Raw genomic sequence first — 72,089 nt, forward strand, 5'->3', positions numbered from 1 at the left:
TGAAACCCATCTCATCATTTCTGTCCACTTTTTTCCCCAGTCTCCTATTGGAGGTACCTTTGTCTCAGAGGCCTGTATCTATTAATAGTAATAATATCTTCCATCACAAAGACTTGAAATAATATATTCCTGTCTGTTCCTCATCCCCACATCCAGTAAGTCACTAGGTCCTGTTGGTCTGATCCTTAAATTCTACCTCATCCTGTCCAAAGACACCAAGAAGTATTCTTAATACACAGCTCTTACGTCATCCTCCCGTTCAAAATCCTTCAGGGCCGCTGCAGAGGAATTTGTAGAATGAAACCCAAACTCCTTTGCTGAACATCTGTGGTTTCTCCTAATCAACTCCCAATTCGTATTTCCTCTCTTAGGTTCTGCTACTTTCCTAAATATCAACTGTGTCTTTTATTTATTTGGTTCTTTGACATCTGAGGCTTGCTGACCCCAGGAGGGCTGCTTCTCCTAGGGTTAGCCAGTTCCTAGAGTTAGTAAATGACTAACCCCTGAGTGTACCTTTCAAAGGCAGAGCAATCAATTCAGAGCCCATATCCCCACCACCTCCTCTATTGGACTCTCACACCAGGACTACTATTCCCCTGCCCTAAACACCCCAGGGCCAAATACCAAACAACTGGGAATGATCTCTGTGCCCCAAGCCCTCTGATATTCAAATTTGCCAGTCCCAAACCTGTTCATCCTGTTTGCCCACTTCTTTCCCCAGAAATCACATTAAAGCCTCTTGCCCATGCTTTCCCTGCTCCCCGGCTCCCTGACCTGAGTCTCCCCTGAGCGGTCCCCATGGTATGGCATGCTCCCTTCTCCTGGGAACCGGGAATATACTTTTTTTTTTTTTTTAAATTTTTATTTTTACTTTATTTTATTTAACAATACTGTGTTGGTTTTGCCATACATTGACATGAATCCACCATGGGTGTACATGCGTTCCCAAACATGAACCCCCCTCCCACCTCTGGTGCACGGGAATATACTTTCAATGGCAGTCCTCTTCTAATCGGTTGTTCTTGCCAAACCTAAATAATAATAAAACCCATAAAGGAACTTCATGCTCTAGAGTAGCACTCTCTTTCCCAAATAAGACCTGTTCTCCTGAACCCATGTCTTTGTCGGTGCTACTTTTCATTCTCAAAATGAACTCCCCCTGCCATTTCTGCTTCTTAGGATGCTACCTGTCCTTTAATGCACTCTAATCAGCACTGGCTTGAATCACTGGTGACAAAGATGAGTGTGTGAGGTTCAGAGTGGTTCCTGACTGGTACTCTATCACAACTAGGTAGAAGGCAAGGTCAGGCCTCAAAGCTTAGAAGACTTTCTTTGTGTCCTTTTCAATCATTGTATTGGCTCAGGTCCTTTGAATATGTGCAACAGAAACAGACACTAGCCAACTTGAGCATAAAAAGGATTTCCCGGAAGGATGTGGGGCAGTTCAAGTCACTGGAGGAGCTAAAGGGCCAGACCCCAGATGAATTGGGAACAAAGGCTTGCAGTCTCAGCTAGATGAGTACTTGCATCTTCACTCAAAATCCCAGTCTTTAATAGGACCCAGCTTAAGTCCACTCCGTTAGTTTCAAATAGCTGAAGGTAAACATTTGAGAGACATTACCCAGTAAGCCCCAAATCATTTGGCTGTGGTAGGGTGTTTGGGAGGGGACGAGGTGACCAAACACTACTGTGATCATCACTCCTGTGTGTGAGAGACTTTTCCCAAATAAAAAGAGAGCTGTTGAGACCTGGGCACATACCCTAACTCGAGTTGCCTACAGCCATCGTTCTAATGTTTTAAATACTATGTTCTCCAAATAAAATTGGATAATGGAAGGGTTGGGTTAAAACAGCTCCAAAGCAAAGCATCTTTAACAGTTCCACAAATAGTCATCGAATCCTTATTCTGTGCAATGTACTATGCTAGACACTGGATGGGAAGAGAAATACGGCTGGGATGTGAACAGCCACGAGACCTGGCTCAAGGAGAAGACAGGCATATAAACCACAGCAAAGCAAGTCAGGATAAAGGAAGCGATGCCCCAAGAGGTACAAAGTGCTGGGAGGTTTCACAATATGGAGAGATTCCATAAAATTCATATATGGTGCAAAACTAAAAAAGCTAAAGTCCATATTTTCCTTCTTACTGCAACTTCATCATATGCTGGAGAGATTATACACGGCTCCATGTGGAATGGAACACAGTGTTCTTATTTCCACCTACTGCAGCCCAGCTGCCGATTCAAACATCTGTCACCCCTTCAGTGTGCACTTAGGGAAGCATCAGGTGCAGGGAAGGGTGCCACTTCCAAGCCCCTGCTTCAGTGGACTGTGTCAACATGGTATCTGGGAAAGAAAAAGGGAATTGCCAAAGGAGAGTCATGCCTAGACTCTGGTGAAGAGTTCGGATATTCAGGGAGACACTTCTGAAAATGTATGAGCACAGATAAGAAGAAAGTTGCGTGGAATTCTTGCATCTAGGGTTAAGGACAGAGTCCTTTGCCGATAACATCACCATACAAGGAGTTTCCAAAACTTTTTGTAATAACTCAAGAGCCACAGGCTCAAGGCTGGGCTGTTGCAACATATTTGGATCCATCTCACTTTATGGTACTGAGAATGAGAATTTAAACATGTTGGTCCTGTCAGGATTATGCAAGCAGCCTCTTTATTGAGAGTACCAGGTGTACCTCTTGACCTCCAGGGGTCAGGAAAGATCAGTCTAGGATCTGATCTAGGGGCTGGGAATGCCAGGGCTTCTTCAATTACTGCCAGCCACTTGGCTAAGAAGAAGCCAATGGCACCCCACTCTAGTACTCTTGCCTGGAAAATCCCATGGACTGAGGAGCCTGGTAGGCTGCAGTCCATGGGGTCGCTAAGAGTCGGACGTGACTGAGCGGCTTCACTTTCACTTTTCACTTTCACGCATTGGAGAAGGAAATGGAAACGCACTCCAGTGTTCTTGCCTGGAGAATCCCAGGGACGGGGGAGCCTGGTGGGCTGCCGTCTCTGGGGTCACACAGAGCCGGACACGACTGAAGCGATTTAGCAGCAGCAGCAGCAGCATTTGGCTTACCTTTAGTCAATGGTCACAGGAGGAGGCAGGGCTCTAGGGAATGCAAAGGAAGGGAAGGCTGAAGAAGCAGGAGATCTGGGGCATTCAGGAGGGAGAGGTGTTCCCTGGTGGCTCAGCAGTAAAGAATCCCCTGCAGTGCAGGAGGTGTGAGTTTGATGCCTGGGTTGGGAAGATCCCCTGGAGAAGGGAATGGCAAACCACTCAGGATTCTTGCCTGGAGAATCCCATGGACAGAGGATTCTGGCTGGCAATAGTCAGTCCATGGGGTCTCAAAGAGTTGGAAAGGACTTATAAACTAAACAACAATAAAAAGAAAGGGTGCATATGCCTGGAAACAGGGCAGGAAGGGAAAGGAAAAACAGTAGTCATTAACTTGGTTTTCACTATTGAAGCAGGGGAGACTAAGTAAACGATCAGTCTCAGCTTTAGCAGGAGAGAGCCAGGAGGTGATCTGTTGAGGGAGAAAACGAGCCAGTCAGTTAATATTTCTGTAGGCCCACTTTGTGTCAGGTACTGTTGCTTTTTTTTTTTGTTTTAACCTGGCAAATTACTTAAGAGACCGAGAATGCCCCCGCATTTGCACCTTAAAACTTACAAAGATGTGGCAGACATTTCCTCACCCTTTAATGCATAAATGGGTTTCATCCCTAGAACGCAGCTCTCTTTCAGCCAGGTGATCAGCCTCCAGCCCTGGGTCAGAAAGCTTAGAATGCTTTTGTTTGGAGGTTGAGAGTTCATGCTCATGCCTGGATGAGGCACCTCAATCTTAAGACTCCAATTAGTATTGAACGGGAGTCAGGGTGGGTAGGGGTGGATTTGATGCCCTGCTTATCGTCGTGAGACGAGCAGAGCCACACATTTAGACTTCTGACATTTATCTCCAGATGAGGTTGTTTTATGGAACTATATGAAACATTTTGTTTTTCAAGAACAACAAAAAAAGGTTGAATATCAACAATTTCAAGAGGCTTAACATATAACATACATTGTAAATTATATGTGTTAAAGATGTTAATTTGTTAGATGAAATATTTAAAAATTATCATTTTTGTAAACCTACTTTCATCTTGTCATTCTCTTAAAAATAACATATGGAGACCTTTAAGGAAAGATTTAGGGACTTCCTGACTCTGGCTAAAGCTGCTTCTACCTTGAGACCCTCTGACACACATGGACATGTGCCTCACGTGCTGGTCAAGACCCAGAGCACATCTTTAGAACTGCTTCTTGTGCTCAAGTCTGGGCCTTTTTCTGAATGCTACACCTCAGCCTCCTTTCTTTAACTGTCTAAATCTAACTTCTCCGGTTGCATATTTTTATATCATCATATCTGTTTGGTCACCAAATGACTGCTTACAGATATCTCTTCAAATCTTCTGCAGCCTCCCAAACTCTTGCTTTGTAAACCATGTTCAACTTCCTACAAAGTTTGACATGAATTCTAAATCCACTCAAGATTTCAGACCAACATAAAATCTATCCATTTAGAGCAGCTGCTATGAAAAGCCCACCTGGCTGACTCAATGTACAGATGTTACTATAGAGGTGGGGAAAGGCCCAGTAGAGGTCCCTGCTCCCAATCCTCTTACTCTGCTTCATTGAGTTCTTTAAAAAGGAGAACAAAATCATTTGCTTCACTGTGGTCATACTGTGTGCCTATGTGTATAGTTCAGTTCAGTTCAGTCGCTCAGTCGTGTCCGACTCTTTGCGACCCCATGAATCACAGCACGCCAGGCCTCTCCGTCCATCACCAATTCCCAGAGTTCACCCAAACCCATGTCCATCGAGTCGGTGATGCTATCCAGCCATCTCATCCTCTGTTGTCCCCTTCTCCTCCTGCCCCCAATCCCTCCCAGCATCAGAGTCTTTTCCAATGAGTCAACACTTCGCATGAGGTGACCAAAGTATTGAGTTTCAGCTTCAGCATCGGTCCTTCCAATGAACACCCAGGACTGATCTTTAGAATGGACTGGTTGGATCTCCTTGCAGTCCAAGGGACTCTCAAGAGTCTTCTCCAACACCACAGTTCAAAAGCATCAATTCTTTGGTGCTCAGCTTTCTTCACAGTCCAACTCTTACATCCATACATGACTACTAGAAAAACCATAGCCTTGACTAGACGGACCTTTGTTGGCAAAGTAATGTCTCTGCTTTTGAATATGCTAGATTGGTCTAGATTGGTCATAACTTTCCTTCCCAGGAGTAAGCATCTTTTAATTTCATGGCTGCAATCACCATCTGCAGTGATTTTGGAGCCCCCCAAATGTGCTCATTTTTCAACAGGTATTTACCGAGACCTGATTGTATGGCAGGCAGTGAAGATTCAATGGTGCAGATGGACATGATTCTTGTTATCAGGAAGTTTATAGTCCAGCAGGTGATATAGGTAAGACTGAAGATATAAGCTCTAAAAACTATGTACTGGAGGGTACAGCTATGGGAGCACAGTCATGCCTTAGCATAGAGGTCTGAGTGTCTACTTGTCCCAAACACTGGATTCTACTTGTCCCTAAATCTAGATTCTAGAGAACGAGATGATAAATAAGTAAATTGGGAGGCCTGTTTGAGGAGGCAACATTTGAGGAGGGTACTGAATGGTGACAGGACCTAGGAATTGGGGAAGAAGGGTACCATGCACTAAACGCAGGATGAAAGACCCAGGAAGCTTTCCTGGAGGTGATGTCTGAACTGAGTCCTGAAGGATGGACAGGAATTATCCATGTGATGGTGGCTGGGGTCTGGTGGAAAAGTGTTCCAGGCAAAGGAAGCAGGATGTGCAAAAGCCCAGGAGAGAAGGGTGGAACATCTGAGAAGTTTGTGGCCGTGAAAGATGAGTGTGTGATAGATGATTATTACGTTTTGACTGTGTAAGGGCCAGTAGTTTTGTGTACCTTCTTGCCTGTTTCAGTAGCCTTACTGATCCACCAGTCCAAATTTGTCTAGACAGCTGACAGAACGTGCCAGAGGAAATCCTGCCATCTGGTGGACAGACAGAACATGACCCTACGTAAATGTAATGTTACTTCAGGGTCAGGCTCATAGAATCCCAGATTAGGGCAATTTTTCACTCAAAAGGTATAAAAGCCCTGATATGCTTTAAAAACATTAAAAGGTTAAGGAAGAAATCTATACAAATATTCTCAGGCCCTACCCACCCCTGTATGGGAGAGAAGAAGGGAAAATTGGGGTAGAAAAAACAACTGTGTACTGTGTGATTACATCTAGGGCCTATGCTCTCACTTATTCCTCCAAACAATAGATAGGCATAGCAACCCCATTTTGCAGCCGAGGAAACCAAGACTCACAGTGAAGGCAAAAGACTTGGCTGAGTCCTTTACGTTATGCTGCCTCTAGTCAGGGTTTGTTTTTGTTTTTTAACTTGTTTTTAATAGAAGGAGAAGTGCTTTACAAAGTTGTGTTGGTTTCTGCCATTTATCAACATGATTGGTTTCTGCCATACATCAGCATGAATCAGCCATAGGTATACACATGTCCCCTCCCTCTTGAACCTCTCCCCCACCTCCCACCCCATCCCACCCTTCTAGTTTGTCACAGAGCATTGGATTTGAGCTCCCTGCATCATGCAGCAGGTTCCCATCAGACAGCTATTTTACACATGGTAATGGATCTATGTCGGTGCTACTCTCTGTCCTCCCACTCTCTCCTTTCCCCACTGTGTCCTTAAGTCTGATGAACCTGTTTGGAGGGGAGGAATACTCCGACATATGGGTTTTGTTGTTTTTTTCATTTGGCTGTGCCTCACAGCTTGTTGGTGGGCTACAGTCCACGGGGTCGTAAAGAGTCGGACATGACTGAGCGACTTTTTCACTTTCACTGGGCTTCCCTGGTGGCTCAGAGGTTAAAGCGTCTGCCTGCAATGTGGGAGACCTGGGTTTGATCCCTGGGTTGGGAAGATTCCCCTGGAGAAGGAGATGGCAACCCACTCCAGTATTCTTGCCTGGAGAATCCCATGGACGGAGGAACCTGGTGGGCTACAGTCCACGGGGTTGCAGAGTCGGAGACGACTGAGCGACCTCACTTTCACTTTACAACCAGGGACTGAACCTACGACCTTGGTAGTGAGAGCACGGAGTCCTAACCATTGGACAGCCAGGGAATTCCCTAGGATTTATTTTTAATTGACAAAGGGTGAGTAAGGGGGCATTAGTTCCCCTTACTTTTAAGTGTGAGGACCTCAGTGAAAATACTTAAGGCCCCATTTGGTGCTCAAATGGCCTTAAAAGACTGTGTTTTACTCAGTAATATATACATCAGCTGGTTCCCAAAGAAGAAAACCTCAAATGCCACGTTATGAATATAACAGACATATTTTCAAAGCTAAAAAACTAGTATGCATTTCTAACAATTTCACACTACTTCTAGTTAAAAAGACATTCCATACAATTTGGATGCAGAAAATGTTGGAATTCTCAGAACACATCAATGAGCACTAACATTTTTATAATAGAAGCTGCCTCAGAAAAATCCAAGATGAATAGGGTTTTGCATGTATGAAGATGAATCGTGTTAGCAAAGCATAATAATGTATATAATGGTTTCCCATAGGTATTTACACATGCTTTTAAGTCCTTAAAAAACAAACATTTTGTTGTTGCACTTGGCACACAGTAGGCGCTAAAACCATGACTATAATAATTATAAAATTTTTGCTCACTTGCCTCTTATACAGGGATGTTAAGGGTTATTACAAACAGAATGTCCACCAGCTGTTCTCTGTCTCTGAGGTCAGCGCAATGGGAATTGGAGTGGAGAAAAATTAGAACTGATACGGATGGGAAGGGGGTGAGAAGCTGGGAAATTTTAAGACAGACGACCACAGGAAAACATTATAATCCTATAGATTTTTAAGAATATAAGGGCTGAGATTATGTTGTTGGGGTTTGGAAATAACCCCTGGTGTCACTCAGGTCCTTAGTCAATCCCAGTTTTGACTGAGTACTTAAGTCTCTAAAGTGTTGATACAAAATGTATGTGTGGGTTGGGGAGAACATAAAACAATCTCTACCTTCCTATGATTTGAGTATAGGGAACTGAGAAAACGATCATTTGAAATGGGATGGGATGGGACTATTGAGAGCCTACTAACAGTGGATACATCTGGCTAAGGGAGGGAAAGGCAACTACAAGTCCAAAGACCGCTTTAGGGCTATGCTGAACCTAAAGCCTGGCATTAAAATCTTGCCTTCACTTACATTTCATATGCAAGGAGAGATGAGGCATTTATTTTTCTTATAATTTGGTGTCACTTCCTATAAAATAAATTGTACCATACAGGAAAACAGGCACCCTTATTAAGAGAGGTTTTGGCTTATATCTTCCCCCCAAAAGTAAATTAATTAAATGTAACTTAAATGTATTCACTCAACAAATATTCACTGCATACTTGCTCAATAAATGCCTCAGTCATGTCCAACTTTTTGTGACCCTATGGTCAGGGTCAGGTTCCTCTCTCCATGGAATTTTCCAGGCAGGAATACTCTGGAGTGTAGCCATTCCCTTCTCCAGGGGATCCTCCTCCTGACCCAGGGGTTGGACCCAGGTCTCCCACGTTGCAGGCAGAATCTTGCGTCTGAGCCACCAGGGAAGCCCCTAACATTTAAATGCATTCACTCAACAAACATTCACTGAACACTTGCTGATGCTTCTTCATAATACACAATACAGAGATGTAAAGATGCTGATATTTAACACATAGAGAGTAATAATGAATTTAAGTTTTAAAAAATTTTTTAAGGGGAGTACACATTTAATATGGCCATTTATGGAGTTTAAAAAATAAAGTTAAAATGACAAAATGGACACTCACAGAACACCAGACATTCATTTCACTAACCGTGGGGTGAAGTGTAAAGGAGCATTGCTAATACTTGTCTAAAGATTACTCATATATGTATACATACAGTGGGGCTGGTTTTTATTTCAGTCAGAACATTAGTGTGTAGGAAGACCAGCAACATGCCAGAAGAAACAGAGAAACTTCTATCAGGTAAAAAAGCAGTAAGATGAGTGTCTAGAGGAATAAGAAGGTGGCTGGATTCCCCGGACCCCTGATCTTTTGCTTACAGAGTTGAAATAACAATGTGAGGCTACAGAGCCATACATCTGTTTCTGATTTACTGTCTTAGTCTTGTCCTAGTTGGAGTCATTTCGAGATCATATGCTAGTCTTCAGAGAAGTTACAGAAGGAATTTATACTAAGGGTGAATACATAATTAAGCACAGATTAAAAAAACACACCATGAATAGAACATAGATAAGAAATGTAAGCAAAAGTTCAGGAAGAACTGTCAGATGGCTCTTTCACTTTCTGATGTGTGCCACTCACCCTTGCAGCTGACAGTGTTACTGTTCTGATTTCAGGTGTCAGAAGCCCATCCCTTGATTCATCTTCTTGGTTCCTGCTAGAGAGTGACTTTGGCCTTCTATAAATCAAGTACTAGAGATGATTCTAGAAGCTATTTTATCCTTGATATCCCTTCATAAGATAAGATTTAATTTTCTAGTGCTAAATCCTTACCTTCCTCAAAGAATTGCTTCAGTAGGGTCCAAGATGGAATCTGCCTAAGGGATAGGACAGCATCATATACATTCAATTTAAAAGAGCATTTTGCTCATGGTGCATCAGGATCCTAAGCCATTCACATTTTGGGTATCCCCTGAAGGTCCAGTGGCGAGGACTCGGCACTTCCTTGGTCGGGGAACTAAGATCCTATAAGCCCTAGCACGATGAAAAAAAATTTAAAAATAAACCATTTATGTCTATTTATCTCTCTTGCCTTATAAAAGTTTTGTACACACTCTCCAAATAAATTTTTATGCTCATCCTTTTGAATTCTTTTACATACCTTGATAGTTATTTAAAGTACTCAAAGCAGAGATCCAGAAAATTCTATTCTTTTAGTTCATTTTCTTCTATTGAGGAAAAAAAATTAGCAGGTCAGTTTAAGCACAAACTATTCTGCAGTCACTTTGTTCTGAACTTCACTTTTATAATTTTCTCACCCAACCTGAAACTGCATTTCAAAGATCATGGCTTTTCACTTCAGATCTCTAAAATGTCACTATTTACTATATACTTGCCTTAGCACTGACCTTTGTGGTTACTTTGTTGAAACTCTTGCTGTAATTTGACACAGCATTAACTACTTCTGATTACTTACCTAGTACATGGGTGATAATACCCACCTTTCAAGAAAGGAAGATAGTTCAAACACACAATTTGACAAAATTAGGAAATGGCAACATCAGTTCTAAGAATATAGGAAAAAAATCTGAACAGACAACTGACATTTCTTCCTGGTGTTAGATAGTGTTCTTTAAAGACCACAGACAGCACGCACAGTTGTAGGCGGAAACAATCCATCTGCAGACACTGGCAGACAGCATTACCCGCCAAATTTGGCCACAGTTTCTTAAGATAAATAACTTTTCGGTGACGCGAAGGGCTGAAATTACATAAACAGCAGAAATTACTAAAACCTAAGCCTACGAGTTTTGTGGGTTTCAAGATTTCATGCAATCAACATTCTGACATCTGTAACACCATTTTGTTGCTAAAACGCTGATGCCAGAAACAGATTAACAACATCACTTGATGACTTTTGTTCTGATTTTGAAATAAACTAAGTTTAATTCTTTGGAATAACCATTCTTGAGCCACATTTTCATTTAGGTCATTAAGACAACCATAAGCATCTCCTTATAAGGAAAAGTTTCATTAAAAATGCTGGAGAGCTGCAGCCTGTTTCGAAAACCAATACTTGTAGCCTGTTACATTAATAGTTCTAAATGTCTATGGCTTATTAGATGAAAATACCCATAACAGCTTTATCTCAAGAGTCTGAGCAATAAGAATTTTAAAAAGCTGACAATGAAAAATAGCTGAATATTCTGGGAACTTACAAAATAATAGGAAATGGCATTAACTAGTTATCTTCTCAGTCTTTCCCTAGAAATGACTATTCTGTCTAATATCTTTTAGGGAGATGTCTCAGATTATAAAATAGTCTTCAGAAGGCTGAAAAACCTGAAGAATATGAGAAGCTCTTTGCTAATCTTTATCCACAAAACAGCCAAAATTGAGGCAACATTATCTAGTTGGATTGAAATTCCCTGAGAACTAATTTGTAACACTGCATATCTTTCAGAAGATAGCTCCCTTTTCCTTCCCTTGCATAACAACCAAATTCTATTCTTAAAAGTCAAATGTTTCAACTTTTCTATTCAAAAGACATTAATGGAAAGTTGAAACAATAACCCTGCATATTAAACTTTCTAGAGAATGTCTCCTTACTTGCATTTTTAGTAAATTTTTCTTCCTGTTAATTTTCTGAGAACATGTTGATTGTGAACCACATTTCTATAAAAAATAATCTATCTTTCATAAATTACTTGAGTCAGGTCTACATTTGCTAATCTATTACCTATTATTTCTTTGAGAGAGAACTCATTAATGCCAGAAGGAAAATGTACCTAGAGGTCAATACTGTTAAAAAAAAAAATGCATTTTTCAAATGAGTAGTCTGACACTGACATAAAAAATACGAGGATGACTTTATTAAACATACAAATTCAAGAACATTCTTTTCTTTTAAAGAGAAAAAACTAAAGCATTAGAAGACAGCAGATCAATAACCATGGTCTACAAGTATAATACTTGCCAAATGGAATAGGGATTATGGCAAACTAACTTAAATGCTCAAAACAACAAAATGAATGTTAAATCCCCCTAAGTTGTATTATACTCTGTGACTACCAAGTGGGAAACTTCTCAGCAGACCTTTACCCCTAGACTCAATTCCCTTAGTAAATCTGACATGCTGTCATTGATATACACATATATATATACATGTAATTTTGTATGTCACAATACATAAACCTCTATCTTAGTTCCTTTTCTACTTTGCCTACTTCATTTAGCACTCTTTCCAATGCACCCAAGACTCTAGGAAGCGTCTTCCTCTGACCAGGACCGACTTACTCAAAATAGGATAGAGAGATCTGAATGGCTCTAGGCAGAGGAGGAATCTCCAATAACATTGTCAATTCTGTGTTCACTCTCCTTTTAGCAGCTACCTAATTATATCTACGATAGAATGCAAAAACCATATATATTCAGAGAAAAAGAAAAGCATTTTGAACTCTGAATCTTTACCTTGGTCCCACAGCTTCCCTTTATCAACACATTATTTTAACTTCCCAACTATGAACACAGGCGGTATTTAACAAAGTACCCAGAAGCCTTGGAAAGCACCATAAAATTTCCAAGGAGAATGTGTTTTAGATGTGGGTAGAGAAGGCAGAAAAATCAAGAGAGAAACCATTAAGAAAAACATGGCAATTCACACAAAAAAATATTAAAAAATGAATAAATAAAACTCAATTTTAAGTAATATCCCAATATTCTCTCATTGTTTTAGTGTTCATAAAAGGTATAATACATGCCTCTGAAAAAGGAAATTATCTTCTCTACCTCCAGAATAATTAGAGGACCAGCAATGGGTTGAGTTTTCCAGAAATACATATAGCTCAAAAAAAACAGTAAACTTGAAGGTTTTTGACTCACTGAAGTCTTTAATCCCTGTCACAACCCTCAATTTCAAGACTCATACCTTGAAGCCCTATGTACCAGGCTAAAACTGCTCCTATTTCTGCAGATGGCCGTGACAAACAATTAGGTAAATGAAAGATCTGATTCTACCTGGGTAGATCTAAAAAGTTCATTTTGTCAGTCCAAGAACTATCCTAGGGAACTTAAGTCATCTTAATCTGTATTTTAGAATCTGCTAGGAGAGCAAATATTAAATAAATTATTCACCCTGACCTGGTCTCTCATCAAGAATTTATGGCTATTACAAATAACTCTTTTTTACTTTACCTCACAATACACAATAATAAACATTAAAGAATAATCATAAACTCATATCTTTAAAAAACGGATGCAACAAAGCTTCCGCTGCTGTTATTCTTGAAGCTGGATTCAGATCTAGGAGTTTATCAAGCAGGTCATAGGCTTCATCAGGCACCTCATCCCAGCCTTCTAGACTGGTCGTAGACGCCTCAAAATTGCCCCCACAGCCACTGCTGCCACCTTCATATGATGAACTCCCTGAGGGCTGTGCTTGAGGTGTCTGTAAGCAGTGAACAATTTTACGGTTTTCTGTCTTCTCTGAAAAAGCTGGGTCATGAGAACTGCACTCCTGTATATCACTTGTTAATTTAGGAGTGTGAGAATTTATACCTCTAAGCTTCTCACAAAGTCTTCTCAAGTCTTGTGCTGGAACTTCTTTGCTACACAATATTGACTTGCCTAAAAGAGAAAAAATATACATATATCTTATCATTTGAATATATCAGAAGTCTCTCCCATGAGAAACATGCAAGTCCAACTGTTTGCTTTGTGCATATATTTACACTGAATGGAAGATAGAGCACCATGTGCTATATTTTAGTTGTGTTTTACATCATGTAGTTGAAGGTCAACTCATAAAGTGGGAGATGGTAAGTAGAAAACAGTGCCTTAATAAGTAACATAAAGGACTCTCTTGACTCGGCCAAAATCTTCAGCTTCATCGTATTCTGTAATCTTTAGTCAGCTGCAGTTCCCATTCCCTCTTCCCCTTCCAAGCTTCTACATGTTTCTGACCACGTTTCCTGTCTTTGATGAGGATGCCCTGCACCCCCTCCATCCCTATGCCCAGAATACTCCCACTTGCATCACCACTCAGTTCAAGCATTATTACCTCTATGAGGCCTGACACTCTCAGAGAGTTGATCATTCTAAGCCTCTGTTGTATCCTGTGACAACTTCTATTATTACTTTTGCAGTTCTGTATTGTAACCTGTATTGTAACCTGTATTGTAATATCTGTCTGTCTCACCTACTAGACTCTGAACTCTTTGAAGATAGAAGCTATCATTTTCTCAACCAACTGAAAAACATACTCATGCAAGAACACAATTTCTGATGTAACAATCTTGCTTTCCTTTATGGTTCCATCTCCCAAGTATGTATGCCATACTTCACTCTATTACTCTCAGATAAAATTTTCTTGTAACACTGGGTTTGTTGAAAGGTTCTTTTGGGTTTTGGGAAAAACTCCGAACGAACTTTTCGCCTAACCCAACAGTTTCCAATAAGGTACAAGGTTGTAGACTGACTCTGCTGCAGGACCACAAGCGCCAGACTTTTCCTGGTAGATAAGACCGCGCCACTCGGATGGATAATCATTTTTGCAATGGTTCTTACTCAGAAATAGCTCTTGGTCAAAATTACTTGTTTTCTCAAACTAACAAACGTCAACCCTTTCTATGTATAACATTTTTCTGAATCATATTTTCCAGGAAAAGGTGGGATGAGACCAGTATATGTATTTCCTGAAGTTCCTCTGATAATTTTGATATGCAACTTTGATTAAGGCACACTGATTCTGGGGCTGGGCAAAAGGCAGCCCAGTTACTTTTGAGGTGGGTTGCCTGAAATTTTGTCCCAAAGGAGTGTCCCATAGTTTGTAGTTACTAACACCAGAGAACTTTACGAACAAAGGACATGTTTATTTGTAAAGAGAATTTTGTAATAATTTATTAAGTGATCTGCAGGAGATTAGCAAAGGTATGTGTTTCATTCTATAATATAAAACTGCTTACCAAAAGTTTTAGCAGCCTGGATAGTTTCCCTGGATCCACGAATTGTCATAATTTGAGCCAAAGCAGTTAAATCATCACTTGCTTTATAAAATGGATATCTTCCACTAAGCAAAGAAAGGAATATGACGCCTGCAGACCACATGTCAATTGCTGTAACAGAAAACACACTTAAAAAGAAAAAATCCCCAATCTATAATACTTCTACATCAGTAGCTCTCAATCTTTACTGTGCATTTAAACTTCTAAGAACCTTAGAAGAATTCTGATGCCCTCCCCAATCTCCGCAGAGGTTCTGATTTAATTGTGCTGGAGCAGGGCTTAGGCATCAGTTTTTTAAGTTCCTCAGGTGCTTTTATGTAATTTCAAGGTTGAGAATCCCTGGTCTAACATCCTTAATGCAAAATACAGTATTTCCTTTCTTGAGCAATATGAGAGTTGGTTAAGTTTAAAAGGACATTTTATCACTAAGTGAATGCACATTTTATAACATCAAAATACATCCAAAGTAGCTACATAGGAAAGAAAAATTGAATGCACCCCGTGAGTTACACAGCATAGTACTGAGAGTGTTTCACGTTAGTGAAAAGTATTAAACATTAGAAGTTCATCTTCAGCCAGATGCTAACCCTAACTTTTATTGTGGAAACTTTAATCTCTGTAGTTCTTGCAGTTATGACTAAGACCAGCTCAGCCTCATGTGAAGAAACTCATTAAAAAATTCATATTTAGGGATCTCTTCTCTCCTAATGGTTGAACTCCCAGTATCACCAGCCCCTTGACCACTGCATCATCAGACTTGCTTGGTTTCCTCTGTACCTCTGCCTTCTCCTTCAATGTTTTCTTCAAGCCGTAAGGGCTGAGTTTCCCCAGAGTTTCAACTTCTATCGTGTATACTCTCCCTGACTGGCCCTTCATCCACTTCACAGCTTCAATTATTAATACCTTTTACTCAGTCCAGACCTCCCTGAACTTCACTTACTTTTTATTCTGTTGGACATCTCTGTGTGGATTTCTACAAACATCTCAAATCAATGATGACCCCAGTCATCTTTATCTTTCCCTGAACACGTTACTTCTTTATTCTCCCCTTCCCTTGGTTACTGGTACCCATTCGAATCTCCCAAGCTAGAAATCTGATCAACATCCTGGATGCCTTTTCCCCACCAGCTCATACCCAAGTCCCACATCCAATTATCTATCAAGCTTGGCTGCCTTTCCAATTCTTCACTTTCTGTTCATTCCTATTATTAATGCCCTGGTTCAGGTTTTCACCACCTCTCATCTGGACCTGCACACACCTCCTCTCTGCATACCTGCCAGAATGATCCATCTAGAATACAATTATTACCATCTTTTTCCCTAGAATAACTTTCCAAAACCTACAGGATATAGTCTAAACCATGTAACAACTGTGATCCAAACTTGTCTACCTCTCTCCAGGTTGGTTTCTCACCACTCCTTGACTTTCATCATACATTCTAGCAACACTAAACTTTTACTGATTCCTGTATGACCATGCTATTTCTTGAGTTCCTCTGCCCACGAAATCCCCAATTCCAATTCATTCTCTTTTCAGACGTTCTCTCTCCCATGAACTTCCTTCCATAATCCCTTCAGATAAGGAGAGTTCAGTTCAGAGGCTCAGTCGTGTCTGACTCTCTGCGACCCCATGAATTGCAGCAGGCCAGGCCTCCCTGTCCATCACCAGCTCCCGGAGTTCACTCAAACTCACGTCCATCGAGTTGGTGATGCCATCCAGCCATCTCATCCTCTGTCGTCCTCTTCTCCTCCTGCCCCCAACCCCTCCCAGCATCAGAGTCTTTTCCAATGAGTCAACTCTTCTCATGAGGTGGCCAAAGTACTGGAGTTTCAGCTTTAGCATCATTCCTTACAAAGAACACCCAGAACTGATCTCCTTTAGAATGAACTGGTTGGATCTCCTTGTAGTCCAAGGGACTCTCAAGAGTCTTCTCCAACACCACAGTTCAAAAGCATCAATTCTTTGGTGCTCAGCTTTTTTCATTAAGTATCCCTAAATACTCTGTATAAAGTTTTATAACCATACTTAACAGTTACTTTATAGTTATTTGAGAGTGTGTCCTGACTAGAGTGGAAGCAGATAGTTTTATTCATTTTTTTAGGTCATTAGAAAGCACAGAATAAACCCACAATCAATGAATACATTTCTGTAAAGTCCATAATATAAGTGAATATAACAGGATTCATCTATTCAATAAGATGTTTTCTGGATTCCTGCTCCAGGACAACTCTTTCAGGTTACAGACTTTTTTCTTTTTCAACATAGTTTTGGAGGTCCTAGCTACAGCAATCAGAGAAGAAAAAGAAATAAAAGGAATCCAGATCAGAAAAGAAGAAGTAAAGCTCTCACTGTCTGCAGATGATATGATGCTGTACATATAAAACCCTAAACATAGTATCAGAAAATTACTAGAGCTAATCAGTGAATTTAGCAAAGTTACACGATACAAAATCAATACACAGAAATCACTTGCATTTTTATATACCAACAATGAAAAATCAGAGAGAGAAATTAAGGAATCAATCCCACTCACCATTGCAACAAAAAGAATTAAATATCTAGGTCTAAACTTACCTAAGGAGACAAAAGAACTATACACAGGAAATTATAAGACACTAATGAAAGAAATCAAAGTTGACATAAACAGATGGAGAGATAGTCCATGATCCTAGGTAAGAAGAATCAACATTGTGAAAATGGCTATACTACCAAATGCAATCTACAGATTTAATGCATTTGATAGGGATCAAATTACCAATGGCATTTTTCACAGAACTAGAACAAATAATTTCACAATTCATATGGAAACATAAAAGACCCTGAATAGCCAAAGCAGTCTTGAGAAAGAATGCAGTTGGAAGAATCAACCTTCCTGACTTCTGATTATACCACAAAGCGAAGTCATCAAGACAGTATGGTACTGGCACAAAAACAGAAATATAGACCAATGGAACAAGATAGAAAGCCCAGAAATAAGCCCATGAACCTATGGGTACCTTATTTTTGACAAAGGAGCCAAGAATATACAATGGGCCAAAGACAGCCTCTTCAATAAATGGTGATGGGAAAACTGGACAGCTACATGTAAAAGAATGAAATTAGAACACTTCCTAACACCATACACAAAGATATTAAAGACCTAAATGTAAGACCAGAAACTATAAAACTCTCAGAGGAAAACACAGGCAGAACACTCAATGACATAAATCAAAGCAAGATCCTCTATGACCCACCTCCTAGAGTAATGGATATAAAAACAAAAGTAAACAAGTGGGACCTGATTAAACTGAAAAGCTTTTGCACAGCAAAGGAAACTATAAGCAAGGTGAAAAGACAACCCTTGGAATGGGAGAAAATAATAGCAAGTGAAACAACTGACAAAGGATTAATTTCCAAAATATACAGGCAGCTCATACAACTCAATAACAGAAAAACAAACAACCCAATCAAAATGTGGGGAAAAGACCTAAACAGGTATTTCTCCAAAGACCTACAGATGGCTAACAAACACATGAAAAGACACTCAACATCACTCATTATTAGAAAAATGCAAATCAAAACTACAATGAGATATCACCTCACACTGGTCAGAATGGCCATCATCAAAAAGTCTACAAACAATAAATGCTGGAGAGGGTGTGGAGAAAATGGAACGCTCTTGCACTACTGGTGGGAATGTAAATTGATACAGCCACTATGGAAGATAGTATGCAGATTCCTTAAAAAACTAGGACTAAAACCACCATATGACCCAGCAATCCCAGTCCTAGGCATATACCCTGAGGAAACCAAAACTGAAAAAGATACAGGTATCCCACTGTTCAATGCAGCACTATTGACAATAGCTAGAACATGGAAGCAACCTAGATGTCCATCGACAGATGAATGGATAAAGAAGTTGTGGTACGTATACAGAATGGAATATTACTCAGCCATAGAAAGGCACACATTTGAGTCAGTTCTAAAGAGGTGAATGAACCTAGAACCTATTATACAGAGTGAAGTAAGTGAGAAAGAGAAAGATACAGTATTCTAATGCATATATACAGAATCTAGAAAAATGGTACTGAAAGATTTATTTACAGGGCAACAAAGGATAAACAGCAATAGAAAATAGACTTATGGACATGGGGAGAGGGGAGGAGGAGGGGGTGAGATGAATGGCAAGAGTAACATGGAAACTTACATTACCATATGTAAAACAGACAGCCAAGGGGAATGTGCTGTATGGCTCAGAAAACTCAAACGGGGGCTCTGTATCAACCTAGAGGGGTGGGATGGGGAGGGAGGTTCAAAAGGGAGGGAATATATGTATACCTATGGCTGATTCATGTTGAGTTTTGACAGAAAACAACAAAATTCTGTAAAGCAATTATCCTTTGATAAAAAATAAATAAATTAAAAAAATCTCTTTAACACTATTATACTGTTTTCACAATAACAAAAAAATTTTTTAATCAAACACACAATCATGTGTGTCACACAAGAATTTTGAGGTATTAGACAAACACAAAAAGTTACAAGTCTTAAGTTAGCAAAGACTACTAAATACAACTTCTCCCCCCACAAAGGTAATGTTAAATTATTTCTAAATCATCTCATAAATAGATAAGCAGAATGCAATCTATTGGGGGAAAAAAAAAGGCAACACTAGATTTCACTAATAATACTATCTCAGAAAGGGAATGTCACACTGCTGCTGCTGCTAAGTCGCTTCAGTCGTGTCTGACTCTGTGCAACCCCATAGACAGCCTCCTACCAGGCTCCTGTGTCCCTGGGATTCTCCAGGCAAGAACACTGGAGTGGGTTGCCATTTCCTGCTCCAATGCATGAAAGTGAAAAGTGAAAGTGAAATCGCTCAGTTGTGTCCGACTCTTAGTGACCTCATGGACTGCAGCCTACCAGACTCTTCCATCCATGGGATTTTCCAGGCGAGAGTACTGGAGTGGGGTGCCATTGCCTTCTCTGATCACACTGCTTGAACCACTTATATAATTTAGTTAAAAGCAGAAGAGCTCAAATTTAGTCATAAGTAGACAAAAATCATAAGATGAAATTTATGGCAACCAATTTAACCGGATTCTGTATTTCTGGTGCAACATACCTGTAGTTTGATTGGGGCACTTCGTCAAGACCTCTGGTGCTCTGAATCCTGGTGTACCTGCCCTGGGTGCAACCTGTTGCCGCCTTATGATGATGAAATAAGTTTAATTATTTAAGACCAAAAATATAACACTCATCAGTTTAGTTCACAGTAAACTCTACTTTGACATCTATATAAATAAAAGTTATTATAAAGCAAATGATAACCCAGTGGGATGAAAATCCTAGATTTTGCTTCTATAGGCCTCTCCCTACACACCAGTTCCCAGGGCTTATTTCAGAAGGGCCTCAGGGTACTTTCACACATAAAAAGAGGTAGTGTAGGATAAGAGTCATAACGGAAAAATAGAATAAAACAGGAACTCTGGGATATAAAAAAATTTCTGTTTGGTGTGATTAATTATGGAGATACTTGTTCACTTATACACTTGAGTTAATCAGGAAAAGCTCATGAATGAAAGTCCTGAATGGAAAAAAGGAATTCATGTGTGGCAAAAGAGTTGGGAGGTGGGAGTGAGAGAAGAGTTCTAGTATTTGGTTCAGGTTACTCTACACAGGCAGGAATAAAGAAAAGAAGATAAGCTTAAATCACCAAAGTAAAGCATGCAATTTTGAAGTTTCAAAAGAGCTATCCCTACCGCTACAAAACCATTTCATGTAAAAGCAAATATGCTTCCCAAAGAGCACATGTGTGTAAAGGGACAAGCATGACAACAGCTGTCATCTACTCTTCAAGGTACTTATCTGTATTAGTGCCTGTGCTGTTCACAGGACCGCCTTTTTCCTTTTCACTCACTTATATCAATTGTCCATCAAAATCAATCTTGTCTGGCACCATACTGGTGGTTTTACAGCACCATCAAAACACATTACCTTGAAAGGCAAATACCGCAAACTTTATCTGTTGCGTAACAGTCACAGGTCAGGCTAGCTGGGCAAGAACTGGCAGTTTTCCTCATCACACCACTATTCATAACTTTTGTAGAAATGGTCTTCTTTTTTGTTCCTAATTTTCTAGACAGTAAATCCACAGTCTTTGACTGCTTCATAAGCTGTAAAAGAAAAGTCATAGTCTCTATTTTCATGACATTTAACACGATGCTAGTAACAGTAAAAGCAATAGGGGAAGTATAACTTTCAAAACTGCTGAACAGGCTGTTGGAATGTAAACAAACACTTGCCTATCAAAACATTTAAGGCCTTTTTAGGTTTCTGTGTTGAGTAAACATAAAAATTTACTAACTGGTCCTAGTTTGGTGAATATTTGAATTGCACTTTATTAGAACTTTCCCTGAAATGTTACAAAAGTATAAAACAGTTACGTTCTAGTGTCTAACTCCATTTCAGAACTGTAAACTGCACAATTACATCAGCTAAAATCAGTTTTAATTTGTTGCTCATGCTATCTAGCTGCTACAGGATATCTTAAGTCCATTTAAAACCATTTAACATTGATGAAAATTTTGTAAACTTTACAAACATCTTTACACCATCAACTGTGTATCAGAAATGTGTTAGTTGTTGGGAGCTTACAACTCCAGCCAATGAGAGATAAAGTCATTCAGACACGGCCTAAATGTTCCCTTAGAGAAAGAGCAACAATAGGCAGCTAATCAAAAATGATGAAAAATTCCACTAGAAAAGTTCATACCTGGAGCAAATGAAAGCACTGACTAGATAGATGTTCAAAGCAGTAACACCTTCTGCTAAAGAAAAAAAACCTTAATAACTTACTGATAATAAAACCTAATCTAGCCATTCCCTAAATTCTCTCCAGTGTGACACTGACTGATGATTGCACTATTAAGCTACATTACTTACTTTCACTGCAGGGCTCTCATGTGAAATGGAGCTGTGTATATTGAAATTTCTTTCTCCAAAAACAGAGCGCTGGACAGAAAGGCCTACAGATCCCTCCTACAATACCAACAAAAACAAGGAAAAGAAGGATTATATCTGTAACACTTTCTGCCAGCTGTACTCTGCCATAGTTTTGAGAGAGTTAAAGTGACATAAAACAAAAGCAGCTGCATCCAAGTCATCCTCAGGCACCAAAACACTTCTGTGAAAGGAGAAAATAGTCTAGACAGAGTTCTTAACTGTCATACAGTGTTAACACAGTCCACAAATACACATAACTGAAAAATTATAAAACCACCTGCATGGATGTTACATGTTGCTGTGCAGCTAAAATGGAGATAGACACTTCAGAATTTTTTTCCTCTACAACTAATGTTTTTCTTTTAAAAAGGATAATATAAACTTTACGCATGCAGGGGTAAATTTATTATTTTCCATTTTTGTTATATAATACAATTGTAGTGACAAAGACATTATAAATCTACCAAACAAAATTTTCAGTTTTCAAATCATAAAACAATCCATTATAAATCTCAGTGAAATCTAACAAACTGAATATATAACAAGTATAAACAACATATATATATGTATTTTTTAGTTGCAAGTATCATCCTAGAATTAGAACTCCCTCTGTTGGACAGAGTACATTTCTAGAACTGTACTGGTACTTAAGAAATCAAATAGGTAGAACCTTTCCATCTTTTCCGTGTTTAGTCTGAATTTGTGCGTTTGTGTAGGGCCTTTTAACAGAAGTTTTTAGGGTAGACTGTTGATCCAGCTCTTTAGGTGCTGCTGGGCCACTCAATGAAATCTTGTTGCCGGTGATTACATAGGATTTATTTTGTGAACAGCTTTCCTGGTGAGCTTCAGACTGGACAAATTTGAGAAGCTCTATTTTAGTATCATGGGTTCCTTGGGCCAAACCAAAGTCTACCAAGGCATACCTATGAAACAAAAATAAGCATTTTTATTTCTCTGTAACATTGAAAGCTTAGTAACATCATAATATGCTCAAACCACATTCACACAGAAACTGTAAATCTTCTGGTGATAAATTAAGGATTTAAAATATTCTTGAAGAAAGAAAAGTTAAGTTTTACAGACAAGGTAAAACTTGTCTTAGACAATTTAATGGCTAACTACTGAAAATTAAGGAAAGATGTCTCCCACACAGAGAAAACATCTTTTCTCCCCTTCTTCCAATGGCTTGTGCAGACAAGGAAAGCAGATGTAAACATGATCCTTTGTTCTCTGATGGTGGCAGAGATGGCATCATAGCAGATAATTTTTAATTAAACAAGTTTAAAATAAAAATAAAATAAAAATAAATTAAAAATCATGGTCTAAATTTAAAAGTCAGGAGTACAGAAGCCCAAGAAAAGAGGATATGGTTCTATTTTCCTTACTATACTCAATATGATCCACTGTATAAACAGCAGTTGTTAAGTTGCCAGCTTACAATGCCTCTATGTATACCATCACCAGAAGAAAATAAAAAACGCAAAACTTTTAGTGTTGAAATAGGAAATTGGCTATGATGTAGGCCAATCCCCTCATTTACTAAAATGAAGCCCAGAAAAATGTGTAATGTTTAAAAAAAACTAGACCCTTTCTAAGTCTCTTAGCTATTTCCACTGAGCCATGGCACATCTAATGATGTATACTGTCTTACTAACACAATTTTATCTTCTCCTAGAGGGTATTTTCCTTCCCGAACCACAGTGAAAATCTAAAACAGAAAAATCTGTGCATGGTTGTTGTGGTATGTTTTAAGTCAAAGAGATGGACCCCATAGCACAAATTCATTCAAGTATAAATATTTTCTGGTAACTTTCCATACTTACTTTTTCAAGCGCCTATTATATAAAAAATTGCTGGGCTTAACATCACGGTGAACAATACCAAACTGATGAATGCGTTTCAAAGCTTTAAACAGATTAAACATATATTCCCGTACTTCTTGAAAAGAAAGAGAATTCAAAATGTCCTAAAATAAAGTTATGAATAAGGTTATAAGATTGTTTTCAATGAAATATTTAGCTGATAAAAATTCAAGAAATATTAAAACCTACCAAAAAGGACTCATGCTCCAGATATGGCATAGCAATAACCACATGATCATTTTTCCTAAAGCAGTATTTAACTCCCATGACATTGTCTTGCCCCCTAGTGGAAAAATGCACAATGAACTTTGGAGGAAAGGTCAAATGAACTGAAACTTTATGAAGTTTTTTTAAAAAATGCAATTTTAGCAATATATAAATAACACCAGGAAACTAACTTAAAGCCATCACCATATAGGATAGTCTACTCACTTAACTGAAGTTTTTTTTTTTGTTAAACAAAAACAGCATCAGTTATGAGGTTATAATTCAAAAACAAAGGTAATTATAGCTTTAAATGGGGAAGTGACAGAATGAGAAGGAAACGATGACTAATAAAAATGAATTAACAAGACTTAGAGATAGGATGATAACAGTAATAAATATATCAATTAAAAATAGCTCATAATTATTGAACATTCACTACATGCCAAGCTCTGATCTAATCGATCAATCATAGTGATCAACAATTCAAATAACCTTCACAACAACCCTATAAGGATGGTACTATTATTCCCCCCTCTCCCCTTTTTTTAATAGATAAGGACACTGAGGACCAGAGAGGCTACAGAATTTCCCCAAGGTAACTAAACTAGCAGGTCATGAAGCCACGATTTGAATTCAGGCAGTGTGCTCCAGACCTAGACTTAACCACCACACTACTTCATAGAAAAATGAGGAAAACAGGGTAAACCAATTTCCATGGTTTTGAGTCTGAGTAAAACAACACAGATACCAACAAAGCATGTAGAGAAAACGGGGGGAAAAAGCATTAAAACTAAAACCTCATCAATTTGATAAAGATATCTAGATACAAGACTACATCTTAAGTGAGAAGTCAAGTGTAAGTCAGTGACTGTATTATAGATAAGTGATACCTAAAGTTGTGAAATTATGAGAGAAAACTGAGCCTTGGAAAAATCTCAAGTTGGAGGGCAAAATAAGGAAGAAGGGGCAGAAAGCCCAGACAGGAATGTCCACAAGTAAGTTTTGAAGGAAGGGGTGATCAGTAAAGAGGTCAACGAAAATAAGGACTGAGGAAAGGCTTTCATTCTGGCAAAGAGGAATTTACTGCAAAGTGGAATTAACTAATTTTCAGAAAGTAATTTAAGTGGAAAAGAAGAGGTCAAACAGGATTTAAGGAGGAAAAACAGAATACAATAGAATCAGAACATAAAGACAGTTTTTCTGAAGTAACTGTCAAATAAAAAAATAAAAACCAGTATGGGAGCTAGAAAGGAAACAGGATCAGGTAGACTTCTTTAGCATGTACATTGCTGAAGAACTAGGAAAGAAAAAGTTGTAGAAGGAGTTGTTTACAGTATAGAAAAAGGAATAATCTTATTCAGGGTACTAGAAGGTAGGTGCCTTACAGTAGCCACTTTATTCTCCTGTCTTCTATAATAAACAGACAGCATGTTCATTCATTCAACAGATACTTAGTGTGCCCTGTTAATCAACAGACACTATGTTAGACATTTAAGGATGTGATGGTGAATTAAAATTAACATGATTTCTGCCCTCATGAACTTTACTATCTATCTAGTGGACAATATGGATAATAAACATGGTAACAAATAATGACAAAATATAAGGATTTTAAAAGAGATCAAACGGTCCTGACAATGAAAAAAAAAAGGATCTAATTTAAATCAAAGATCACTTTGAAGTGATACTGTTGTTGCTCAGGGCAGAAACATAAGGAGTCAGCATACAAAGACTGGCAGGGGTCTTCCTGGTTAGGGAAGCAGTATGGGGAGTGGCCCTGAAATGAGAAAGCTCCTGACTCAAATTTGAGGAGCTAGAGAAACTAGGGCACAGTGAAGAAAGTAGAAAGACTGATAAAGTTGGATATTTTTCAAAGAACATTGAGAAAACATTGAACAATTAGTGGAACTAACAGTATCCAATCTGAATTATATACATACATATTTTTATATTTTAAGGATCAGTCTGGCTGTACTTTGACTATGGGTTTAAGAGAGGAAGAGAAGAAGCAGGCTATGCAGTAATCGAGGATTGGACTAAGACAGCAGTTGAGAAGGTAAACAGATATGGATGAGATTTTAGATGTATTTGGGAGGCAAAACTGCCAGGACATGATGATGGATGTGGACTAGGAGAGATATGGAGTAACTGAGTGTGATGATTTCTGGCTTTGGTATCTAGGTAGACTATGGTGCCATCTGCTGAGATGGATAGATGAAACAGATTGTGGCAATAGGTAATTCTGGGGGCCAATGAAGGTGGATTAAAATTTACTTTCTGGTGTACTAGGTTTGAGATGTTTATTAGGTACCCAAATAGAAATGTCAAATAGGCAGGTGGATACACATATATATAGATATATAAATCTCAGTTTTATATATATATATAAATTTTTATATATAAACATGAGTTTATATATAAATACGAGTTCTGAGGTTATATACACTTGTGGGAATCACTACTATGTATTTAAACCCATGTGGAATACATGATGCCACTTAAGAAAGCCTAGAGAAAGAAAGCCCAGGATCAAGTACGGAAGAACTCCAACATTTAGGGGTCAGGCAGAAGAGGAAGAACTGACAAAAGATACCGAAAATGAAGGCCAAGGAAAGCAGGGAGAAATTGAGGAATAAATAGCAGCAGAGAAGTCTAAAGACAAAGGTTCAAATCAGTTACACTAAACACTGCCAGGAGTTCATGTGAACAGAAAAAGGAACTGGCAAAATGAAGTCAGGGCTGACTCTAAAGGATTAATAGTTTCAGTTTAGCACAGAGAGTAGCCTCACTCGTGTGTGTCTGTGTGTGTATGTGTGTGTCTGTGTAGTTAAAAGGGAGGTATGGAAGTGAAAACAGGATTGTGCAGGTTAATTTCTGAGAAGTCTAGCTGTGAAGGGGAGCAAAGAAATGATGGAGTAGCTGCAAGAGGGACAGAGGTGCAGGGAGGATAAGAGATACTACATTACGTGTCTGTGTTGACAGGAATGACCTAGTAGAGAGACACCAATGACAAAGACACGCTAGAAGATTCTGTTGTTCAAAATAAAAAAAGAAATGAAGCTGTTAATATCTAGGGAGATGTGAAATATGAGTTCCCCACATTTTAGACCATGGAAGACAAGGTCTATGATTTGGTAGGAAAATCAGAAGAAGTCCTAAGAGAACAGAAGTCAAGCTGAACCTCAAGGGAAATCCACCCTAACACTTAATATAAACTTCACTAGCCATTCCAAGATTAGAGGAAAAGGGCCAGCAAACTGTAAACACCCGACTGAAGAATATGTTTAATTCACAGACAATCTCATCATCCCTATGAGCTATCTATTAATATCTAAAAATCTTAAAAATCATATACAGCAGTTGCCTACCCAGCCACCGTTAAGCACTGAAGTTCAGCTGCAATTCTTATGGGATGACTTGTTGGAATTAAGTGTTTTAGAGCAATTTTCTCTTCAGGTCCAACTTGTAACTGTGCTGTGGCCAAATAAACAGAGCTGAAAGTGCCTGCAAAACAATTTATTAGAATCTTTTAATGTTTGGCTTTTAAAAGTGTTTATGAGACAATGCTAAAATAATTCTTAAAAACTGTTTGGAAACTAAAATTATCATAATTTATCATTAATATTCTAATGATACTGAACAAAAAAAGCAAATACATTTGTATTAATAAATGGAATTTATTTTTAATTTTTAATACATTCTTAACTGGTGTCACTTCTTTAGGTGATATATTAGTTAAGTAAAGCTATACAGTAAATCTGTTTGATTGGATCAGCATAAAATATTGGTATCTCTATGGTATGACCCATTCCAATAAGTATCTACCTTTCTACAATATTACCATTTGAAATTACTATCTTTAGACTTGGATTCAGGTCTGTTAGAAATAAAAATTATAATAATCTAAGAAGAGGAAAACCTACAACATTTTTCATTTTAAAAAGTTTTTTAAACTTTAAAATTTACCATGACACCCGTGGTGGATTCATGTCAATGTATGGCAAAACCAATACAGAATTGTAAAGTAAAATAAAAATAAATAAATAAATAAATAAATAAAATTTACTATGAAACTGAACAGAAAAAAAATAAAAGATTGGGTGGTCAATTAAATTTGAGAAATACTGAGTTAAAATAAATTGATAGATTTCTCATTACAAAATTTTCTAGACCTTTAATGTATTGAAGTACATCATAAATAACCAAAAAGGCACTATACATGCTGTAATTTTCAAACTTATTAGCCTCAGATCACACTCCAACCCTCTGCCTCCCCAAGAATAGTTAGCTATTTGTTAGGAGGACATCAGAGGGCTTCCCTGGTGGCTCAGTGGTAAAGAACCCTGCTAATGAAGGAGACATGAGTTCTTATATCCCAAATCATCTCATCTTCTAATTTCTCTGCACTCACTAACTCAGCCTTTTCTCTGACACTTAACTGTGAAAACCAAACAATGAAGAAATGGAAGTTGGTTTTTTTCTTTTTACTAAGTTTTTATTTTCTATCTCTCAATACAGTCACCAAAAATTCTATTATCTTTTATCTTCTCATTCCCTTCACATCTGTCTGCTAAATCTGGCCTTCATTCAGTCAATATGATTGTGTCTCTGAATGGTATTTATGTAAACACTGACCATCCTATAAATATTGTACCAGTTTATTTTCATCAACTTGCCATCTTAGGTTTCATATATGTTTAATTCTTCCTAACTGCAATGGAAAAAGAGAAAAAAAGATTTGGCTTTCCCTGATCAAATGCCCCCACTTAAATCTTAAACTTTTTATTTTTTATAGATAATTATCATCAATAGTTATTTATATATTGATATCAATACTTTTAATAATATAAAATTATAAAGTTTCAAATAGGACTGTTCATTTTACTGTAAGTATTTATTTATTCTTCCTTTATTTCCAAGGAAAAAAGAAAAGTTATGCCAATTAGTAATATAACCATAGTCTTCATATTTTAAAAGGGGTATTTTTCCAATAAGAAATAATAATGAAAATCAAGATCATACAAAGGAAAACAGGAGGGGAAAAGAGCTTATAAAGATAATAAAGTATATACCCAAATTACCTTCTCCAATTTTGTCCTTAATCTTAAACAGATTACCAAGCTGTGGTACAGCTTCATAAAGTTTCTCAATATCTTTTTTAACACCTGTCAAGGCAAAAAAGAATTCAGTTACAATTAATGAGTATATTTTATATTTTCTTAGGTTAAAATGTCTCAAAATAATTTCTAAAACATAAATACTATGTTACCTTACGTTAATTACAAACAAAAATAACTAAAATAAACCTTAAAATTATAAGACTAAAACCCCATCAAATTGCTCTAACTCACACACCTCTTGAAGGAACAGACAAAACTGAAAAGTAACTGAATCACTCATACCCAACTGCTGCTACTCTAAAATTACATTCTGACAGACATACTGTCACTGTATAGAGTACAACACAACGAACAAGCTAAGTTTAAAAAATAACTAAACAATCTGAGCTGCGATCACTAGATGGCATGACAAGGACACAACGCAATTTTCTTGAAAACTATTTCCTTCCTCCAAAGATGCAAAATCTTACAGGCTTGGAAAAGTTTTATATATTGAATATTCACAGTATATCCTAGAAAGAAGCTCTACTTAAAAAGTATCAGGAATGTTAAAAAATATTCTTTAAAAATTGTCCCAATTACCAGTAGTATCCTATATCCTGAAAGCAGATAAATCATTACTTTTAAATAAATATAAGGTCTTTGCAAAAGCCTGCATGGTTAAAATACAGAAAGGAAATAATTCAAAATGTGATAAATTACTGGATATAAAGATTTACATACTTAAGAGTCCTCAGATTTTATTACAATATCTAGGCCAAGCATTAGCTATTTTTAAAGTTATAACAACACTCTGCATCTGCAACAGTTTAAGATATTTTCAAAGTACCTACACATGTATTATCTTTTCAGATACAGCATTTTTTCAGATCTGTATAACAGCACTGTGATACTGGGAGAACAGACATAATGATCCTGGTCTTTCAGGTAAGGAAACCATATTCAGGGAAGTTAAGTCACTTGCCCAGTTTCACAGAGGTATTGCTGACAAGTCTATAGATCCACTCATTTAACACTGTGTTTTAAAAAGTACCCAGCAATTGGTGTATTAAAATACAAATGAACAAAGTTGGTGAAGCTCCTGTTGTCTAGAAGCTTAGTTTAGTGGAAAAGACAGAGGTTAAAAGCTCACTTTTAATACAAGATTTTAATTGTAATATTAGAAGAGTTGCAGAGTCTGACATGACTGAGCCACTGAGCACACACATACTCATACATATTACTAGGTAGAAGGGGAGGGGAATGAACATCTCTGAAGGTGTCTGGAAGCTTCAGGTGACAGTTAACCTGTGTTTTGAAGCATTTACCAAGTAGAGAACTGTACAAGAAGGCATTTTAGGAAGGAACTACTATGTATGCAAAGACAAGCAAAAAGAAAAAGGCAAGGATTACTGTGGAGGGAGGGGAGAGTAGGAGAGAAGATAAAAATTGAATGTGGTTGATAAAATTCAAAAGGAAAGGCAGGATGCAAATAAGAGCCGTGTAAAGTTATTAAGCAGGAAGATGACAAGTGGAAGATAAATCTGAGGGGAAGACTACTAAGAGGTGAAAATTAAATAAGAGGCCAAGAAGACCTAATCCAGAAGTCTTTCTACTCTATCACTCCATCTAAGTAACATAAAGAACTTACTTAAATTATTTAAATTACCCTCACAAAGAGTCAGACACAACTTGTAGACTAAACAACTAAAACACCTTCCCATCTACTGTGCAGGTGAACTGGAAAAGCTTCATGGATTTCAATACTACAAGAGGCAATATATCAGTAATTATGTGAACCAGTTTTGGAGATGACAGGTCTAAATCAAAATTTTGGCTCCAGCTGGTATGACCTTTCTAAAGCAAACAGCTTTTATCTGTAAGCCTTAGTTTCTCCATCTGCAGGAAATGGGGTAATAATAGTACCCATGCTGCTGAAATACTATGAGGATTAAAATACAATATACAAAACACAAGCACAGCTTTTAACACAATGTCTGACACTGGTAAATATTAAATAAATTATACTGGTGATTCTTGTGGTGGTGGTTATGATTAGTAACATTATTTCTTTAGGGCTTTTCCTCTTTCTGTTCCCCTGGCTTGAAATCCTCTTCCCTTATAACTTTACATTGGCTAGGATCAATCCTCAGTTTCCTCTGACATCCTACTTAAATTAGCACTCCTCCCATTATCCACTTTACCCTGTTAATTGTCTTTTGGAGTTCTTATCTGCTACAAAATCATGTTGTTTATTTAACTGTTTGCTGTCTGCCTCCTCCCACTAGAATATAAGCTCCATCAGTACAGGCTCCCTGTCTGTATAATTCACAAAGCACTCAGCTCTTAGAACGCTGTCTGGCACATTCGTTGAATGAATGAGTTTTTACTATCATTATGGTCACTCAGACAGCTGCAGAAAAAAAAAAAAAGCAGAAGTTTATAAGTTACAACAGAGTGAAGCCAAAGACAACAGAAATCCCTTCACTATTAGCTACCACACTCCTTCACTCTGGAAACCAAAACCAAGGCCTCGGGGGAAAGCTGGCTTTCTAGCAGTCATAGTTGCCACAGTCAATTATAATCATGTCTAATGAGTGTCAAGTCCAACCAACTTCAAGTTCTAGTGTCACAGAAAAGGCATCATGAAAGGGCACTAAAATATGTTCAGTTTGCTATAACATTTCTTTGATTGTAAGACACAATTTTAACAACTCTCAAATTGGGATGCAACTTACAACTGTGGTTGGTCAGCATCAAAACTTACAGAATAGGTGTCAATAACCTGGAGAAAATTTTAAAAATCAGAGGAACATTCACATTTAACCCTTAAGAGCCAAATGACTGTAGGGAGGAATTGTAGAGGTGATGAAGTACAAATCAAACATAGGCTAGCTCCACATAACTGAGCTCTTAAGAACCCATTAACAATGGCTTTTTTTTTTAAATGAATTCTTCAAAGAAATTCTGCATCACTAATATATAAGAACAATACTAGGATGGAAAAAATAGGGTATCAATGACTCTGAATACAAACAGTGATTCAGAAGAGATAGATCCAAAATGTTTATTGTCCTTTTCATGTATGTACTAGAGATATATAATTTGTCTAGTTACAGCTAAAAGAACTCTTCCAGTAGGTATATAAAAAAAATTCTAGCGATAAGGAAAAGCCTTGTGTCACAGTATAACTGGCAGCATTTCTGAGCAGTACATAAGATAATGGTCTATCTTAACAATCAACAGTATTTAGGCATGATGAAATATTTTAACAACCTTTTGTGGTCTTTTTATTACTAAATGTATTAAAGTGTTTGTGTGTATGCTTTGTTGTATGTACATGATTAATAACACCCATAGCTTTGTAGTAGGATGATACAGTTTCATATGGCTATTTAAGTAATCAAAATTAAATAAATTTAAATTAAAAATTAACTTCCTCAGTCACACTAGCCACATACGACAACATACAAACATCTCTGTTATTGCAGAAAGTTCTACTGGACAGTGCTGATATAGACACTGAAATCTAAAGAATCTGGATTCAACTCCTATCATTAAACCACAGTAGTGCTCAGGTTTTTAACCTGTAAAACAAAGGAGCTGAATTAGATGAACTTCACCTTCCAACTACAACATGCTATGGCTTTTCTATGAGTTCCATGTTCAGAACCTCCCTTTGCATAAACATGAGCTGGCAGTTAGTAGTAGAGACGCTGGTTAGCTGTTAGAAATAACTAGAAAGAAAATATAAGTAGTAAGAAAATACTGTAATGCACAAGCCATGTGAATGACTATGCAAACTCAATGTGCTTCCATACCACCAGCACTTACTATGCAGTTACCCATCTGTACAAAATTCAAATTATGATTATACGAAGGTTTCCTGCTTGCAGAACAACTTTGATGTTTCTGAACGGAAAAACTTCCTGACAAAACGAATGAAAAATCCCCAGTGTGGAAAAACCCCCAGATTCTGAAGTGGGAGATAAGAGTTGATCTTGGAAGACAGTATTCATGTCAAAAGCTAGAAAATACTACTAAAGGCAGAGACCAGTGAATATCAGAGACCAATGAAAATACACTTTGAGGATTGGGGAAAGACCCTGAAAAGTCCACAAACTAAAATATTATTTAAACTGTTAAATATTATTTAAATGAAGATCTAGGCTTCTGTTTTGAAATTTTTTAAGTGAATATTTTCCTGTTTCATAATAGATCTAAATTGGTCAAAGCAACAGCCTCCTTAACTATACTCCCTGCTTTCACCCTCGAGGACCTATAATCTATTTGTAACATAGCAGCCAGAGTGACCATAAGTCACCATATCGCTATTTTGCCCAAACCCACTAATAGTTTCACATCTTGCTCCACATAAAAGCCAAAGAACTACCTCCTTTCCGTCTTCTCTGACTTCACGCTCATCACTCATCTCCTTGTAGTCACATGACCTCCTAGCTATTTCTAAATGCGAGCACACTCCCAGCTTAGGGCCTTCACACTTGCTGATTGCTCTGCCTGGAATGCTCCTCCCCAGATATACGCATAGCTCCCTCCTTCACCACCTTCAAGTCCTGGTTCAAATGTTACCATACTAGAGCTTCCCTGGTAGCTCAGAGGTAAAGAATCTGCCTACCAATGCAGAAGACAGGGGTTCAGTCTGGGAAGACCCCACATGCCACGGAGCAACTAAGCCTGTGCGCCACAACTGTGTTCTAGAGCCTGGGAGCAGCAACTACTGAAGCCCAAGCAACCTAGGGCCTGTGCTCTGCAGCAAGTGAAGCCATCGCAATGGGAAGCTGGCACGCTGCAGTGAAGAGTAGCCCTGGCTCACTGCAACTAGAGAAGCCTGCGCAGCAACGGAGACCCAGCACAGCCGAAAACAAATAAACAAACAACATTATTTGTTAAAAAATGTTAACCACACTGACCTTCTCTGACCAGTTTACTAAAATCACAGTCTCCTCCCCAATACCATCTCCCCTCCCCTGCTACATTTTTTTTCACTGCACTAATCACTTTTGAATATAGTATTTATCTATTTTCTGTCTCTATCCACTAGATTGAGGGCATTGATTTTTTTTTTGTCTGTTTTATGAACTGATTTATTACTAGCACCTAGCAAGGTGTTATGTTAAATGTAACAGAGGTTTAAGAAATATCTGTCATATAAATGAAATGCTTTTAATTACTATGGAGTAACACTGATACTCCAGGAATATGTCTTACTTATTCTGGGGCTTCATGTACTGCCTAAAATGATGCTTCCTGTAACCTGTTTTATATATAATTAAATGTAAATTAAGATCACATAATTTAAGGAGATCACCCAAACTGGACACTCTTGACAGTGAAAGGGGGCACTAATAATTACACTGTGATAACAGGCATAAACTGAAACTGTTTCAGGCAAACCAGGATGTTACCTATAATCCACTTTAGAAGTGTGGGCTAAGAGCTATTCACATAACACACCAAAAGCAAGCCTTCCAATACAGTTCAACAGTATAGAGGAGACATTAGGAGCACATAGAGTTTCCTCTTTCACTGAAAAGATCTTCATCACTTACTAAACTTGGCATATGGTAGACACTCAAAAAAATAAAAAATAAAAAGCTTGCTGGAAATATGAAAGAATAAACTTTTGATAGTTGAAATAATATCTATTGTTTATAGATATCATTTATAAATATATCTACTATTTATAGATAATATCTATTATAGAATAAACTATGCCGGGAACTTCATTCATTGCAGCATTTTTTGTAACAGGAAAAATGGCAAACAATCTAAAGGTTCAGTAAGAAAAGGCAATTGAATAAATTATAGCATACCATGCAATGGAACATTGGGCAGTCTAAGCTACAGAATATTTAATTACACTAAGAAATGTTCAAGATACATATTGCTAAGTTAAAAATGGAGATTAGAAATAAACTGGCTGTGGATCCAATTTTTTTTTTTTTTTAATGTATCTCTGTATGCACAGGAAAACTAAGGAAAGGTAACAAAATGTCAACAGTGGCAACACCTGGACAGCGGCATATTCTCTTTATATATTTTCTTCTCTAAGCATGTATAATAATCAGAAAAAAAGTAACTATATAAAAAGCTGACCAATATTCCAAAACAAAGGGTCATACTATGTACCCTTATACTAAGATTTTTACTTTATATCCCTGCATTAAAACATGCCTTCAAATATTTTCAAGTACCTACTATGTGCTGAACAGAGTAAGGCTCTGGGAATACAAAGATATACAGAAACCCTCCATTCAAAAGTTGTTCTATCAAGGGAAATCATACTAGATCATGAAACAGTTATGTGCCTGGACTTCATCAGCTTTATTCCTTATTCAAGTTATGTTTTCGATATAATGTTAGCTTTTTATTAAGGGTCAAATAAAAAATAACCATATGAATACAATTTCAGCATGCTTTATAAATTATAAAAAGTACTGTTTATAATGTTCAATGTTCTGTGACATAAAAGCTATAAAACTTTGGAAATCTGGAATAAAATCCACCTTACCCTTTATTTCCTAGCAGATTTTCAGAAGAGTATTAGAATAATAGCTTTTACCTGAACATTTGCTAGAGCCAAGTCAGATTCATTTATTCATATACTCTGCCTAATGCATAATGTACATCGGGAGCTATACAAGATACTGCCTTTAAGGAGCTTATAGTATTATTGAAGAGGCAAGATACACAGAGTGCTTAGTAATACAAGAATAATAATATAATGACTGTTAATGTATGTATCTAATGACATAGGGAAAGCTGAACCTCGAAAAACAGGTAACTGCAAAAAAAAGGAGGGGAAGAGGGAGAGTATCCATGAAACTGGATGAAAGTGGCATTTTAAGATTATTCTAGTGGCAGTGTACAAACTGAACTGGAAGATGAAAAAGGAAGTGAAAGGTGGCAGCTTAAGTAAGAAACTTCACTGTAATTCAGGAACAAAGTGTACGGGAATGAAAGTGGGAATGGGAAGATAAAATTGGGGGACTGGATGAGGGCAGCAAATACAAAGCATAAGCCAAAAATAACTTTTAAGTGTAAAGTTTTAAGTGTAGAAACTTTAACTGGAATAATAGTGGCTTTCATCAAACAGGGACATCAAAGGGTACTTTCATCAAATAGGGTACTTTAACATCAAAGATGAGTTAAGCTTTAGTCAGAAAGCAGAACCACGGGATGTCATATTTTTCCAGGGTTCAAGTTAAAGTCTGTTTTGTAGTGTGTGTGTGTATATAGGTATATCTCATGAACAGAAAGTCAAAATTAATATTTTTGAAAAAAGCACTAAATATGCTTAAGACAAAGATGGAACAAGGAGATTTAGCTACATTTTAGGGGGAAAAAGTCAACAGTTAATTGGAACTCCTATTTAATCAATATTTATTGAATGTCTACTGTGTTGCAGACACAGTGCTACAGCAGGAATAAAGGTGCACATTATAATGTACAAGATCACGCACTGTTTGATACTCTCATTTCAAGGTCTGGGTGAGAGTCAAACATTTCCTGATGTACACTGAGATACAATCCTTTATTACTGCTACAGACACTTCATTTACTTTTGTCAGTGAATTCTACCTTTGAATACTTAAGTGAAAGTCCCTCCAATGTCCATTTCTAAATTCAAGCTTAACGCAATATGGTGAATAGAAATAACACAGGTCTAGAAGAGAAATTCTAGTTTGGCTATCAACAAACTGTGATCTTAGACAAGCACTAATATTTAGATTTTAGCAGCTTCACCTGTAAAACGACATGGCTGGACTACAATCCTTCTAAAATGCAATCCAATCCTAAATCTAGATCTTATGTTTTACCGATTCGTAAAATATTCCTATATAAACATACAACTCACTTTAAGATTCAGTGTTTTGGTTGTTTTTTTAATAATGGAAATTAGAGAATTGTTGCCTACATGTCTTTGGAAATAAACACATACCTGGTGGTTTAAAATTCTGCTCTTGTTTTTTTAATGAGCCATCCGCCTGAAACCGGCCACCTGGCTCATCCATCCGAATCCCCAAAGCAGGCTCCATCACAAACCAAGTGGGGTGCCAAATGCCAGCTACAGGGTCATGTCCATAGGGGGACCAAAGCAGCTGTGAAAATCAGAACACTGGAGAAGATGAGAAGTTTAAATCATTTAGTGAACTAAGCACTAAAAATGCTACTGTCCCCAAAGCAAACACTTAAAAACGCACCTTTGTCCAAATCCCCAAAGGAAAGAAAACCGTGAACCATTTCTAAAGATTCCATGGGCTTCACTTTCACCTCCCAGACATACCGGCAGGGGCTGAAGGGAAAACTGCCTACCGGGGGAGTCTCCGGTGGCAGACGGCGGCGGGAACTGCAGAGGCAGCGAATCGGGTGGGGGAGGCCTTAGTGTGGAAAACGGTTTGACCTGGAGGAAGAGGGTTGGAGGAGAACTTTTTGACTACTGAAAAGGAGAGCCGGGAGGTTTATCCAAGGCCCCGTGCAACGTGGTGGAGAAATGATAACGGCACGTCTTGGGAGCGCCGGGCGGAAGAGAAGGGGGACATAAATGGGATGCCTCCCAGAGCCCGGCCCGCGTGCTCCGCGGGGAAAGACCTAGTCCCTCAGACCCGAGACCGAGCTGGATGCTTAGTGCGCAGGCGCAGGACATTCCCGCCGCGGGTCAGGGGGATCCGCAAGGGTCTGGGGGAGTAACTGAGCTGAGACGAGAGGGAAATCACAATCTAGAATTCGTTCCTAATCCCTCACAATCCCGCGCCATGGATCAAACCGTCGGAAACTCACGGTTTAAAGGAATACGGCTTCTGGGGCTTCCCAGATGGTTGGGTCGCCGCCTCCGAGTCTGCCAAACACGCCTGCGCAACACTTCCCGCCTCGCCGCTTCCAGTTGCACATGCGCACTGTAAAGCCCTCGGCGCTGTGGCATCTGCTTCTGGGAGATTGCGCAAGGGGGTTGGGTTTCTTCCCTAAGGCTCTGGCGGTCGGAAGGAACTGTTACCGATGTAAAGTCCGGGAATACTCCTTTAATAAAGAGTATAATGAAACTTAAGGTTAGGGCTTTAATAGATTTTCAGAAAAGGGGATAATTCAAAAGTCTAAGGTACTGTAGTCCTAACACAACCTGACTACAGAGACGTTGGGCACGCTGGAAAAAAGGACAACTTTCTTGACCCCCAGATTCACTTCTTTTTGTTGAGTGCCTTAGTTATCCGTTAAAATAAACAAAAAAAGGCAATTGCCAATTGTTTAGGGCTGCATTCAAGGAAATGAACCTAGTGACAGTCAATCAGTCAGTGTAAATTTGAGCCCTTGGCTTTGCGGCCGGTTTCTTTAGGTTGGGCTTACAGAGGTGAATATATGATGGAAAAAACCTCCATCCGTTAATGAAGTCATATTCCAGTGAGGCAGTGGCAATAAACAAACAAATGAACAACATTCTTTTAGATGTTGGCGAGGGCTCCAAAGAAGGAAATAAAGTGGAAGGAAGTGATAGTCACCAAGAAGGAGGCACCATGATGGGAGCCAAATAGGAAAGAGATTACTTGGCAAAGGAGAGAGTAAGTGCTGAGATAGGAATGAGCTTGATATGTTGGAGGGGCGGGGGGATTTCGCAAAACATTAACATCAGACAAGGGCACTCTGACAATGATGGATCAAGAGCAAGAAAAAGATCACTTTGTAATCATGTCTGAATATAGCCTAAATATAACCATTGTCCAAGCCACAAAAAGGAGCAAACATTTCCCTATCCTTGCTGATATGAGTGACTGCTGCTTCTTTGCTAATTATAATTTTAGCCTCTTTCCAGTAGCTGATACTCAAGTCACTCTCAATAGTACTAACTAAAATACACAATTATAGAATTACTTTTGCCTTCCTACAGCTTCCAATCCAGAGCAAAGTCCCTGTTCCTTGAGCCCTTCCCTCAGTCACAATATTTCAGTTCAGTTCAGTTGCTCAGTCGTGTCCAGCTCCCTGCAACCCCATGGACTAAAGCATACCAGGCTTCCCTGTCCATCTCCAACTCCTGGAGCTTTCTCAAACTCATGTCCATCAAGTCGGTGATGCCATCTCGTACTCTGTTGTCCTCTTCTCCTCCGGCCTTCAATCTTTCCAGCATCAGGGTCTTTTCCAGTGAGTCAGTTCTTTGCGTCGGGTGGCCAAAGTATTGAAGTTTCAGCTTCAGCATCAGTCTTTCCAATGAATATTCAAGACTGATCTCCCTTAGGATGGACTGGTTGGATCTCCTTGCAATCCAAGGGACTTTCAAGAGTCTTCTCCAACACCACAGTTCACACAAATCCAAATTTCTAACACCCTGTTACTGAGATGTCATATGATTCTCCATGGTGTACATTCTCACTGAAACAAGTAATAAACCTAATTCATTCATTACAGTTGTGTTCCTAGTGGTCTTTTGGTGGAGGGCATTGATAATAAATCTAAGACACCTGTTAAGATATCTAAGTGATAATGTCAGGTAAACAAATGAATATATTGATCTGGAATGGAGTCAAGGCTGGAGACATAAATATGTCAATTATAAGTTTATACATGAAACTTAAAATTTTTGGACTAGATGAAATTATCCAAGCAGACTGTAGATAGAGAACTGGGCTATGGCAGTCTCCAACATTTCAAAGTTGTGCAGCGGAGGAAGAAGAACCAGCAAGAGACTGAGAAGGAATAACCTGTCAGGTAAGAAGGTGATGTCATAGTAATCAAGGGGAGAAAGTTTTACAATTGAACAAGAGTGGTTAACTATAGCAAATGCTTCCCAAAAGTTAAGTAGTGAGGACACAGATGACACAGAGGTGACAATGAATTGGCAACATGGCAATCACTAGTCTCTGGCAAGAATAGTTTCAGAGGTATAGTGAGACAGAAAGACTGAAGTGTATGAAGAGCAAAAGATGTACAAGTGGGACAAGTCTTAAGGTTTTGTTTCTTTGGTTGGTTGGTTTAGTTTTTGTTTTTGGAGGGGAAGATTAAAGAAACAGGATGGTGGCTATAGTTGGTCAAATAGAGCAAGGGAAGTTTTTGGTTGTTGTATTGGCTGGTAAGTGTTTATATTTTTTGTGGAAATGATCTAGTTTAAAAAAATTTGATGTTCAAAAAAAGAAAATACCTACAGGAGTGAATAATCAAGTCTAAAATGATTGTTAACATATCTAAGTGATAATGTCATTATAGAGGAGGATGAAGGAATGGCCCCAAACCATAAGGAGAGGGGATAGACCTTTGAAAAGAACCAAGATTCCCATCCTTTTAATAGGAGGGAAAGATAGAAGATTTAATTCAGAAACAATGGTTTGTGTTTGGGTGGGAGAGTAAGATGGCTCTGACCTGATTACGTCAATTTTCTTTCTTTTTTTTTTTTTTGCTGACAGATTATTTATAATTAACTATATCACAAAAATTTTAAAAAATGACTCCAAGGAATGACTATGTCATTGAGCCAAATTTCAAGAAAACCTGACTTCTCTAGAATATAAAAACCTTTAAAAGTCATTATAATGTGCACAATATAGTTATCACTATTTTAGAGAAACAGAAGCTAACTTTTCATTTTCAAAGACTGCTAAGCAATCATCCATTAGTTCTTGAAGTTGAACAACAGGAAACTGGACTTGTTTTTCAAACCATTTGGCAACTGTAAGAAGCTGCTGGTCACAAAATGCACGTCCGATAAACTGTAATCCTATTGGCAACGCTTGGCTTGAGAGGGCCATAGGGACACTCACAGCTGGCAATCCTGCCATATTTATGGCCTGTGTAAAGATGTTGTCTTGAGCACTGCGTGTCCTGTTGTCTTCCTTGATGAATTCTGTGTACGGCATTGCCTCACTCAAGGTCGTGGGAGTTAGCAGCACATCCACTCCAGAGTTAAAAACATTCACAAAATCATTAGCAATGAGCCGTCTCACTTTCTGTGCTTTGACAAAATAATTCTCATAATTTTCTTTTAATAAAAAGTTTCCTGAGAGGATTCTCCCTCTCACCACATCATTGAACCCTTCTCGCCTGGTTGCAGCATGCATGGCTTCAGTAGACACATCATTGTCACATCTGTGACCATATTCTAGCCCATCAAATCTTGCCATATTTGAGGCCACTTCTGATGTACACAATACGTGGTAACACACAATTGAGTAACTGGTATGCGGCAGGGAGACTTCAATTACTTTGGCCCCCTCAGACTCAAAGAGATTAGCAGTTTGGACCAAAAGAGATTGTACTTCACTTGACAATTCTGGTGTAAGATATTCCTTTGGAATTCCTATACATAGTTTGCTCACATCTGTCAAACTGGGAAGTGTAAATGGTTTAACAGGATCTTGAATTGTGGTAGAATCTTTGGGATCATGCCCAGCTAGTATACCCAACACAGTGGCTGCATCATCCACACATCTGGTTAAGATTCCTGGCACATCCATTGAATTCACCAGGGGAATGACACCATGATGAGAAACTAGGCCATAGCTTGGTATTAAACCAACAACCCCGCAGTGGGCAGCTGGATTTCTGGTTGATCCTCCTGTATCTGATCCTAAAGCTGCAAAGCACGTGAACGCTGACATGGCCGCTGCACTTCCTCCTGAGCTTCCTCCGGTTATAAGCCAATTTGAATCCTCATTCTCACTGTGAGAGTTCTGCTTCCTCTTTTCTCTATATTGTTTTGAATAACTCCATGGGTTTTTAACTGGTCCAAATATGCCATCTGTGCTTCCAGATCCCATAGCAAACTCATCTAAGTTTGTTTTTCCCGTTAGTAGAGCTCCCTGATCCAACAACTTCTGAACTACTATGGCATTATAAGGTGGTACATAACCTTTCAGCATGTTTGGTGCACAGGTTGTCTCAATGCCAGATGTACTAAAGTTATCTTTTACTGCAATAGGAATTCCATCTAAATCCCCTAGTGAATGACCTTCCTCATACTTTTTCTTTGATTCTTCAGCTTGCTTTAAGGCCACTTCTTCTGATACAATAATGTACACATTTAGAAACTTAGTTGTCTTGATAAGGGAGAGACATCTTTGACAGAGCTCAGTTGGCGTGACTTGGCCTTGTTTCAGTGCCACAGAAACTTCTCGGAGGGTCTGGCCCAACATGGTCTTCGTGCCCCGTCTGCCGCCACAGGGACCAAGTGACGAGGAGGAAAATTGTCAATTTTCTTGATAAAATATGAGATGAAGTCTTCATCAAGAAGGGGATAGTAGAGGTTAGAAGAGTGAGAAAGTCAGAGGTATCTTCTGAGAGTGAGAAGGTGAACTGTGGAAAGATGATGATACTGCCAGCAGGGTTTTATATTTGTATCATAAGTTTAAAGTGAGTTCAGACAGCATAGTTCAGTTCAGTTCAGTCACTCAGTCATGTCTGACTCTTTGCAACCCCATGGACTGCAGCACGCCAGGCCTCCCTGTCACCAACTCCCGGAGTCCATCCAAACCCATGTCCATTGAGTCGGTAATGCTATCCAACTAGATCATCCTCTGTAGTCCCCTTCTCCTCCTGCCCTCAATCTTTCCCAGTATCAGGGTCTTTTCAAATGAGCCACCTCTTCACATCAGGTGGCCAAAGTATTAGAGTTTCAGCTTCAACATCAGTCCTTCCAGTGAACACCCAGGACTGATCTTTAGGATGGACTGGTTGGATCTCTTGCAGTCCAGGGACTCTCAAGAGTCTTCTCCAACATCACAGTTCAAAAGCATCAATTCTTTGACACTCAGCTTTCTTTATAGTCCAACTCTCACATCCATACATGACTACTGGAAAAACCATGGCCTTGACTAGATGGACCTTTGTTGACAAAGTAATGTCTCTGCTTTTCAATATGCTATCTAGGTTGGTCATAACTTTCCTTCCAAGGAGTAAGCATCTTTTAATTTCATGGCTGTAATCACCATCTTCAGTGATTTTAGAGCCCAGAAAAATAAAGTCAGCCACTGTTTCCCCATCTATTTGCCATGAAGTGATGGGACCAGATGCCATGATCTTCATTTTCTGAATGTTGAGCTTTAAGCCAATTTTTTCACTCTCCTCTTTCACTTTCATCAAGAGGCTCTTTTGTTCTTTTTTTGCTTTCTGCCATAAGGGTAGTGTCATCTGCATATCTGAGGTTATTGCTATATCTCCCAGCAATCTTGATTCCAGCTGGTGCTTCCTCCAGCCCAGCGTTTCTCATGATGTACTCTGCATAGAAGTTAAATAAGCAGGGTGACAATATATAGCCTTGATGTACTCCTTTTCCTATTTTGAACCAGTCTGTTGTTCCATGTCCAGTTCTAACTGTTGCTTCCTGACCTGCATGCAGGCTTCTCAAGAGACAGGTCAGGTGGTCTGGTATTCCCACCTCTTTCAGAATTTTCCACAGTTTATTGTGATCCACACAGTCAAAGGCTTTGGCATAGTCAATAAAGCAGAAATAGATGTTTTTCTGGAACTTTCTAGCTTTTTTGATGATCCAGCAGATGTTGGCAATTTGATCTCTGGTTCCTCTGCCTTTTCTAAAACCAGCTTGAACATCTGGAAGTTCATGGTTCATGTACTGTTGAAGCCTGGCTTGGAGAATTTTGAGCATTACTTTACTACAGCACAGCATTATGTTTATTTTCTCAAGTAAACTTCAGTCAAGAGAATGCAAATGTGGAAAGGTATAGTTGGATTTAAGTAAGGATGAGTATCACACAGAAAGGAGCAAGGTGTTTATGAGGAAATGATTGTAATGCTGCACAACTAAGTCTTTGGGAGGTGAAAGGGAAAGGTTTTAGGAAGATGTTAGATTGTGATAAATAGATTGAATGGGCCAATCAGTCAATAGATAGATGAGAAGTACTGGGAACAATGAACTGGAACTCTCTCTGTAGTGTAAGCATATAATGGAAGTATAAGGTTGAGTTAGAAAGACAGAGATGGTATGTGGTGTGTGGAATGGTGAAAACTTGGATTTCAGACATAAGAGCATTCCAGAAGGTAATTAAATTTTCTGGAGGAAAACTTGTGTTTTGGTGTTAAAAGATTCATAACCCATGATCAGGCTCAGTTATTTTGTCTAATCCAATTTCTCCCTCAATCTCATTACCTTCACCATAGTTTGGCCCCAGGGAGGGAACACATCCCCACCTATCAACAGAAAATTGGTTTGAAAGGTTTACTGAGCCCTGCCCATCAGAACAAGATCCAGTTTCACCTCAGTCAGTCTCTCCCATTAGAAAGCACCATAAGCCTCTTATCCAAACCACAGAATGATCTCTGTTCATTTCCAAGGCAAACGCTGAAGAAGCTGAAGTTGAATGGTTCTATGAAGACCTACAAGACCTTTTAGAACTAACACCCAAAGTCCTTTCCATTATAGGGGACTGGAATGCAAAAGTAGGAAGTCACAAAATACCTGGAGTAACAGGCAAATTTGGCCTTGGAGTACAGAATGAAGCAGGGTAAAAGCTAGTAGAGTTTTGTCAAGAGAAAGCACTTGTCACAGCAAACACCCTCTTCCAACAACACAAGAGAAAACTCTACACATGGACATCACCAGATGGTCAATACCAAATTCAGGTTGATTATATTATTTGCAGCCAAAGATGGAAGAGCTCTATGCAGTCAGCAAAATCAAAACCGGGAGCCAACTGTGGCTCAGATCATGAACTCCTTATTTCCAAATTCAGACTTAAATTGAAGAAAGTAGGGAAAACCACTAGATCATTCAGGTATGACCTAAATTAAATCCCTATGATTATACAGTGGATGTGAGAAATAGATTCAAGGGATTAGATCTGATAGAGTGCCTGAAGAACTATGGATAGAGGTTCATGACATTGTACAGGAGGCAGTGATCAAGACCATCCCCAAGAAAAAGAAATGCAAAAAGGCAAAATGGCTGTCTGAGGAGGCCCTACAAATAGCTGTGAAAAGAAGAGAAGCTAAAGGCAAAGGAGAAAAGGAAAGATATACCCATCTGAATGCAGAGTTCCAAAGAATAGCAAGGAGATATAAGAAAGCCTTCCTCAGTGATCAATGCAAAGAAATAGAGGAAAACAATAAAATGGGAAAGACTAGAGATCTCTTCAAGAAAATTAGAGATACCAGGGGAACATTTCATGTAAAGATTGGCCTGATAAAGAACAGAACGTGTATGGACCTAACAGAAGCAGAAGATATTAAGAAGAGGTGGCAAGAATACACAGAAAAACTGTACAAAGAAGATCTTCACGACCCAGACAATCACAATGATGTGATCACTCACTTAGAGTCAGACATCCTGGAATGTGAAGTCAGGTGGGCCTTAGGAAGCATCACTATGAACAAAGCTAGTGGAGGTGATGGAATTACAGTTGAGCTCTTTCAAACCCTAAAAGATGAGGCTGTGAAAGTGCTGCAGTCAGTATGTCAGCAAATTTGGAAAACTCAGCAGTGGCCACAGGACTGGAAAAGTTGTTTCCATTCCAATCCCAAAGAAAGGCAATGCCAAAGAATGCTCAAACTACTGCACAACTGCACTCATCTTACATGCTAGCAAAGTAATGTTCAAAATTCTCCAAGCAAGGCTTCAACAGTACGTGAACTGTGAATTTCCAGATGTCAAGCTGGATGTAGAAAAGGCAGAGGAACCAGAGATCAAATTGCCAGCATCTGCTGGATCATCAAAAAAGCAAGAGACTTCCGGAAAAACATCTACTTCTGCTTTATTGACTATGCCAAAGCCTTTGACTGTGTGCTGTGGAAAATTCTGAAAGAGATGGGAATACCAGACCACCTTACCTGCCTCCTGAGAAATCTGTATGCTGGTCAAGAAGCAACAGTTAGAATGGACATGGAACAACAGACTAGTTCCAAATAGGAAAAGGAGTCCGTCAAGGCTGTATATTGTCACCCTGCTTATTTAACTTATATGCAGAGTACATTATGAGAAAAGCTGGGCTGGAGGAAGCACCAGCTGGAATCAAGATTGCCGGGAGAAATATCAATCACCTCAGATATGCAGATGACACTACCCTTACGGCAGAAAGCAAAGAAGAACAAAAGAGCCTCTTGATGAAAGTGAAAGAGGAGAGTGAAAAAGTTAGCTTAAAACTCAACATTCAGAAAACTAGGATCATGGCATCTGGTCCCATCACTTCATGGCAAATAGATGGGGAAACAAAGGAAACAGTGACAGACCAGTTTTGGGGGCTCCAAAATCACTGTAGATGGTGACTGCAGCCATGAAATTGAAAGACGCTTGCTCTTTGGAAGAAAAGCTATGGCCAATCTAGACAACATATTAAGCAGAGACATTACTTTGCCAACAAAGGTCTGTCTAGACAAGGCTATGGTTTTTCTTTTTTCTTTTTTTTTTTTTTAAGGCTATGGTTTTTCCAGTAGTCATGTATGAATGTGAATTGGACCATAAAGTAAGCTGAGTGTCGAAGAATTGATGCTTTTGAACTGTGGAGAAGACTCTTGAGAGTCCCTGGGACTGCAAGGAGATCCAACCAGTCCATTCTAAAGGAAATCAGTCCTGAATATTCATTAGAAAGACTGATGCTGAAGCTGAAACTCCAATACTTGGGCCACGTGATGCAAAGAACTGACTCACTGGAAAAGATCCTGTTGCTGGGAAAGATTGAGGGCAGGAGGAGAAGGGGACGACAGAGGATGAGATGGTTGGATGACATTACCGACTCAATGGACATGAGTTTGAACAAACTCCAGGAGTTGGTAATGGACAGAGAGGCCTGGCGTGCTGCAGTCCATGGGGTTGCAAAGAGTCAGACATGATTGAGCCACTGAACTGAACTGAATTTCTCTGCAGACAATAAATAGTATCCCTGCCTCGGGGCTCCGTTTCAGCACGCAGGTGCAAGAAAGAAATGCAGAATCTCAGCCCTACCCCAGACCCCCTGAATCAGAGCCTACAGTGGACTGTAGGGATCCTGGGTGATTTGTGTAATGTTTGAGGCCTCACAATCACAGTTCTACAGCACAGGTTGTCAAACTTGCCTGCACATTAGAATCACCTAAGAAACCACTAAAAATCTGTAAGCCCAGACCATTTACCTCAGTATTTCTGGGAGTACGGGCTAAGCATCAGATTCTTTTAAAACTCCCCATTTGACTTCAATGTGCAGCAAGGGTGAATGATCTCATTAGTGGGGTTCAAACTTCTTGGACACCAGGCAATCTGTGGTTAAGTTCCAAATGATTATAGACAACTAGCACAGGGGAAAACCAGGCGCCCACCACTTAAGTAGACATTTAATATGAGTTGAGTAGAGTCTCTCACTCTGGGAAGAGTGAAGAGCCCTGAATAGTTGTACAGTTGATGCAGAATAAGTTCCCAGAACAACTTTCAAATAATTCTGTTCATCATATCTCTGTATGGAGGTACCTACTAATGGAAAAAAAGAAGAGGAAAAAAGAAATAAAGAAATGTTTAGTGTATAAAAAGGAAAAGTTATGGGAAGTTTTATCCTCTCCCCACTTATTTTCTTGTGTCCACTATTAAGCTGAGAAGTTGAGGCACTCTCCTAGAGACTCCTCAAAGATAAACATTGTAGGATGCTGATAAAACAGTTACAATTAACCTTCTAATAACACAGGTTTGAACTGTGTGAGTTCACTTATATCGGGATTATTTAGCTCAGCTGTTAAAGAATCCGTCTGCAGAGACCTGGGTTCGATCCCTGTTTCGGAAGATCCCCTGGAGGAGGGCATGGCAACCCACACCAGTATTCTTGCCTGGAGAATCCCCATGGACAGAGGAGCCTGGTGGGCTACAGTCCATGGGGTCAAAAAGAGTCAGACGAGACTGAGTGATTACACATGCACAGTACTATGGGATCTGAAGTTGTCTTAATCCTCAGATGTACTGTGTGCTGTGCTCAGATGTAGAACCGTGATTATGTAGGAACTGTGGGTACAGAGGGCCTACTGTAAAGAATTTTGGATTGCACAAAGTCAGCACCCCAACCCTGTGTTGTTCAAAAGTCGACTGTATATAGCTTTTGAATATGAATAAAATTGTCTCTTAGGGTAGTTGTTATGGACTGAATGTTTATGCCTCTCTCCCCTTCACATGTTGATACTGAAACCTAATCCCCCAAATTGGTGATATTGGGAGATGGGGCGTTTGGAAAGTGATTAGGCGATGAGGACAGGGCATCATGAGTGGGATTAAGGATCTTACATAGGAAGCCTTAGAGGGCTGCCTCACCTCTTTGCCGGTGGGGCATGGAGCAATGGTTATAGACATAGATACTGTAGTTCCTGTCTGTGAACTAGGAAGCGTGTTCTCACCAGACATTCAATCTGTCTGAATCTCAATCTTGGACTTTCCAAGCCTCCAGAACTGTGAGAAATAAATGTTGTTTAAGCCACATAATCTATGATTTTTTTTTAATAGCAGCCTGAATGGACTAAGGTAAATGAAATAAGCCTACATGCTATAAAATAAAATCCTAGATATTCATTGTAAAATACACATACAACAAGACATTTAGAGTTTCATGGGGAAAAAATGCTTATTTGAAAAGTAAAATTATAGGGAATTCCTTGGCAGTTCAGTGATTAGGATTCCACGATTTCACTGCCAAGAGCTAAGGGTCAGTCCCTGGTCGGGGAACTGAGACCTGCAAGCCGCATGATGCAGCCAAAAATAAATAAATAAAATCATAAATTATTTAAAAGTCAAAGAGCTGTCCACGAGTTGACTCTGAAACTGCCGTAGAACAGAAAGGAAATTTTGAAATACACAAAGGTCCATGAATGAACTGAAGTTATTTAGCAATTTGGGAGAGAAAAATAACTGCCTTGCAAAATCGTTATATACAGATTAAATAGGTTAGCCTCACACGCATGCATCCATAGCATCTTGTATTCATTTTTGTATCACACTACGTTATAATTGCTTGCTAATGTCAGTCTTCCTCGTTAGACTTGTTGTCTCTGTTATGATATGGACAAGGCTTGTCTTGAACATGCTCTCTCACACTGGGCTGACAGAGTGAGCATGGGCAAGTTACTTAACTTTTCTGGGATTCAGTTGCTTCGTTTACACAATGACAATAGTAAGAGTATCTATTAATACTTCAAAGAGTTGTTGCTCAGGTCAATGAACTAATAAATGTATTATATAGAACAGTGCCTGGCATAGTGTGTTAGTATTAGCCAGGATGACGACAACGGTGATGAAATTCCCTAGATAGTACTTGGTATGTATTAAGTAGGTCAGTAAATATTTGTCAAATGTTATTGAATTTGTCAAATAAATGAATGAATAGAATGGAATAAGTACATAGAGGAAGGAGTTATTAATTCTGAATCAGAAAATTTTTTCTAGAGGGAATTGAAGTTCAAGCTGGGTTTTGAAAATTCGATAGAAATTCCCAAGTGATGGGGGAAAGAAGAGGCATTCTCTTAGGCTAAGAGGACTATTCAGGAAACTGTAAGTTGTTTGGTATTATTTCAGCACAAATAGAGAAAGATTGATAGGAGAAAAGCTAAAGAGTAAACAGGAACCTCATCATGAGGTTTCTTGTGTGCTGTTCTCAATATGAGGGCAATCAGTTCAGTTCAGTTCAGTTCAGTTCAGTCGCTTCAGTTGTGTCTGACTCTGCGACCCCATGAATCACAGCACACCAGGCCTCCCTGTCCATCACCAACTCCTGGAGTTCACTCAAACTCATGTCCATTGAGTCGGTGATGCCATCCAGCCATCTCATCCTCAGTCGTCCCCTTCTCCTCCTGCCCCCAATCCCTCCCAGCATCAGAGTCTTTTCCAATGAGTCAACTCTTCGCATGAGGTGGCCAGAGTACTGGAGTTTCAGCTTTAGCATCATTCTTTCCAAAGAAATCCCAGGGCTGATCTCCTTTAGAATGAACTGGTTGGATTTCCTTGCATTCCAAGGGACTCTCAGGAGTCTTCTCCAACACCACAGTTCAAAAGCATTAATTCTTCAGCAATCTTGATTCCAGCTTATGCTTCTTCCATCCCAGTGTTTCTCACAATGTATTCTGCATATAAGTTAAATAAGCAGGGTAACAATATACAGCCTTGATGTACTCCTTTTCCTATTTGGAACCAGTCTGTTGTTCCATGTCCAATTCTAACTGTTGCTTCTTGACCTGCATATAAGTTTCTCAAGAGGCAGGTCAGGCGGTCTGATATTCCCGTCTCTTTCAGAATTTTCCACAGTTTATTGTGATCCACATAGTCAAAGACATTGGCATAGTCAATAAAGCAGAAATAGATGTTTTTCTGGAACTCTCTTGCTTTTTCCATGATCCAGTGGATGTTGGCAATTTGATCTCTGGTTCCTCTGCCTTTTCTAAAACCACCTTGAACATCTGGAAGTTCACCATTCACGTATTGCTGAAGCCTGGCTTGGAGAATTTTGAGCATTACTTTACTAGCATGTGAGATGAGTGCAATTGTGCAGTAGTTTGAGCATTCTTTGGCATTGCCTTTCTTTGGGATTGGAATGAAAACTCACCTTTTCCAGTCCTGTGGCCACTACTGAGTTTTCCAAATGTGCTGGCATATGGAGTGTAGCACTTTCACAGCATCATCTTTCAGAATTTGAAAGAGCTCAACTGGAATTCCATCACCTCCACTAGCTTTGTTCATAGTGATGCTTTCTAAGGCCCACTTGACTTCATATTTCAAGATGTCTGGCTCTAGGTGAGTGATCATATCATCGTGATTATCTTGGTCATGAAGATCTATTTTGTGCAGTTTTTCTGTGTATTCTTGCCACCTCTTCTTAATATCTTTTGCTTCTGTTAGGTCCATACCATTTCTGTCCTTTATTGTGCTCATCTTTGCATGAAATGTTCCATTGGTATCTTTAACTTTCTTGAAGAGATCTCTAGTCTTTCCCATTCTGTTGTTTTCCTCTATTTCCATTGATCGCTGAAGAAGGCTTTCTTATCTCTTCTTGCTGTTCTTTGGAACTCTGTATTCAGATGCTTATATCTTTCCTTTTCTCCTTTGCTTTTCCCTTCCCTTCTTTTCACAGCTTTTCTTTTCATTTCACAGCTTCTTCTTTTCATTCATTAAGGCAATAGAGAGCTAGTAAAGAAAATGGACAGGGGTGGGGAGAGAAATAAACGAGTTATATAAGATCACTTAGGAGAGAGAGTAGAAGATAAACTAAAGGAGGAAAAGGCTATAAGCAATGTGACCTTTTCAGTAAATGTTTAGAGAATGAGTGAGCGAGAGTGAAAACTTGAAATAGGCGATCTAAAATGGTCTTTTTATGGAAAAGTTTCAAAATGAATTTATTCCTACTTGATGCTTTATGCTGCACTCAAGGCCCTTCTATTTTGTTTGTGCTTATTCCTCTTTGAAAGATGTTGAAAGGAGATACACAGCTAGTTTGTTTATAAACTAAAAGTTTACAAGATAGCAAAAGTAACAGCCCTGCTTTCATCACTGCTGATGTGACCACAAAAATGTTATTTCTAGTGTTGCCAAATGTGGTCTCCTTCACAGGAGAAAAGAGCTGAAGCAGTAATAACTAGGTCAGTGATTATAGTGTGTGGATGTAAGAACAAATTAGCCAGTGAAGAAGACGTCCCTTCTTCTTGTGTAGCCATTTTGGAGGGAAGTGGTTAGTGAGCAGTGGAGCCCTGTGGGAAGAAGGAGTTGGAGAGGGTACAGCCTTAACCCTGGGCACAGAGGAACTTCCTAAGTATGTTCCTCTTGTCTGGGTGTCCGACTGAAACTTGATTCTGTCTTTTTTTCTTTCTTTCTTTTTGCTTTTCCCTGAAGATGAGCATTAGTAGCAGTCAAAGTAACAGTCCAGGAAAGGTCACTTACAAGGCACTTGCCTCCAGACACATCTCTCTGTGAGAAAACACCTAAAACAAGAGAATACATTGCTCTGGAGTTCGTGGTGGGAGAATATGAACAAGCAGAACAGATACTCCCTGTATACAGGTGCTAGATCACAAAAGGGCTGACACGTGGTGGCTTTTTTTTTTGCTTGCTGTGGCTCAAATAAAAATTTGTTTTGGTGGATAGTAGGAAGAAAATTGGGATAAATGGTTCCAACCCCACCCCTGTCCTCAGGGTCCAGCTCTAGTTGAGGTAGGTGGATAATGTTTAAGCTTAGTCTTAAACTGGAATGGTGAGAGAGAGAGAGAAGTTGCTCAGTTGTGTCTGACTCTTTGTGACCCCATGGACTGTAGCTGACCAGGCTCCTCCATCCATGAGATTTTCCAGACAAGAATACTGGAGTGGGTTGCCATGTCCTTCTCCAAGGGATCCTCCCAATCCAGGGATCGAACCCAGGTCTCCTGCACTGCAGGCAGACTCTACGATCTGAGCCACCAGGGAAGCCTGAATGGCAAGAGAAATGGGTATTTATAGGTAAAAGAACACAGTAGTGGCATGAGGGGATAAATTCTAGCAACTGGACGTGGGGCCTATCCTTTCATCCAGGCATCCTGAATAGATATTCAGAAACTTTAATAGCAATTCAATAAGAGAAAACCTCTACGAATTCCCTTTTTATCTCATTTGATATATGTTTGAATTATTGGTATAAGAGAAAGGCTATATTGGATAGGGGCTGTCACTAGGCACTCAATCAGGCCCTGTAGTAAGACCTGTATATGTGCTATCTCATTAATTCTTTAATTCCTGAAACTGTTTTATGGCCTAGGAAAATGAGCTTTAGAAAAGACTAAGTAAATTGCTGACAACAACCAGTTAGTAAGTAGCAGAGCTGGAATTTGAATCTAGGACTCTTTGATTACAAAGGTCTTGGTTTATGTTAGACCTCAACTATATTTAAAACAAAAATTTTTATTGTGGTAAAATACACATAACCTTAACCATTTTAACCATTTTTTAGCATGCAGTTTTTGCCTGGGAAATCCCATGGACAGAGGAGCCTGGAGGGCTGTAGCCTGTGGGGTCACAAAAGAGTCTGACATGGCTTGGCAACTAAAACAACAACAACAAACAAACCCAGTGGCATTAAGTCCATATCATTGTGCAGCATCACCACCACCCATTTTCAGAACTCTTTTTTTATCTTGCAAAATGGAAAGTCTATAACCACCAAATAGTAACTTCCCATTCCTTGTTTCTCTTAACCCCTGGAAACCATCATTCTACTTTCGGTCTCTGTGAATTTGACTACTCCAGGTACCATATGGAAGAGGAATCATACAGCAGCAGTCTTTTTGTGCCTGATAGTTCACTAAGCCTAATATCCTTAATGTTCATCCATGTTGTGGAATATGTCAGAATTTCCTTCCTTTTGTGGATGAATAATATTCCATTGTACGCATACCTTACATCTTGATTATCTATTAATCGATCAGTGGACACTGAAGTTTTCCCCCACATTTTAGCTATTGTGAATAATGCTGCTGTAAACTTGGGTGTACAAATATGTTTTCAAGAACTTTTCATTTCCTTGGGATATTTACCCAGAAGAGAAATTGCTGGCTCATATGGCAATTCTATTTTTAATTATTTGAGTTTTTCATACAGTTTTCCACAGCAGCTGACTCAGGTTCAGTCCCTCGGTCAGGATGATACCCTGGAGGAGGGCATGGTAGACCACACCAGTATTCTTGCCTGGAGAATCCCATGGACCAAAGAGCCTGGCAGGCTACAGTCTATAGAGTTGCAAAGAGTCTGATGTGACTGAAGCAACTGAGCATGCACATACCATTTTACAATCCCATCAATAGTGCTTCAGTTCAGTTCAGTTGCTCAGTTATGTCTGACTCTTTGTGACCCCATGGACTGCAACACGCCAGGCTTCCCTGTCCATCACCAACTCCTGGAGTTTTGTCTCCAGAGCTATTTCAAATGACTACTCTATCCTTCTTCCTCTTAGTTTCCCAAACTCTCCCTGCATCTAATATTGAGCTTCCCTCTTCCACATTATTACTGATGTAATCTTTCTAAACCATAAATCTAAAGTGAGTACATCTTTTATCAGTTCAGCTCAGTTCAGTCACTCAGTCGGGTCTGACTCTTTGCGACCCCATGAATCGCAGCACGCCAGGCCTCCCTGTCCATCACCAACTCCCAGGGTCTACTCAAACTCATGTCCATTGAATCGGTGATGCCATCCAACCATCTCATCCTCCATCGTCCCCTTCTCCTCCTGCCTTCAATCTTTCCCAGCATCAGGGTCTTTTCCAATGAGTCAACTCTTTGCATCAGGTGGCCAAAGTATTGGAGTTTCAGCTGCAGCATCAGTCCATCCAAAGAATATTCAAGACTGATTTCCTTTAGAATGGACTGGTTGGATCTCCTTGCAGTCCCAGGGACTCTCAAGAGTCTTCTCCAACACCACAGTTCAAAAGCATCAATTCTTGGGCACTCAGCTTTCTTTATGGTCCAACTCTCACATGCATACATGACTACTGGAAAAACCATAGCCTTGACTAGACAGACCTTTGTTGGCAAAGTAATGTTTCTGCTTCTTAATATGCTGCCTAGGTTGACCATAGCTTTTCTTCCAAAGAGCAAATGTCTTTCAATTTCATGGCTGCAGTCACCATATGCAGTGATTTTGGAGCCCCCCAAAATAGTCTGTCACTGTTTCCATTGTTTCCCCATCTATTTGCCATGAAGTGATGGGACCAGATGCCAGGATCTTAGTTTTCTGAATGTTGAGTTTTAAGCCAACTTTTTCACTCTCCTTTTCCACTTTCATCAAGAGGCTGTTTAGTTCTTCTTTGCTTTCTGCCCATAACGGTGGTGTCATCTGCATATCTGAGGTTACTGATATATCTCCCAGCACTCTTGATTCCAGCTGGTGCTTCATCCAGCCCAGGATTTCTTATGATGTACTCTGCATATAAGTTAAATAAGCAGGGTGACAATATACAGCCTTGACATACTCCTTTCCCAATTTGGAACCAGTCTGTTGTTCCATGTCCATTCTAACTGTTGTTTCTTGACCAGCATACAGATTTCTCAGGAGGCAGGTAAGGTGGTCCGGTATTCCCATCTCTTTAAGATTTTTCCACAGTTTGTTGTGATCCACACAGTCAAAGGCTTTGGCATAGTCAATGAAGCAGAAGTAGATGTTTTACCGGAACTGTCTTGCTTTTTTGATGATCCAGCGGATGCTGGCAATTTGATCTCTGGTTCCTCTGCCTTTTCTAAATTCAGCTTGAACATCTGGAAGTTCACAGCTCATGTACTGTTGAAGCCTGGCTTGGAGAATTTTACAGTAAGGTTGTAAATTCCTGCGCCTCCCCCCAAAGACTAAAATACAATTTAAATGGAAGCACAGGCACAATTCACCCTGAAACTTTAAGCACAATGATAAACTGTAACTCTCATAAGTTATATTGGAACATCAATGATCTTGGGCCAAATCTAGCTTGCTGCCTGTTTTTTGTACACACAGCAAGCTAAAATGAATTTCACATTTGAAAATTATTTAAAAAATTTTTTTAAGAATACTATTTTGTGACATAGGAAAATTATACAAAAACCAAATTTCAACACCATAAAGTTCTTTGGGGCATGGCCATGCTCATTTGTTTATGTAATGTCTGTGGCTGTTTTTGCTCTACAATGGCGGGGTTGAATATTTGCCACAAAGATGTGTGGCCCACAAAGTCTAAAATATTTACTATCTGGCTCGTTATGGAAAATGATGTCAACTTCTGGAGTATCACAAAAGAAGCTTGCATTTTGGCATGAACTTACAAATGAAACAAATGCCACTAAAGCATGCAGAGGAAATTTTTACCATACAGTAAGTCAACTATTTAATATGGAAAAAGGAAAGACACTCTAGTATCTATTGATTAAAATAGTTAAGAATTGTGATTAGTACTTTCTAATTGTAGTTTCTTTTCCTTGATAAGAGTGTCCCTAGTCACCCTCTCCATGTTAAAAAAAAAAATAGAGAAGACAGAGTGGAAGAAATATTGCATAAATCTATATCTGGAAGTCTTTGCTAACAGTGTGACTCTGGATGGACAAAGACTTTGGTATTTAATTCTGATATGAGGAGAGAGTAGCTAGCAAATACTCAGTGCCTCTTTGAAGTGAAGGTAAAGATCCACTGAACCTTTCCTTCCTGACTTGTATAGCTGGTAATGGGTTGTGGTAAAGCCATAAAATTATTTCAGCATTCTCAATAGCAACGATTCTAATCTTTCTTAACAATTTAAGTCACACTTATGTTGTTACTAATGTTCTAATACATTCTTTCTCTCTATCCATGTGAAAAAGAGAGAGTAGCATGTGTCTTAAAATTTGGAGCAAATTATAAGTTATGCTCAGCTTCCTAGGTGGCACTAGTGGTAAAGAACCTACCTGCCAATGTAAGAGATGTGGGTTCGAACCCTGGGTCGGGAAGATCCCCTGGATGAGGGCATGGCAACCCACTCCGGTATTCCTGCCTGGAGAATCCCACAGACAGAGGAGCCTGGTGGGCTAAAGTCCGTAGGGTCACAAAGAGTTAGACACGACAAACGACTTAGCAGCAGCAGCATAAGTTACACCATAAATTTTCTTGGGAGAATTTTTATAGCACCTCTTTAGAAACCTGAAACTTCCTCAAAAAAGGGTAACTCTAATCTCAGAATATGTTGGAGGGATCTAAAGAGGATCCCTCACCTACTAGCCATCCTTGGATGGAGTGAGCTATCAACTTTAAGAAGGTATAGCCACCATCTCCTCAAGCCATCAAGTAGCTAAGAAAGTGGCTGAGAGTGGCAACCAAAATATAACGGAGAAAGGAAAAAAGAGACCCAGAAGTGAAAATTCTCAGTGCCTCCTTTCATGTGACACACACATAAAGCATAATAGCATTCTTACCAAAAATGATAACATTTTAAAAATTCTGTTTTAGATCCCATAAGACAGACAATTGATTATATAAACACTCATCTTCTATATTGTAAGAAATCACATCTCCTTAATCTGTGCTCAGCTCCGGGATCTCAATAATTCTGGTCAGATGAAGCACATCTGGAACTTGTCAAAGCAAGTTAACTTTACAGGATAGTTCCTTGTAGCAAGACCCCTGGCCAATGCATTCTTTCCACCACATTTCCACTGCAGTTTACCCATGGATAGTCATCATGAATATTAAAAATGAAGGATAAGTTCCTGTAACTTTACAGTTTGCTTGAACAAAGTGAACACTTTATTATAAAATCGGTTTAACAGCCAGCACCTCAAATTTTCCTGTCTTTTTTCTTATTTTTTTAAAGTTAATCTTAAGTAGGCAGTTATAGAAAGTAATACATTCATGGAATATGCCCACTTCTCTCTTCCATGCTTTTTTGTGGTCATCAGTTTACATTTTCTCTTTTAAAATATGAATTAGGAAGTCCTATAACAAAATTAAGAGAAGAACTAACCACTCCTCTTAAGGCACTTGAAAAGCCCTGGATTCTGTTAGCACCCAGGATTTTTCCATTAAGCAGCTTAGTCCCAGCACTGATAATAATAACTCTTCAAATACTCCAGACATTAATTTATGGGAAAATAACAATTGCTAAAACCTAGACATATAAGACAGTGTCTTTGTGTGGGTTCCGCTTAAGGCCAGTAACATTTATTAAACTGTGTGATTCCAGGGAACAGGCAGAAAAGATAGGAAGGAGGAGAAGCCAAGACAAGGATGTGTTAAGGGTCTGGCCACCCCTGTGGATAATCTTGCAGAATTCGTGGGTTTGTGAAATGTGCTATGGAAATTTTCACCCAGATTTAAGAGAAGCTGCAAGTATTTATCCACTGTTTTCTGTTCCCCATAGTTTTCTGTTCTCCCTCTTCCCTTGCAGGTTGCACATGCCAGAGTGGTCACAAGCAAACCTGCTTAAACTTTTCTCTGGTGAAAGACATGATCTTTATTTTACTGGTCAACAAATAAATCTGCCCTCTTCTCCAGAGAGAAATACTATTTCAGTCCTCCCAAGCTTTGCTTTGTGAAGTGAAAGTGTTAGTTGCTCAGTCATATCTGATTCTTGGTGACCTCACGGACTGTAGCCCACCAGGCTCCTCTGTCCATGGGATTCTCCAGGCAAGAATACTGGAGTGGGTAGCCATTCTCTTCTCCAGGGGATCTTCCCTGCCCAGGGATTGAACTCGGGTATCCTGCACTGTAGGTGAATTGTTGACCATCTGCCACCAGGGATAGATATCCTTAAAAACTCTACAGCAATAGCTATCAGTGATTCTATTACAGGATGTGCAGAAAAGTGAATAGAAAATTATCTTCTGACATGTGTGAGAGATGTTCAATACAAATGCAGTTTAACAGGTTTAAGTAACAGAAATGTCAAGAGTCTTCTGAGACTGGTCACCTAGCTTAAATGAGATCATCTCTGATAAACCTCTTGTTCCTGGGTTGGGAAAATTCACATAGTGAGTTGAGCTAAACTATGAAAAAACTTAGAAGTTTTATGGGTCTCCTTTGACCCTCACCCATTCCCACCCATTATTGTCATGACCAGTAACTACATGTACTTATGTCATATTGACAACTTGTTCCATGCATACTGTATAAAACTGAGCTTATGTAAATTTATATTTCACACCGAAGTGGCAAATCTTCATTGTTTAAGTAGCAGTAAAGAGCCGAAGGTATGAAAATTTTAGTAGCATTACATTATTGATGATTAAAGTATTTGAACAATCTATTTTATACAACTTATAAGCGGCAATTTTCTTTTCAGAGTAACTTGGAGAGGAATTATATTTATTTTAAAATCACTATCACTTAGCACAATATCTGGCACATATGAATTATTAAGTGGATAAATGAAAAACTAAGGTCACCTAAAGAAAAGATAGAAGATTGGAAAAAAACATAAGAACCAGTATTGAAGTACAAATGGCAACCCACTCCAGTACTCTTGCCTGGAGAATGCCATGGAGGGAGGAGCCTGGTGGGCTATAGTCCATGGGGTCGCAAAGAGTCAGACACGACTGAGCGAATTCACTTCACTTCACTTATTGAAGTACAGCACTGCTTGACATACTTAACAAAGTATTGCATTTTATCTCTACTTTAACATTCTTGCCTGTTCAATTATCAAGCAGATGGAAAATATTTATGGACACTTATATGGTGAGACTACTTCACACATTTATGGTTAAAAACAAATACAAACCTAGATTTTCTTTTTTTTTCAATGTAACATTCTTTTTTGATAACTATAATGTATTTGACAGGTAGTGTGGGCTTCCCAGGTGGCGCTAGTGGTAAAGATCCCATCTGCCAATGCAGGAGACATAAGAGATGTGGCTTCAATCCCTGGGTCAGGAAGGTCCCCTGGAGGAGGGCATGGCAACCCACTCCAGTATTCTTGCCTAGAGAATCCCATGGACAGAGGAGCCTGGCAGGCTACAGTCTATGGGGTTTCAAAGAGTTGGACATGACTGAAGCGACTTAGTGTTTAGCATGGTACAATGGATAGTGTATGAGCTTCATGATCAGATGAAGTTAGATTTAAGCTCACCTCATTATTCGCTAGCTCTGTAACTGTGGATAAGTTACTTCATCTAAAAATAAGCACTGACTGTAACACTACCTGAGCATGTTCTTCTGAGGACTAAACAACACAATGTGTTGGAAGCTCCTATAAGAGTGCTAGCATGCAGCAGCTACTAGTTCTTGTATTAGTTCCTTTGGCTGCTGTAATTAACAGAAATTATTTTCTTGCAGTTTTGGAGGCCAGACATCTGAAATCAAGGTGTCAGCAGGGCTGCCCTCTCTCTGAAGGCTCTAGACAGGGTCTTTCTTGCCTGGTGAAACTTCTGAAGGCTCAGGTATTCCTTGGTTTGTGGCAGCATAATTCCAATCTCTGTCTCCATCTTTACATGGCCTTGTTTTCTCTCCCTGTTTTTCCTTACATGTCTCATATAAGGACACTTGTAAATGGATTAAAGCCCTACCCATATTATCCAGAATGATCTCATCTTGAGATCCTTGGCTTAATTACATCTACAAAGACCTTTGCACCCCCAAGTAAGGTCACATTCACAGATGGGAGAGATTTGGAGTTGGACAAATCTTTTGGGGGCACTATTCAACCCATATAGTTACTTTCCCATTTTCCCTTCCTTCCTTAAATGTACACAGCATTTATCATAACTTAAATTCGAGTACGTCAAAAAGGATATTAGCAAATTATACCTGATTGAGTGGGAGTTGAAGTCTCAACAACAGAAAATAACAAAGCAGTCAAGCAATTAAAAACAACTTCTTATGACTGAGGAAAAGAGGTTTTATGTGGATAGTGACATTGAGAGGGGAAGCAGGTAGTATGAAAAAGAAGGAAACTAACTATGCCTATTTAAAAAAAATTGTATATCTATTTGTCTGTGCCGTGTTTCAGTTATGGCACATGGACTCTCCAACTGTGGAGTCCAGATTCAGTACTTGCAGTACGAAAATTTAGTCATTTTGCAGCTTGTGGGATCCTAGCTCCCAAATCAGGAATGGAACCCAAGTTCCCTGCATTGCAAGACGGACTTATAATCACTGGATCACTAAGGAAGTCCCCCAGCTTTGCTTATTATGAACCAGGCACTGTGTTGTTTTTTTTTTTTTCACATAAAATTTTTTAGTGCAATATTCCAGTAATCCTGTTGGGCAGGTAGTAAATCAGGTTTTTTTTTTTTTTCAAACAGTGTGATGGTTAATCTTATATGTCAACTTGACTGGGCTAAGGGATGACCAGAGAGCTGGTAAAACATTTTTTGGGGGTGTGTGTGTGTCTGTGAAGGTGTTTCCAGATTAGCATTGGAGTCAGTAGAGTGAGTAAAGATTACCCTTACCAATTCTGGAGGGTATGATCCAATCCACTGAACCAAAAGAGAGTAGGACAGGACTTTCTCTTGTCCTTACACATGGGTGCTCCTAATCTCAGGCTTTCTGACTCAGATCAGGACTTCCATCATCACCCCTCCTCCCCTACCTCCCACCCCCAGAGTCTCAAGCCTTCAGACTTGGACTGAATTTCACCACCTGTTTTCCCAGCTTGTAGACAGCAGACTGTGGGACTTTTGGCTTCCATAACTACATGAGCCAATTCCTGTAATAAATCCCCCCTCTCTCTCATTCTTTGTCTCCTATCAATTCTGTTTCTCTGGAAAACCCTGGCTAAAACACACAGATTTACAAAAGTTCAGTTCAGAGAGGTTATGTGTCTTGCCAAGTTCACATAGCTTTCAAGAACAGTGCTAGAACTAAAAAAAAAAAAAAAAAAAAAATTGTACCTCCATTAGCACAGATTTTAATTAAGTATAATCTTTAGTTTGAGGACATCCTGCTATCATTGGGCCTTGCATCATCTATTATTTATTTATTTATTTTTAATAGTATAATGAATACCTACAAACCTAAGAACTAGAACATTAACAAATTTATATCTGCCTATGTGTTCCCTCTATAGTTCACTCCCCCAAATTCCAAGAGTTTGCTCTTTTCATTACATCATAATATCTGACATACTGAAGGAAGTGAGAAAAGCCTTGGCTTGGAGTTAGAAAACTCATGTCCACACCTCAAGTCAACCATGCAGGAGGGGTGGCTACATGTCAACACTTATCTGTGTCTGCTCCTTTCAACCTGCTTCAAGAATTAAAGACAAATTATCTGCAAGCTCAGACTCCCTCCCCACCAGTCAACCAAGAGCCCATCTTGGTAGAATATTAAGAATATGTTCATTGCAGCATTGTTTATAATAGCCAGGACATGGAAACAACCTAGATGTCCATCAGCAGATGAATGGATAAGAAAGCTGTGGTACATATACACAATGGAATATTACTCAGCCATTAAAAAGAATACATTTGAATCAGTTCTAATGAGGTGGATGAAGTTGGAACCTATTATACAGAGTGAAGTAAGCCAGAAAGAAAAACACCAATACAGTATTCTAACGCATATATATGGAATTTAGAAAGATGGTAATGGTAACCCTGTATGTGAGACAGCAAAAGAGACACAGATGTATAGAACAGTCTTTTGGACTCTGTGGGAGAGGGCGAGGGTGGGATGATTTGGGAAAATGGCATTGAAACACGTATATTATCATATGTGAAACGGATCGCCAGTCCATGTTCTATGCATGATACAGGGTCCTTCAGGCTGGTGCACTGGGATGACCCAGAGGGATGGGATGAGGAGGGAGGTGGGAGGGGGGTTCAGGATGGGGAACACATGTACACCCATGGCAGATTCATGTCAATGTATGGCAAAACCAACACAATATTGTAAAGTAATTAGCCTCCAAAAAATAAATAAATAAATACATTAAAAAAAAAGAATTTAGTTCATTGCCAGTTAAGCATGTCAGAAAGAGATCAACTGTGTGAAATAGAGAACTCAAGACTCCTGAAGCAATGCACAGAAAAGTATGCCTAATTCTGAGATATTATCAAAGCTTCTGAAATAGGATTCTACCAATGTTATGTTCAATCACTAAAGTTTTAGTGAATTTCATTTTCAAGGAATTTAAATAAACATTATGTTGGACATGAAAAAAAAAAAGATATCCTACCTGATATCAGACCATTTCAGTGGGCTGTTGTGATTTAATATAAACTGCTTAAAATATTTTCCTTATTTTGTTTAAAAATAAGTAATTATATAACCCTAGTGGCAGAAAGAATACTTTACATCTATATAGCTTCTTTTTTGAAAACAAAAACAAACCCCTTTTGAATGCAAACATATTGGTTAGAGTTCTATGTCGGCCTGTAGGAACAAAATAATTAATCTTAAAGAGCAGGGCATAGAAAATAAAAGAACTCTATGATGCCCATGGATCAATGTTCTAGAATTCATTTTTATAGTAACATACATCTATTGAATATAGTCTTGGAATGAAGAGTAAAAAAGATAGATGGGCCCTTCATTCTTTCTTTATCCTGAGGACAAGATTTTACACAGGAAAATTCGACATAGGCTTTTGTTTTTCTTGAGAAAGAATATTTAAGTATAAGCTATATATATGTTAGTAATTTAAATTCAAGCTTCAATTAATGCTCAGATTTTTACCCCCAAAAGTGGTAATAATTTTACCACAAAAAAGTGGTAACCATATGCCTTAAAGTATATGGTCATTTTGTTATAGCTAAGATGACTGTATACTTGATCCAAAATTGTTTAAGCTAGGATGATTTTGAGAGTGAAAAGGGAAAATCATTAATAATTATGATGGGACAACAGAGATAAACTGGCATTGTTCCTGGAAAACTGGAACAGATGATCACTCTAGTTATAGCTTGTTTAAACCACTTCAGTATTCTCAAAGTACATAATTTTAACATGTTTCACTGGTCCCCAAAAACTCTTTAAAACTATGAATAACTTTGTTTCCATTTTTATAATCTTCAATTAACCTCTAACTTAGATATACAGCACCAATACTTGAGAAAAAAATTTGTTCATTCATTAAGTTCCATTAGCTAAAGCAGTTAATACATAGCTTTGTGGCTGGTCAACACCAAGTCAGATCCTCTACTAAAGCACTTGAAGTGGAGGGAGATTGGTAAATACATATATTCTCTGGGATGCATTTTTATGAAATGAATGATCATATTAATTATAATACATTTTAGAATAAACTTTAAGACATAGTAAATAATTAGTGTTTTATGGAAATCAGTCCTATGGACTAAGAATATGTGTGTGAATTGAGAGTCTTAAACTACAAGATGTATGTAGTACACTCTAATCCTATGCTACCCAAAATAGTACCACAAATAGCTATTGAGTACTCAAAATGTAGCTCAGCTGGTAAAGAATCCACCTGCAATGCAGGAGACCTGGGTTCAATCCCTGGGTTGGGAAGATCCCCTGGAGAAGGGAAAGGCTACCCACTCCAGTATTTTTAAAACTTGGTATAAAAAATGCAAAAAATCTCATTTTTATATTGGTACATGTTGAAATTATACATTTTTATATACTCAATTAAAATAGATTATTAAAATAAAATTCACTTATTTACTTTTTAAATGTGGCTGCTAGAACATTTAAAATTGTATGTGTGGCTCATGTTATATCTGTATCAGATTGTTCTGGTCTAATCTGTTTCAAAAGTGGAACTGAAGATAGAATATAAAACAATATGGACACAAGTGACCACATAAGACAAATGAACCAATTCTTAGTGATCTTAATGTACCATGTGTTTGGCTGATTCTTGTGCAATCTACTTGTGTAGGTTTCTAGAGCCTGGGAAATCCCATCCTACCCCATCCTGCTGTTTCTGGGTGCACTCAGGGGTTCTCCTAAGGTTCTCTTATGAATCTTAATTCATAAGAATTATCAATCTTAGTTACCATGTGATTCTTTTCCCCCTTCTGCTTCAGCCCCCTCCCTTTAAGCATCACCGTGCCTGGTATCATGGCGGCTATTTCCATTGATCTTGCCACTCTGTGACTTCAGAGGAACCCTCGAGGTGCCAAAATATCACCCCATCGTAAATTAGCGAGAATACTGCTCTGAGCCTCTTGTGTTTCAGAGAGAGAAAGCAGAGATGTACTACTTGGGCTCAAGTATCTTTTAGAAAGTTTTAAGTGCAACAGCTTGCTTCATTATTAGTTAATGTGCATGTTCCCTGAAACATTGAGGCAAGAGTCCATGGAGGGCTGAACTGAGAAAAAATTCTGAGCAAGTAAACATTAGCTCTCTAGTTTATTATTCAGGTTCTGCTACTAGGCCAAGGTTGCCTGACATCCTTTTCCTTTGTGCAGCAGTTGAAAACTGGTAGGCGTGGAATTCAACCACAGTTTTTTTTTTTTTTCTTTTTAGGGAAAGCACAAGGTTGCTGCTTGAATGCTTGAAGGCAGAGCATGCATGCTCCAGTTCACCACAGTTCCCACTAGTTTCCAACACGACAAGTTTTATCCTCCTGCATCACACATCTGCTATCAGGATGGACTCTGAGTTTGCACTCTCTTATAGCCTTGCTATTCAGTATGTGCTCCAAAGACCAACAGCATCATCTGGGAACTGCTTAGAGAGGCAGGTTCTTGGCATCACCCCAGGTCTACTCAAATAGAATCTGTAGTTTTAAAAGATATTACATGATTTCCATGCACATTGAAGTTTGTAAAACCCTCCCTTACAGCATTTGGCTGTCTACCTGAAGCATAGTCCTCATTGGATAGGTTTTGGCCCAAGTGATTTGCCGATCAAGGTGGTCTTCAGAGGGACTCATTGTTTAGACTGTGCCCACTGCTGCTCCAAGAAAACATCATTTTAAAACAGATATCAAACCTTGGAAAGTAAAGGCATGAACCTGTTTTACAGTGGAAAGTAAGTTGCTATCTTTCCTCGGTTGCTTTCCTATTTCCTAATATGGCTTGTTTTCAGGTGGAATGTTGTTGGGAGCCAGTGTGAGGAACTCCGCCCATGGCAAAGGTCATGAGGAAGGAAGCTTGGCATACGCAAAGGCGTGATCAAGCCTCAGGAAACCCCCTGTTCCCGAGCATCTACCCCCAAAACCAGAGTACTTTACGGGGAGCTTTCCCCGATAACCATTTCTCTCAGAGAAGGAGTTAACTTGCAGCTCCAGTTAATAAAAATTCCTGGGTGTGACAAGAGCGTTTCAACTTACGAACTCTGAAGGTTCTCTGGCCTGCCTGATCAGGTTCGTCTGGTCGCATGTGATTGTTTACAGCCTCCCAAGCTTGAGAGGCACGAGATGCTTTAAAACTTTCTAAATACAGACTCTCTTGAGAAGTTAGAAAATTATTAGTATAGTATAGTGGGTTGATTAGAAATTATATTGGTGAAGGGTTTTTTCATTTGTCGTGCCAATAATTACTGCTAATTCCCTGCCCTGGGTGTGGCAAGGATGTCTCAGGTCAAACCTCTCTGCTGATAGACTAGCTTGTGTGACAACCTCTCAACCATAAACAGCACAGAGAGTTTGGAGTATTAGCGTAGGGCTTTTTTCATTGATGAGTCAATGATTGCCATCAGGCCTCCATATCCTTAGGCACCTGGGAATATATTAATCAATGTATTTGAAATATAGAAAAGGAAATATAGTAGTTTTTGATGTTGGCAATACTAGACTTTTCGAGTTAATGAATTTTCTCTTTTGTTATAAATCACTGTACTTTGTTATAAATCACTATGCTATGTAAAAATGTAACTTTATCACTATCTTAAGACAAAATAGATCTTAAGGGGAACTTTGGTGAAGGGTTTACATTTGTTGAGCCAATATTTGCTGCTAAATCTCCATATTCCTGCCCTTATAATGAATATAACTAGCATATAGGAGAAATAAGTATTAACCTTTAAGATTAATCATGTTAAACCTTAGGTTAAGTAAATTCCTTTCTTGATTGTAACTCACTACACCCTCACCCTATAGGAATGCAACTTTATTTGGAGGGTGGCGCCTGATTTAAGAAAAAATCACCCCTGGAAACATAAGTTTTCTGATTAACTGACCAGTATTAGAAAGGGCCATAAAATGTCAGCAGACCTCATAGCCAGAAGATGATGAAATTCATAAGACCTTTGTATAATTTTATATGAAGCACCTGATTGTGACAAGGGTCAGGTCTGCTGACCCCCGCGTGACTCTGTATTCATCCCTATGTATAACAAAAAGGTATATAAACAAACCTGAAAAATAAAGAAATCGGATCAGTTTCTGGAAAGACTATATTCCGCCATGTCGTTTCTTTCTTGCTCCCCGCTTTCCTGGCTGAATTCCCATCCGAAATGTGGGTACTCACCAAGACTGCTAATTCTGCCTGAGCTTCTGAGATCGGACCAGGGAGGCCTCAGTGCCTCCTCTCCTTCGGGAGAATGGGAAGACGCCTGTGGCCTACGTAGGTGGTGATTGGTATTCCATGTAAACCAGTTATTCAGCCTCTTTTCTCCTACTACACTATCTGTTTCTAATCTCTCTATATATCTGCAATTAAATAAGATTTTTCCAGGACTCCGATTCCGTCCCCACCTTCGAATTACCCTGGATCCACCGGGGCTGGACCCCGGCAGAACGTCCCATCTTTTTCTTTCATTAGTGGCACCTACAATGTGTTTACATTTTTCAAAGACAAATAGAGAGGACTGCTGTTTTTATTTGCATCCAGTTAGGAAACAAGAGAATGCAAAAGTCTGGTTAGCTCTTCAAGAAAACTAGAGATACCAATGGAACATTTCATGCAAAGATGGGCACAATACAGGACAGAAATGGTATGAATCTAGCAGAAGTGGAAGATATTAAGAAGACGTGGCAAGAATACACAGAAGAACTATACAAAAATGATCGTCACGACCCAGATAATCACAATGGTGTGATCACTTACCTAGAGGCAGACATCCTGGAATGTGAAGTCAAGCGGGCCTTAGGAAGCATCACTACGAACAAAGCTAGTGGAGGTGATGGAATTCCAGTTGAGCCATTTCAAATCCTGAAAGATGATGCTGTGAAAGTGCTACACTCAACATGCCAGCAAATTTGGAAAACTCAGCAGTGGCCACAGGACTGGAGGCAATGCCAAAGAATGCTCAAACTACCGCTGATTGCACTCATCTCACTTGCTAGCAAAGTAATGCTCAAAATTCTCCAAGCCAGGCTTCAACAGTACGTGAACTGTGAACTTCCAAATGTTCAAGCTGGATTTAGAAAAGGCAGAGGAACCAGAGATCAAATTGCCAGTTGGATTATTGAAAGAGCAAGAGAGTTCCAGAAAAACATCTACTTCTGCTTTATTGATTATGCCAAAGCCTTTGACTATGTGGATCACAACAAACTGGAAAATTCTTCAAGAGATGGGAATGCCAGACCACCTTACCTGCCTTCTGAGAAATGTGTATGCAGGTCAGGAAGCAACAGTTAGAACTCAACATGGAACAACAGACTGGTTCCAAACCGAGAAAGGAGTATGTCAAAGCTGTATATTGTCACCCTGCTTATTTAATTTCCATGCAGAGTACATCATGAGAAATGCTGGACTGGATGAAGCACAAGCTGGAATCAAGATTGCCGGGAGAAATATCAATAACCTCAGATATGCAGATGACACAACCCTTGTGGCAGAAAGCGAAGAAGAACTAAAGAGCCTCTTGATGATAGTGAAAGAGGAGAGTGAAAAAGTTGGCTTAAAACAACATTCAGAAAACTAAGATCATGGTATCTAGTCCCATCACTTCATGGCAAATAGATGGGGAAACAATGGAAACAGTGACAGACTGTTTTTCTGGGCTCCAAAATCACTGTAGATGGTGACTGCAGCCATGAAATTAAAAGACACTTGCTCCTTGGAAGAAAAGCTATGACCAACCTAGACAGCATATTAAAAAGCAGAGACATTACTTTGCCAACAAAGGTCTGTCTAGTCAAAGCTATGGTTTTTCCAGTAGTCATGTATGGATGTGAGAGCTGGACTATAAAGAAAGCTGAGCACCAAAGAATTGATGCTTTTGAACTGTGGTGTTGGAGAAGACTCTTGAGAGTCCCTTGGACTGCAAGGAGGTCCAACCAGTCCATCCTAAAGGAAATCATTCTTGAATATTCATTGGAAGGAGTGATGCTGAAGCTGAAACTCCAGTACTTCAGCCAATTGATACAAAGAACTGCCTCATGTGAAAAGACCCTGATGTTGGGAAAGATTGAAGGCAGGAGGAGAGGAGATGACAGAGGATGAGATGGTTGGATGGCATCACCGACTCAATGAACATGAGTTTGAGTACACTCCTGGAGTTGGTGATGGACAGGGAAGCCTGGTGTGCTGCAGTTCATGGGGTTGCAGAGTCAGACATGACTGAGCGACTGAACTGAACTGAGAATTATTCTGCTTATGAATCTGGGGAGAGGGTAGAAACCTAGAGAAAGTAATCATCTGAACTTTCGTTTGACTTAAGCCTTTGAAGCTAGCAAGACACTCCTTTAAAAAGCCCTTTCCCATTTGTGACACCAGATGCCTAGCTGCCCTGCCTTTCAGAGAACTTTAGTTTTTCTAAGACAACATCAAACGTGTTTAGCAAATGGTGTGGTGATAGGGATAAGACAGAAGGCTGTTTCTTAGCAGGTCACAGAAGTCCCTCATTAAGCATCTGGCAGCGGTATTTTAAGAAAGGAAAACACAAAATTTTATATTTTATATTATATTTTTATTTTTTGACTGCACTGCATGCAGGACTTAGTTCCTTGATCAGAGATTGAACCTGTGCCCCCACTGCAATGGAAGCATGAAGTCTTAATCATTAAACTTCCAGGGAAGTCCCAGGAAAGGAAAATACAGTTTTCTACAAAAGTATTTCTTTATATTTTCAGAACTGGATTAGAAATTTCAAGCCTCATTCAAAAACTTTTTTTTTAATCGCTAAGGTAATAAACTTTCTAGACTCTTAGCAGTAATACTAGATGCTAAGATACATGGAACTATATCAAAGTTTTGAATGAATATAACTTAGAAATCTAGCATTCTATTCATACTAAGTCAAACAAGTAGAATCAAAATGTCATAAATTTGGAAAATACAATATTATAAATGGTAGTTCTTTGGAAAGCAATCGAGCAAAAAGTACTGTGTTGGACATTCTCTTTGTTCAATATCCACTTTACTCTGCACCCTGAGAGACTAATCCCTACTGACTCGACCACATCACCCAGGATCTCTTACCCTCTAGACTCTGGATGAGGTTGGCTAACCACCGAGGAGGGATGAAGAGGAAAGAGAGGTTGGGGTTGTCTTTCCCCAGCTCCTTCCCTGCTGAGTTCCAAATTGACTGACCGTGTTCCCTACCTTGGGCCACGGTAACCCGTAACTCCTCTCCCACAGTTTTCACTCTCACCAGGTCCCAAGGACAGCTCCTCCATTCACCTTCATGTCAGGAAAATGGAGCAAGTTCCCTGTCCCATCACCCCATCCTTCCTGCTGCGTTGGTCCCCCCAGAAGTTTCATTAGCTCCTTAATTTTCCTCCCATCTTTGTAAATAGTCCTTCACTAAACTCCCCTCAATTACCCCTTTTCACTGTGCTTTTCTTTTCCTTTCTTCTCCAGGACATTAGCCCTTTAAAACTTTTTTTTTTCCCCCAAAGTAATTCTCCTTCTAAGATTCTCACAAGAAAATATTCAGAGCTGCAAAGATACATGACCCCACCTCCAGTGGTGAACCCAGTTCCCCAAGTTTTTTTCCCTGGCTGTAGTTAATGGAGAGTAGCCACATGACCTAAGCATATTCAGTCAGGGTGAATTTCAGGTCTCAGTCAACTAGCTTGGAAATTCCCTGTCAATTGGGGGATGCTTTCTGTCTTGCAGAACAGGAGGCACAGTGGGGAAAGAGAAAGAAATTGGATCTGTGATGACAGTCACAGGTTCCATTAAAGCTCATGCTACCCCTCCCCTCCCACTTTTTAAGATTTTTTTTTATGTGGATCATTTTTAAGGTCTTTATTGGATTTGTTATAGTATTGTTTCTATTTCACATTTTGGTGTTTTGGTCACGAGGCATGTGGGATTAGCTCCTTGACCAGAAATTGAACTTGCATCCCCTGCGTTAGAAGGTCTTAACCACTGGACCACCAGGAAGTCCCTACCTTCCCCGACTTTAAAAAAGTTTTATTGAGGTATAATGATATAAAGTAAGCTGCACCTATTTAAATTGCATAATTTAATGACTGTATGTGTATCCTGTACAACCATCATTACAAAAAAGACAGTGAACTTCTCCCTCCAGAAGTCTTCTCTTGTGTCTTTGTAATCAGTCCCTCCCACCTGTCTCATTCCCCAGGCAGCATCGGATACACTTTCACTATAGACTAGCTGTGTTTTCTGAGTTTTATATAAGTAGAATGTACCTTCTGGCTTCTTTCATTTGGCATAGTTATTTTAAAAATATGTTCATGTGGTATATATCAAAATTTCATTCTGTTTTGTTGCTGAGTAATGTGTTATCATATGGATATACCACAATTGTTGATCCATGCCCCTGTTGATGAACAGTTGGGTTGTTTCTAGTTTGGGGCTATGATGAGTAAAATTGCTATGATCACGTCTATGGACATACATTTCCTTTTCTTAAGATAAATACCTAGAAGTAGAAAGGCTTGTATAATGCAGTGAGTATATGTTGAACTTTAAGAAACTGCCAAACCATTTTCCTAAGTGATTGTACCATTTTACATGCCACCAGTAGTTTACAAGAATTCCAGTTCCTCTACATCCTTGCCAGGACTTGGTATGATTAGTCTTTTTCATTTTTGTCATTCTAATCACTGTATAATAGTATCTCATTGTCCAACTTCCTAATGACTTATGACGCTGAGCATATTTTCATATGTTTATATTTGTATGCCAAATGTATATCTTTTGTGTAATGTGTTCAAACCTTTCGTTCATTAAAAACAATTAGGTTGTTTTCTTATTGAGTTTTGAGAGTTCATCATGTATTTTAGACACATAAGGCTTTTATCAGGTATTTGATCTGCAAATATTTTCTCCCAGCCTGTGGCTAGTCTTTTCATTTTCTTGACATATGAGTTATAGGAGCCAGTAAATCTTCTTTATTATTTAAGGCAGTTTGAGGGCTAAATTTACAAGTTTATTTATAATACTGAAAATCTGGAAACAGCCTATATGTTCAACAGAAAGGCATCGTTAAATAAAGAATGAAACATCAAATGGGTGATTGTACAAACTATGTAAAAAATGAGGAAGAAAGAAGCAGCCCCTAACATACAAGAGCTAGCCTTGTACTGTTGGTGAGGCCATTCTGTTCTCCTGTTCAACATAAGCAATTTCACAAAGCAGCAACATCTGAAAGGCCAGTCTGTGACCAGGATGCATCAAGACAAAAACAAATCCACTCTATTCTTATGTCCGGACAAAACGTGAACCTTGTCGATATCACAGAAACATTCCCTGGTCCTGGTTAGACCCGTGAATGACAGCTTGAACTTCATTCCTGCCCCTCCCCTGCTCTCCCCTTCATCTCACCTCACCTTACCTCATCTCTGCCTCCACCATCACATTCCCTTCTCTGACTCTGAGTCTTCCGCCTCCCTGTTATAAGGACCCCATGACTACATTGGATCTACCAGGATCTGTTCAGTTCAGTTCAGTTCTGTTGCTCAGTCGTATCCGACCCTTTGCGACCCCATGAACCACAGCATGCCAGGCTTCCCTGTCCATCACCAAGTCCCGGAGCCTACCCAAACCCATG

The 72,089-nt window shown here is 39.1% G+C and overlaps 2 protein-coding genes across 5 annotated transcripts; both read right to left on the reverse strand.

Moving 5' to 3' along the window:
• Positions 1 to 11,631: 11,631 nt before the first annotated feature.
• CDC7 (cell division cycle 7) lies at positions 11,632 to 37,855 on the reverse strand. Of its 4 annotated transcripts, none has more exons than XM_040232338.1 (13): positions 37,738 to 37,855; positions 37,161 to 37,360; positions 36,899 to 37,075; positions 28,918 to 29,001; positions 27,205 to 27,340; positions 23,819 to 23,912; positions 23,591 to 23,733; positions 22,438 to 22,690; positions 21,708 to 21,803; positions 20,760 to 20,938; positions 19,888 to 19,970; positions 14,744 to 14,893; positions 11,691 to 13,406 (listed from the first exon to the last, which is right to left on the reverse strand). In XM_040232338.1, exons 3-13 carry the CDS (start codon positions 36,993 to 36,995, stop codon positions 13,009 to 13,011), a joined length of 1,713 nt encoding a protein of 570 aa, XP_040088272.1. In that variant the 5' UTR covers positions 36,996 to 37,075; positions 37,161 to 37,360; positions 37,738 to 37,855; the 3' UTR covers positions 11,691 to 13,008. The 4 variants fall into 4 exon arrangements, with proteins under 4 accessions (XP_040088271.1, XP_040088272.1, XP_040088274.1 ...); XM_040232340.1 differs by having other exon boundaries at positions 36,899 to 37,058; positions 37,738 to 37,834; XM_040232337.1 differs by lacking the exon at positions 37,161 to 37,360 and having other exon boundaries at positions 11,632 to 13,406; positions 37,738 to 37,847.
• Positions 37,856 to 40,490: 2,635 nt separating this feature from the next.
• On the reverse strand, positions 40,491 to 42,083 carry LOC120856871 (glutamyl-tRNA(Gln) amidotransferase subunit A, mitochondrial-like). Its single transcript, XM_040232341.1, has one exon. It carries the CDS (start codon positions 42,066 to 42,068, stop codon positions 40,491 to 40,493), a length of 1,578 nt encoding a protein of 525 aa, XP_040088275.1. The 5' UTR covers positions 42,069 to 42,083.
• Between the last annotated feature and the right edge of the window lie 30,006 nt (positions 42,084 to 72,089).

The sequence above is a fragment of the Oryx dammah genome, unplaced genomic scaffold (assembly GCF_014754425.2).
Source record: "Oryx dammah isolate SB20612 unplaced genomic scaffold, SCBI_Odam_1.1 HiC_scaffold_28, whole genome shotgun sequence".
Classification (NCBI taxonomy): domain Eukaryota; kingdom Metazoa; phylum Chordata; class Mammalia; order Artiodactyla; family Bovidae; genus Oryx; species Oryx dammah.

Excerpts from the sequence above, each read along its gene's own strand:
- CDC7 (XM_040232337.1), bottom strand. The coding sequence starts at position 36,995 with ATGGAGCCTGCTTTGGGGATTCGGATGGATGAGCCAGGTGGCCGGTTT. Across the intron at positions 22,691-23,590 it reads TATAATAGGCGCTTGAAAAA|GTATGCCTTGGTAGACTTTG; the intron begins GTAAGTATGGAA and ends TTTGTTTCATAG. Across the intron at positions 20,939-21,707 it reads ATGAGAGCCCTGCAGTGAAA|CTTATGAAGCAGTCAAAGAC; the intron begins GTAAGTAATGTA and ends TTTCTTTTACAG.
- LOC120856871 (XM_040232341.1), bottom strand. The coding sequence starts at position 42,068 with ATGTTGGGCCAGACCCTCCGAGAAGTTTCTGTGGCACTGAAACAAGGC.